Source organism: Chlorocebus sabaeus, chromosome 9, assembly GCF_047675955.1.
Source record: "Chlorocebus sabaeus isolate Y175 chromosome 9, mChlSab1.0.hap1, whole genome shotgun sequence".
Lineage (NCBI taxonomy): Eukaryota > Metazoa > Chordata > Mammalia > Primates > Cercopithecidae > Chlorocebus > Chlorocebus sabaeus.
The window spans coordinates 46,159,819-46,231,502 of NC_132912.1; the positions used below are offsets into that span (position 1 = coordinate 46,159,819).

General features: G+C 42.1%; 1 protein-coding gene across 2 annotated transcripts; it reads left to right on the forward strand.

Moving 5' to 3' along the window:
• The first annotated feature begins 6,474 nt into the window (after positions 1-6,474).
• On the forward strand, positions 6,475-52,182 carry BMS1 (BMS1 ribosome biogenesis factor). Of its 2 annotated transcripts, none has more exons than XM_073018910.1 (23): positions 6,475-7,038; positions 8,622-8,830; positions 9,729-9,919; positions 11,059-11,138; positions 14,192-14,380; positions 15,739-15,881; positions 16,610-16,731; positions 17,074-17,261; positions 17,968-18,107; positions 20,077-20,837; positions 21,028-21,129; positions 22,078-22,235; positions 25,673-25,754; positions 37,314-37,387; positions 38,027-38,203; positions 40,911-41,099; positions 41,183-41,363; positions 41,610-41,668; positions 42,778-42,900; positions 43,815-43,962; positions 44,328-44,503; positions 51,042-51,203; positions 51,647-52,182. In XM_073018910.1, the coding sequence occupies exons 2-23, from the start codon at positions 8,655-8,657 to the stop codon at positions 51,875-51,877; spliced, it is 3,852 nt and encodes a 1,283-aa protein (XP_072875011.1). In that variant the 5' UTR covers positions 6,475-7,038; positions 8,622-8,654; the 3' UTR covers positions 51,878-52,182. The 2 variants fall into 2 exon arrangements, with proteins under 2 accessions (XP_072875011.1, XP_072875012.1); XM_073018911.1 differs by having other exon boundaries at positions 6,981-7,058.
• Positions 52,183-71,684: the final 19,502 nt, after the last annotated feature.

The window sequence follows — 71,684 nt, forward strand, 5'->3', positions numbered from 1 at the left end:
TTAGGTCATAAGGGTAGAGCCTTCATGAATGGGATTGGTACTCTCATAATGGGCTGAAGAGAAAAGGGCTTCCCTATCTACCACGAGAAGAAAAAGCTAGAAGCTGCCATCTATAAGGAAGGAGGCCTTAGGAGATGTGGAATCTGCCAGTGCCTTGATCTTGGACTTCCAGCCTCCAGAAATGTGAAAAATAAATTTCTGTTGTTTATAAGCCATAGAAATTTATGGTATTTTGTTAAAGCAGCCCCAGTGGAATAAGAGAAAAGGTGGGTGGAGTTTGGGTTCACCTACCTCCAGACACTGCCTTTGGATGAGGGCTCCTGCCCCTCCCACTTGAATCAATCCCTCCTTAAGGAGGACATTTTACCTGACACCTCCAATCAGCCCCCAAGTGAGGCTCCCATCCTGCAGAAATCCCTGACCTGGCTCTGATGAACCCTTTCCTTTCAAAACCAAACCGCAGGAGAGCAGGGCTTTTGACGGGTCTTGACAGAGCCCACTGAGCAGTCTGCCAGTGTCACCCGTGCTAAGCAGAGCTCCCACCTATTGTCAAAGGGCCCCACATTCACTCACTAATCAAAGTTCCCTTTTGTAAGATCCCTTGGTCCTTTCTAACTCCCAGAGACTATGGGAACCCCTACACTTTGCCCAGCAGTCTCCTCTATTGATCTCTCACAAACCCCACCTGCTACCAAACTCCCCTTCTGGGACCGTTGTTCAGCCCTGGTTTCCATGGGCTACTTCTCCCTGATGCTCTGCCCCCTGCAACTTGCTGTCAGAAAAACCTCCCATCCTCTGCCTCCATTTCTGCCACCTCTGATTAATATCCTTGCCCCGTCATTCTTTTTCTCAACACGAATGTCCACCCAATGCATGCTTCTCCTAAACATTCTGCCAATTTCTTGTTTCTGCCAGGCTGATTCCCATTCCAAGGATTTCCCTGGTTAGTTACATGATGCCCTAAGCTCCCACCAGCCCTCTCACCCAGACCCTGCCTCCCACCAGCTCACCCTGCTCCAGTTCAGCCACTGGGAGCTCAAGTTGGCTTCTGACCTTTTTGACATACCAACATCCTTCAGTTTGTAGCAATTTCCTTACTTTCTGGTGCTACAAGATGCTTCAGGCTCCTCTTATGTATTTGCTACCCTAGCCCTAGACTCAGCCATTTCTCCAAGGAGCTCTGGTTCCTTTTATTGGAGAATGGTTTTAGAAACCAAGTCTGGGAGCTCAGTGTGCACACTAATGCTGGGATGTCATTGCTTTGGGGCATACTAGGCAGAGCTAAGACACACACATGCACACACACACACACACACACACACATTTTGACTCTAATCCAGCACCACAGTGTTCATTCTAGCTTCCCCACCTTGCTCACTGTGACTTCTCTCTCCAACAGTGAGAAATCTGACTCTCACTCTCCATGACTCATTTATTCAATCTTAATATGCAAGTAAAGCCATCTCTGACTTGTTAGTGCATACCCCTTGGAAAAACAAATTCACCAACTAGAGTACAATGTTTGTGGACAATTCCTTTCATCCTTAGTCTTTCCGTTTCTAGTCATAATATTACTTTCCAAAGTTACTTAGGCCAGTTTCTTTTTTCTTCACCTGCTCCAGTGACGTTATATCATACATTTTATAGTTAAGTTAGGTCATTTGTTACAAGCTGCATTCCATCCTGGGATTCTCCAGACATCTTGGCTAATTTTTAAATTTTGCATACATTAAAGTTCCCCCTTCATCATGTATGGTTCCATGGGTTTGATCAGGATACAGTCATGTAAGCACCTCCTCAGTATGATACAGAACAGTTCCATCCCCTTAAAATTCTCCTGTGCATCCTCTATGTAGTTAATCTTTCCTCTTCCTCCGCCCCTGGCAACTGCCAATCTGTTTTCCATCCCTACAGTTTTTCATTTTCTGGAATATAATATAAACAGAATCTTTTGGGGATGACTTTTTCCTTAGCAAAATGCATTTAAAATCCATCCATGTTATAGTGTGAATCAATAGCTCACTTCTTTTTATTGTCAAATGATTTTCATTGTATGGATACCACAGTGTGTTCATCCATTCATCTGTTGAAAGACATCTTGGTGACTTCACTTTGGGGTAGTTATGCATAAAGCTGCTATACATATTTTTGTGTGAACGTAAGTTTCAAATCAGTTGGCTAAATAGCTAGGAGCACAGTTTGCCATATTAAAGCTCAGTAAATAGTTACAAAGTAAACACACTCATCAGCTAGCACCAGCAACAGAACAGCCTTCACCCAGTTATACATTCCCTCCTCCACAAAAGTCACAATTATCTTCACTTCTGTTGCCACACGTTAATTTTGCCTAGGTTCAAGCTTTGAATGGATCAACTGATATGTTCTTCTTTGTGTCTGGCTTCTTTCGCTAAGTATCCTCTATGTTGGTGCATGTGGTGGTTATTTTCATTGTTCTATATAGTTCCATTGCAAATATATATTACAGTTTTGTCTTTAGGTTTTTGCTAGCGGATGTCTGGGATTTTCCCAGTTTGGATAATGCTATGAACATTTCTTTCTTTCTTTCTTTCTTTTTTTTTTTTTAGAAGGAGTCTCATTCTGTTGCCAGGCTGGAGTGCAGTGGCGCAATCTTGGCTCACTGCAACCTCTACCTCCCAGGTTCAAGTGATCCTCCTGCCTTGGCCTCCCAAGTAGCTGGGACTACAGGTGCGTGCCACCAAGCCCAGCTAATTTTTTGTATGTTTAGTAGAGATGGGGTTTCATCATGTTGGCCAGGATGATCTCCATCTCTTGACCTCGTGATCCACCCTCCTTGATCACCCAAAGTGCTATGATTACAGGCATGAGTCACCACACCCGGCCAAACATTCTTATGTGCCTTTCTGTATCTACTTCTGTTGCTGGCTCACTGGGTAAGTGCATGCTCAGTAATAATAGACATGCTGAATCATTTCCAAAGCATTTATACCAATTTAAATTACCAATAGTGCCTTATGTTTTAACAGGAGCCCTCTGGCTGCTTCATTGAGAACTGACTGTTCAAGGGCAAAGGTGGGAGCAGGGAGGCCAAGAGAAAGGTTTCACAGTCATCCATGTGTGATTGCATGGGGCACAGCCCAAAGGGGTAGCAGTGGAAGTAGTGACAAGTGGTTGGATTCTGGTTGTACTTCAAAGGTAGAGTCAACAGGAATTTTCTGATGGATTGGAAATGGAGGATAGAAAAAGTGAACAGACAAAGGTGTGTGGGAGGCATTTTGACTAATCATCTTTATGGATGGAATTGCCATCAACTGAGATCATAAGACTGCTGAGCAGTTGATTTGAGAGGGAAGATCCTGAGTTCTGTTTGGCATATCACTTTGGAAATGTCTATTAAATATCCAAATGGATATGTCATGGAGGCAGCTGGAGTTCAGGTTAGAGGTCTGAGTCATTGATAAAACTTTGGGAGTTGTTGGCAAATGATAGTGTATTGGTCAGAGTCTAATTAGGAAAGAGAAGCCCCACAGTCATTTGAACAGGAAACGTGTATATAAAGAAGTGTTCACTGCAACAGGGAAGTGGAGTAACCAGGTACAGACTAGTAGGAAGTATAGAAGGAGCAACCACTAGTCTAGGGCTGAGGTAGAGAGCCCAGGAGAGTCCTCTCCTCTTAGTGCACCTCCCCTGCACCTCATCAGAGGAACCCAGTCATGGCCCTCTGCATGTCAGGAGAGTCACTGGTGCTATGTCACTGGAACTTACTAGAAATACTTCTTTAGGTGCTGGGGAAAGGAGCGGTGTCTCAGAAGAGTTACTCTATAACAAAACTGCCTGGAGCTGGTGGGAGGAGCGGGACCTGCTGGGCACTGGCCACTGGGTTTCTGGAGAAGACCCCCACCTGCAGGAGCCAGGCCAGGCAGCACAGGAGAACCAGGAACAAAGACTGCTTTCGCCTGCAAGGTCTCTCCATTGCTCTCTACTGATAAAACCTAACATCATGTCTAAGGGAAATATTTAAACGGCCCAGTTCAGTTTTTGCGGAGCAGGCAACGAAGAATGAGTTTATAGCAGAGATGTAATAAATTGATAACTGTATTAGTCCATTCTCTCACTGCTATGAAGAAGTACCTGAGACTAGGCAATTTATAAGAAAAGAGGTTTAATTGGCTCACTATTCTGCAGGCTGCACAGGAAGCATGACAGCTTCTGCGGAGGCCTCAGGAAACTTTCAATCGTGGTGGAAGCTGAAGGAGAAGCAGGCATATCTCACGTGGCTGGAGCAGAAGGAAGTGGGGGGCAGGGAGGTGCTACACACTTTTGAACAACCAGATCTTGTGCGAACTCTATCATGAGAACAGCACTAGAGGAATGGTGCTAAACCATTCATGAAGACTCTGCTCCCATGATCCAATCGCCTCCCACCAGGCCCCACCTCTAACATTGGGGATTACAATTCCACATGAAATTTGGGCAGGGACAGACCCAATACATAACAATTACTGACACAGATGAAATATAAAACTGAGACAGAATGAGATCATCCAGGGAATAAGTATAGACATAGAAGAAAAGAAAACTGAAGCCCGAAACCTATGGCCTTGCTCTAATTTAAACAGGTGAGAGCAGGGGAACCAGCAAAGGCAGCTGAGAAAGAGCATCCAGGGCTGCAGGTGGAGTCCTGTGAGACAAGTGAATCAAAGAGAATAGGAGAGGGGTCAGAGTATGTATTGACCATTCTTTTATGAAGTTTTGCTGCAAAAGGGAACGTAGAAAAGGTGCAGGTCCTGGTATAGGAAATAGGGTCAAGTAATTTCTGTGTTTTGAAGATGACAGAAATAGCTGCATGTTGTGTGATGATGAGAAGAGTCCAGTAGAAAGGAAAATACTGCTGATGTTAGAGAAAGGATAGGCTGGCTGGAGTGACACCCTGGAGCAGTAAGAGATGATGGGATTCAGCAGTCCAGTGCAGGATTCTTTGGCTGGACATAGCAGTTGTTCATCCACAGTCACAGGCAGGCAATAGGAGGCAGATGGGTGGAGGTAGAGGTGGGAGTCTGTGGAAGACTTTGACCACTTCTATTCTCTTAGTAAAGCAGGAGGCAAGGAAGGGAGAAGCAGTGGGAAGGATTGAACAGAGAGAAGGAAGTGTGAAATACTCACTTGGAACAATGGGAGATTGAATAGACCAGGCAAAGAATGATTAAAGTGAGGACTGCTGGCATGGTCCTGTTTTCCTCCAGCCATATTTAGTTGCATTGTTGTGGCATGGAATAGACGGAGAGCTGGGTTTATCCAGTGCTCCCATCTTACCAAGCAGATAGAAGGTGATAGGGAGGTGCATGAGTTAAGGAGGTGTGCAAGGGATTAATGAGAATGGTTGGCCATAGGGTTTAAGCTGGCTCACTAGAGAGCACCATAAAGGAAGGAAGAAACAGTGAACAGGTGTAAGATCTGGATTGGAGGTGCTGGTAAGGTTGCAGGAGTTTTGTTTCAGGGCGGTATAGGGAGTGACCTGGATAGACAGGAGGTGGTGGTCAGAGTGGGATACTGTGGGGGTTGCAGTCCTTGGACCTGACAAGGTCTAAGGTCTGATCATGGAGGGAGGGGGAAGCTAAGGTAGGGCAGAGGACTGGAGTGGGCTTCATGAGACCAAAATGACGTTGGAAGGATTATCTACCTGGATACTGAAATCTTCAAGAAGTAAGCGGTGTAGTGTGAAGAAGTTACAATATTCTAAGCTCTTCACGGATAAGGGAAGCATGTGCCACGTAGGTAGCCTCTCTAGTCCAGCACCCAGTATATAGCATATGCGGAGTGAATACCTGGGGGCTGCTGAAGGCCAGAACAAGGTGCCTGTGAGAGGACCTGATGCCTGGGGTTCTCGTGACAGGAGTGGGCCTAGTTTTTGGTGTAGAATTGAGCCTTGAATGCACCAGCGGGATCATATTGAAAAGAAACCTTCTAAGACTACAGGAAGATGCATCCTCTGACAATGTACGCTCTGTAGGCATCCCAAGTAGCTGGGCTGGGGATTAGATGGACTCCAAGGCATTTCCTCAGGTGGCAGTGGGCGGATCCCTGGGAAGGCAAAGCTGTGCAGGAAAAAAATGGCAAGATGCTCTATTCCCTCAGGGAAAGCCCTTTCCTGGGAGCAGGGAAGGCGAGGCAGTTTGGGCTTGGTCAGTTTGTCCCTGCCCTCAGGGTTTGTTGGTCCTGGCAAAAGAGGGCCTTATTTTATTTATTTTTTCTTAGAGACAGTGTCTTGCTCTGTCGCCCAGGCTGGAGTGCAGTGGCTCATCTCAGCTCACTGTAAACTCCACCTCCTGGGATCAAACGATCCTCCCACCTCAGCCTCCAGAGTAACTGGGACCACAAGCACCACAGGCGCCCGGCACAACGCGGCTAATTTTTTTTTTCTTTTTTTAGAGAGAGAGAGGTAGTCTCCCTATGTTGCCCAGGCTTGTCTTGAACTCCTGGGCTCAAGCGATCCTCCCGCCTCAGCCTCCCAAAGTGTAGGGATTACAGGCGTGAGACCCCGCGCCCTGCCAAAAGAGGGCTTTAGGGCACCCCAGAACGCGAGATCCCCCTCATCTATCATCTTTAAAGACGAGGAAGTGGACTCCAAATCGAGCGATAGCACATTCGTCCCTGGCACGGTGACTGCCGGGAGGCCAAGACCAAATGTGTCTCCTTCCGGCTTTTGCACCACACTAACTAACCGGCGCCAGGCCGCAGAGCCGCCCTGGCCTTGGGCGAGGACTTGGGCGAGTGCGGTGCACGCTGCTCCAGAGTCCCACCGCGGAAGTTGAGGCCGCGGATTCCGAGGGCGGGGTGGAGCGGTTTCGGTAGGTACCCGGACCCGGTGAAACGCACTGCGTGGACTGCGCCTGCGTCCGCACTCAGCTTTTCAGCAGTCTTTCTTCAGGCCCTGAAAGCCGTCCCCACGCCGGTCTCTTTTTTTCTGCCTTCTTGTTTCCCTCCGGCGAGTCGGCGCGACGGTGAATTTCCGTTTCCGGCGGTGTCCATGCTGAACTGAGGAGTCGCAGTTGCCAGCAGGTTCAGTACAGTGGGCTGGGGTAGGCGGCGGTGGGGTCCCTGATTCTGGGGCACTGGGAAGATCGCGAGTCGTGCGCGTGGGAAGGTCCTTCCCCGGTCCTCCGGGTCATCTTTGCTCCCGAGGAGCCGCATATTTCTCATCTGCCGGAGGTGTCCTGTGGTAGTTGGGAGAGTGACCGGATGAATCCCTGCAGAGAGCCCGGACAGGGAGGGAAAGTGGCTGGGAGACGTAGTTTCCTGGCGACGTGGTCTCGGCAGGCGACTTAGACCTGAGCCGGATCTGTTGACCCGAAATTGTGCTTTTCCCACCAAAGAAGGACAGGGAGAGAAACATTAGTACAAGTTCCGAACTAAAATATAGCAGAGAAGAAACATAATCACTGAAATCACACAGCTCTTCAGTTTCAAAGCTTTCCTAGCGCCTAGCTCTTCTAACTCCCGGCCAGTGTTCTTGACATTATGGTGATATATAAAGACTTTCTGTTTCCGCTGGTGTGTGGGTCTGTGGCAAGCCTCTGACTCACCTCCGTGCTCCAGTAGCACCCTGTGCAGCCTTCCAATGTCGTCCTTATTGCATGGCGCAGAAGATACTAGTTTGGATTTCCTCTGCAAGTCAGACCATAGCTGTATCCATTTACTGGCACAGTGCCTAGCACATCATAGACAGACAAAATATTTATTAAACTGAATGAATACAGTACCTTAATTGAATGAAATACTATCCTGCTCCCCCCGCTTTTTTTTAAATCAAGCTGTCATATTTTATGAAGCCCCATTTCCTAAAAAAAACTCACTAATTCAGTGATTACCAATTTATTAGCCACAGATTCCCAGGTAACTCAGAAATCACTGGAAGGGTCTCTGTAAGTTCATGGGGTCTCCAGGTATCATCTAGAACCAGTCCTATCTCACAAGTTAATACTTGACAAGTTAATTATATATTGTCTGTTGTACTCTTTATAAAATGTGCTTAGATATTGCTATTTCTCAAATGTATATAAGTAAGTTGTAATTTAGGAGTTTTACAGTCAACAGGTACTAAAAGTAATACTGCGATCATATTGGAAGTTCATAAAAACGTTTTACATTTTTTATTAAAATGTAAGTTTTAGTTTAAGTTGGGAAACCACTTCTTTACTCCAGTTGATACTTAGGTCTGAGCTGTCCGGTGTGGTAGCCACATGTGACTTTAGAGTTAGAATGAAATTAATTAAAAATTCATTTTTTCAGTTTCCCTAAGTATATTGTTAAGTAACCACATGTGGCTGATGGCTAAATGGCTGAAAAGTACAGATATAGAATATTTCTGTCCTTGCAGAAATAGATATTGCTGATGTTGACACTTAAGATGAATAAAAAGTAACAGCAATAAAATGTAACTTTAGGAGAGGTAACTCATCTAATTTATAGCATAACAGAGAGAAATGAAATTGGCAATGGTTGAGCAATTTCTACCCTTGTTCAGTAAATAAATACATCATCTCTTCATAAAGAAATAAATGAAATTTACTGTTTTTTCCTGGGTATTGCCTGGATTGTAAAATGCTTCTCCCACCTCCTTACCCCAACCTTCTTCCTTGTAGGTTAGAGTTACTTGTTATTGGTAAATAGCTACAATGGAGACTAAAGACCAGAAGAAACACAGAAAGAAAAACAGTGGGCCCAAAGCTGAAAAGAAAAAGAAGCGGCATCTGCAGGATCTCCAGCTAGGAGATGAAGAAGATGCCCGGAAGAGAAATCCCAAAGCTTTTGCAGTTCAGTCTGCTGTGCGGATGGCTCGATCCTTTCACAGGTATGTTAGGGTACAGTCTGGTCATTCTTCCATTGATTCTTTTTAAATAGTAGGAGCCTCTCACAGGTGACATTTGGATTCATGAGTCTAGTCCAGCTCCAAAGGACATGGAGTTGCGTGGTGTGTGGCTTTCACTAAAACGTGAGAAGCTTTCCCATAGAAGCTGCCTTGCCTCCAGCATCTGCACACTGGTTGGTGTTTATTGCCCAAGATGCAAGAATTTATAGAATTTGTTTGTTCCTAAATTTTAAACTGTTTCTATGGTGATAAGTGTGCTTTTTCCCCCCTAGGTATGTTTTACATAGTTGTAATATAAAATACAAAAATTACAATATTTAATACTAACATAGCTTTATTTAGTGTGTCCTTGTGATATGCCTAGCGGTATACTTTAAACATTATTCAACTAAATGCTTCCAGCAGCCTTACCAGAGTAGGAATCATTCTTGCCCTCATTTTATGGGTAAGAAAACTGAGGTCAAGAGAACAAGTTACCTCCAATCATGTAACCAGTAAGTAGGAGAGCCAAATTTAACTCCAGAGCCTCTGCTCTGTCATGATGCACTGCCTCGGTATTTACCTTTTGGTTTTTTAAAAAACTATTAAAATCACTCTTAAAACAGTCAGATTTAAGGAGTGTTTAATTTTCAGCTCTCTATGCTATTGAAGTCGTCTTGTTACATCTTTATTGAACAGCAGTTATTTGGATGGGGCCAGAAGTTAACAAGTTAATAACTGACAAGTTAATTATATATTGTCTGTTGTCCTCTCAATAAAATGTGCTAAAGTACTCATATATATAAATGTACTAAAAAAGTTTACTTATAAAGTTGATACCTTTTACTCTATTTTGAAAGTGAGTTTACTATTTATTTATTTATTTATTTTTAATGAATAGGACTCAGGATTTGAAGACAAAAAAGCATCATATTCCAGTGGTTGATCGAACTCCACTGGAGCCCCCACCAATAGTGGTAGTGGTGATGGGGCCTCCAAAAGTTGGAAAGAGCACTTTGATACAATGCCTCATTCGGAACTTCACCCGGCAGAAGCTGACCGAGATCAGAGGCCCTGTGACGATTGTGTCAGGTAGGAGATGCCGCAACAGACACAGAGTTGACGTGGCTGTTGTCATCTGAGGGACATGCATGCATTTGTTGTTCTCTTGAGCGGAACATGTTAAATATTGTCATATCATGTTACCTGTCTTATACTTTTACTAAGTTGGCTATAGCTTCAGAAAAGGGTAAGTTCCCGGAGATAAGTATGTGATAATGTTCACATTGAAAATGTGCACATGTTTGCCTTATGAAGCCACATTCTGGTAGAAGTACAGTTTTCTCTTTTTGCTATGAGAATTGTCTGCTTTGGGAGATGGTGACCTTTCCAAGTTTGAGGGAAAATGAAACAAACTTCCAGTGGTAGAATGGGAATGTGCAGTCTGAAATCTCTTGTTATTGCAATAGTATAGTTGGATTGAGGCTTTTCTTTATCTTTGGAGCATCCATATTTTCTTTTCCCTTTTTTGAGACAGAGTCTTACTCTGTGGCACAAGCTGGAGTGCAGTGGTATGATTACAGCTCACTGCAGCCTCAACCTCCCAAGTTTAAGCAATCCTCCTACCTTAGCCTCCTGAGTAGTGTATGCCACCACACCTGGCTAAGTTTTCCTTTTTTTTTTTTTTTTTTTTTTTTTGTAGAGATGGGGTTTCCCCATGTGGCTCAGGCTGATCTCAAAACTCCTGGGCTCAAGGGATCTGCCTGCCTTGGCCTCCCACTGCACCCAGCCCATATTTTCTTGACCATTTTCTTTTTACCTTAATTTAGAAATAATTATTGTTATGAATATTCTGTTGCATTATGTTTGAGGATGTTTGTAGCTATAGTGGGAATACGGGAAGTTTTGATAGAGGTAAAGACATTGGCCCGCAGCTGAACAGCAGGATCATGGTTATCATGGAGCCTGTGCAGTCCGAATTTTCCCTGTTTGAGCACTTTTATTCATCTGGGTAGACTTTTGATATTATTTAAATTTAGAACACAGCAAGAAAAACAGAATGGAATTTATTTTATTTTACCAGTTTTTGCCTATAAAAACGAACTTCTGGTACACTCCTGTAAACTTACATGATGTTTTACTGGATGCAGTTAAAAAATGAAAATTAGAGTTGATGGTTAGAGTTTTTTCAGGATCTTTTTAAAGTAAAATTTTCATCTTTTCACTTATAGGTAAAAAGCGCAGACTCACCATTATTGAATGCGGGTGTGATATTAACATGATGATTGATCTGGCTAAAGTAGCAGATCTGGTAAGTCAGCAGGGGCAGCCTGGGGTGCTGATGGAGACTTAGAGCATCGTGATAGGTTATTTATCCCGTGATGAAAGGAAGAGAGTCCTATGATTATTAAAGGAATCATAGTCATCATCAGTGATACAGTAGATATGATTGAATTGATGATAATAATTATGGTAATAAATGTTGTTATATTAATAATACAGATGGAATGTGCACAATGAAATGTATTCCAAAATCTAAAAGCAAATCACGGGATGGAGAAAACCTTTAATGAACACAACTAATAAGAGCTCATTAATATGTATACATATATACGTACAAATATATCATAGTAAATACCATTTTTTCTTGGACTCTTCCTGGCACTGTGCTAACTGCTTTCTACAAATTTAGCTTACATAAATCCTTGATGCACCCTTGAGGTGAGTAGTTATTATCTGTAGTTTACATAAGATGAAATAGAGCCTCCCAGCAGTTAAATAACTTGTGTGAAGATGGGACCCTTGTTCCTGATGGTTCCAGAACCTTCATCCTTAATGATAATGCTAAAGTAAGTACATGAATTGCCCTGAAGAAGTGGTCAGAGTTTAGCAATAAAAAATCTAGACAGTACTCAGTATATGGAAAATGTACATACGCTTGCATTTATGGAAATGATAATGTTCACTATTCTGGTATTCTATTAACTTACGTTTTAAATTAGAAAAAATAAAAACAAATTAGCAAAAAAGTAAGCCATATTGATTAGGAAGTGTGGGGTGAGAGATACCTTGGTTTTTTTTAGACAGCTGTTTGGTAACAAAGAGCTACAGATTTTATACTTTGGCCCAGGAATACTCCTAAAATATAAAGTAAAAAGTAACACAGATTTTAAAGTTGTGCCATTGTAATGTCAGAAAACTAAATAACATTCAAATTTTGAACATGTAATGCTACTATTAGTAAAAATAAGTGTTATTAATGTAGTGTAAGCTTACTAAATCTTGTGTACTTGAAATGATCAAAATAGTTCATAGAAGTCATTTGTTTCTCTTTTATGTAAAATGTAGCAAGTTTCTAATATTAAAGACATAATATTAAGAGATGCCTTTAATTTTATTTTTAATTATTATGGATACATAATAGTTATACATATTTATGGGGTACATGTGGTATTTGATAGAAGCATACAATGTGTGATGATCAAATCAGGGTAATTAGGATATCCATCACCTCAAACATTTATCATTTATTTGTGTTAGGAACATTTCAATTTCATTCTTGTAGTTATTCTGAATTATATAATAAATTATAGTCCACCCTATTGTGCTGTTGGACACCAGAATTTATTCTGTCTAACTGTATTTTTGTACCTGTTAACCTTTCCCTCTTTGTCCCTCCCTCCCTGCTCCCCTTCCCAGCCTCTTAACCATCATTGAGAGAGATGCCTATTATGTAAATCTTTTAAAGATTTTTCAAAAGGAACACACACATTTGGTAAAGTACTCTAACTGTAATGCAGGATACGCACAATGTGCATTTTTCTTTTTCCTTGGTATAACCGCTGGTCATTCAGATCCCTGCAGAGCAGTATCCTTCTAGATGCATATAAACACACATACCACCCTTTAAAAACACAAATGGTAGCTTATTTTACACACCGTTCTATGCTTTGCTTTTTTCATATAATGTATCTTGGAGGTATATAATAAGTAAGTACTGTAACTCTGCCTCCTTTTTAATATAATATTCCATTTTATGGAGGCACCATAATTTATTTAGCCTATCTTATGTTGATTGCTCTGCTGTGGGTTGTCAAAGCCTCCTGTGTACAGCAAAGGCACACACAATACATGAATTTGGGTGTGTTCGTGCGTGTGTGGATTAGGGGAGTAACACTGGCTTAGATGACAAAGACTGGCAGCTGAGGGACTGTTTGTTCCCCGTTCTTCCTGACCCTACAACCAGCTGCTTGCCCCCTGGCACTCTGTGACATTAAATGTAGTGTGAGGATATTCTGCCTGTCCTTTGAGCTGGTCCAGTGTTGCTGGAACGCTGTGCTTGCTGCCTCAGTCTGCAGTGGCAGCTGTGCTTTCTCACAAGCCCACCTTCATATATTCTGTGGTTTCGGATTTTGAGTGTTTCCTAGTTTAATCAAAGATGGGCATTTCTGTTTCCATTTTTCTTTGTTGTTAATTTTAGTTATCTATGCAAAGATAAGAACAGAAATGTTTTTAATACTTAAACTAGAAGTTTCTAGGAATCAATTCTGAAATTATTTTGCATCTTTGAAGCATCTTAAAAGTTAAAAATTGGTCTCATCTGCTTATATTTTCTTATAGACTACCATTCATCATAATCTTACTGTTTTTTTTGACCTAATTCTAAAATGGCAGCTATTTAAAAAAAATTTCTTAACAATTGAGTTATCCAAATTAATATATAAGATAGAGGTTTCCACTGCATACTTCTCAGCAAAAAACAGATTTTTTTTTCTATAAGGAGATTGAAAGAAGAGATTGGTTTTCTGTACATATTTAATATATTTCTTTGATTATCACTTTCTTCCCATTCTTTGGATGTCAGAGACCTGTTATTTGGCTTAAAAATACCTTACAGAAAACTTGATTTCTTTAAATTAGAATTTCTTAGGTAAGGGCCAGGTGAGACCCAGCCTTTTCTGAGTTACTTCTCATACATTAAAATTCTTATAATGGAAGTTTGCATCCTAGTGGACATCGTTATGGTTGGCATTTAGAGCAAGTCAGAGGGTGGTGGTTTCTCTGTCTGGGTGATGCCTATGTAGTTATTTGATTTAGTCTGGAGTGTGACTTTTCTGTTGAGGGCCAGATAGTAAATATTTTCGGCTTTGTGGATCATATCTTTTACAGCTACTTAGCTCTGCAGTTGTAGTGCACAGGCAGCCATAGACAAAATGTAAATGAATTAATGTGGCTATGTTCCAATAAAACTTTAGTTACAAACACAGGTGATGGGCGGGATTTTGCCCGTGGCCAGTTGCCAACCCCTAGTGTAGGTGGTCTGTTTTGGTAGTTTCTTTGAAAAATGATATGTTCTATTTGTAGGTACTGATGCTTATAGATGCCAGCTTTGGGTTTGAAATGGAAACATTTGAGTTTCTAAACATCTGTCAAGTACATGGCTTTCCTAAAATTATGGGAGTTCTCACCCACCTCGACTCCTTCAAGCATAATAAGCAACTGAAGAAGACAAAGAAGCGATTAAAACACAGGTTCTGGACAGAAGTTTACCCGGTAAGAGGAGAAATGATTGTTGGATACTAGCAGTATAATCCTTTTAAAATAGACTGAAGAGGCCGGACGCAGTGGCTAACACTTGTAATCCCAGCATTTTGCAAGGCAGAGGCGGTCGGATCACTTGAGCCTAGAGTTTTGAGCTCAGGGCAACATGACCAAGCCCCATCTGTACTAAAAATGCAAAAATTAGCCAGTTGTGGTAGTGCGTGCCTGTAATCCCGGCTACTCGGGAGGCTGAGAAGTGAGAATTGCTTGAACCTAGGAGGCAGAGGGTGCAGTGAGCTGAGATCACGCCACTGCACTTCAGCCTGGGTGACAGAGTGAGACTCTTGTCTCAAAAAAATAAGTAAGTAAAAATACTGAAGAGACATTACTAAACGTCTCTCTAGGATTCGCCTCCTAAATTCCGTTTGTGTATGTTCACAGTCCCTGGCCTCCTGAATTCCTTTGTGTGTGTGTGTTCACACTCTATGGCCTGCTGAATTCCTTTGTGTGTGTGTTCAGCCTCTGGCCTGCTGAATTCTTTTGTGTGTGTGTGTTCACAGTCTCTGGCCTGCTGAATTCCTTTGTGTGTGTGTTCACTATCTCTGGCCTGCTGAATTCCCTTTGTGTATGTGTTCAGTCTCTGGCCTGCTGAATTCCTTTGTGTGTGTGTTCACTATCTCTGGCCTGCTGAATTCCCTTTGTGTATGTGTTCAGTCTCTGGCCTGCTGAATTCCTTTGTGTGTGTGTTCACTATCTCTGGCCTGCTGAATTCCCTTTGTGTATGTGTTCAGTCTCTGGCCTGCTGAATTCCTTTGTGTGTGTGTTCACTATCTCTGGCCTGCTGAATTCCCTTTGTGTATGTGTTCAGTCTCTGGCCTGCTGAATTCCTTTGTGTGTGTGTTCAGTCTTCTGGAAGGTTTCCCTCAAGAGAGTGCTTGTTCTGGGCTTCTTGGTGTATCTCATTTGTCTCTGTACCTGCTGCGCCAGGCAGTGTCTGGCTGTTTTGGGGTCGGGACTTTATATAATAGAGTACATCAGAAATTTCTCCTAGTTACAGGACCAGGCACTGCCCCTTCCTTTCTATACTGTCCTGGTCCATTGGCCACAGAACCGTTTCTGTGCTCAGACGCCTCACCTCCCTCTCCTCACCATACTTAAATGGATGCCCCGGCTCAACTGCAGAGCAGTCTGCCTCTGTGGGGTTCTAATAAGTCCTGAAAGAAGCCAGCAAGGCCCTGGAAGCCTCAGGACAGTGGCTTTGCTGGAAGTCTCCTTTCTTAGGATTGCTTCTTGTTTAGAACTTTTATTTTGTTGCAGTATTGATGAGAATTTAATTGAAATTTAATTTTTAATTTTGCTCTAATGTTTAGGGTGCCAAGCTATTCTACCTTTCTGGAATGGTGCATGGTGAATATCAAAACCAAGAAATCCACAATCTGGGCCGTTTTATTACAGTTATGAAGTTTAGGCCTCTCACATGGCAAACTTCTCACCCTTATATCCTGGCAGACAGGTAAAAAGTGATTGTAAATTTTTTCTTCTTGGGCCATATATATTTCAAAGCTAAAAAGGCTAGAAAAAGAACAGTGATAGGATTTATTTTGTGCCTGTTTGAATAGTGGGAATAGAAGTGTAGTTGATGGAAAATGTCTACTTATATCATTGCTCAAAGATGCTGTGCCTTTGGGAGTAAATTAATTATGAGATGTTTAGGAAAATGGGAGGACTTACAAGCATTTAAGGCTACAGAATGTGGCCCCATCCTACGTTCAGCCTCAGTTTTGAGTGATGCTGCCTTCGTGCCTGGATGCTTGAGTCCTTCGTGTGTGCCTTCAGTTTCCTTCCTTTGTGCTCTTCCTCGTGCGGTTTTCTCAGCCTGGAATACCCTTTTTCCACCTGCCAGAATCCAAGCCACAGTAAAAATCCCAAAGCACAGGCTCACCCTCTTCCAGCAAGGGATTTTCTGAATATGTTCTTCACTCTTCCCTGACCCCAGGTGGACATCATCTCCCTGTCTGGTGTCTTCTGGAATGAAAATGTCACTTTCAGCCTAGAGACACAGTTGTGTGCCTGCCCCTTTTCCTCTGGTGGATGGGGAATGGTGCTTCTTTATTTCTGCATTTTCTAGTTTTCTAAATGATGTGCTTAGTGGACAATAGTGTGATGAGTCATTGACACCTGAAAGGAGGTATAGGAACTTTGGCATTCATTTCTGCTGCATGATTGAGTTTATTTTTCTAGGATGGAAGATTTGACAAACCCAGAGGATATCCGAAGAAACATCAAATGTGACCGGAAGGTGTCACTTTATGGTTATTTAAGAGGAGCACACTTGAAAAATAAAAGCCAAATTCACATGCCAGGTATTCTTTTGTTGTAGAACATACTAGAATTACACATAGGATTCTTGGGATGACTTCATTTCTCAGGAAAACTGAAAAATGACCAAACAAGGGAAGATGGCCTCGCTGGAGGTTTTTAAAGTAACCCAGATGTGTGTAGGCCTGCAAAGGTGTTATCAAATCCCCTCTTCTCTGACCTCTTGTCTTGTAGCTAGAGGGCCACTGTTCCAGTGTGGCACAATGCCCTTCTTTAGTGTCATGGGTTAAGCCCTTGGACTATGGCTCGTTTTTAACCCCCCAGTCAACAGTAGATACTTCTGACTTCTTGTCAGCTGAAGCTTGCTTTTGGATCCTGTCTTCCAGGGGTAGGAGATTTTGCTGTGAGTGACATCAGTTTCCTCCCAGACCCTTGTGCTCTTCCTGAACAACAAAAGAAGCGCTGTTTAAATGAGAAGGAGAAGCTGGTTTATGCGCCTCTTTCTGGAGTTGGGGGTGTGCTGTATGACAAAGACGCTGTCTATGTTGACCTTGGTGGCAGCCACGGTTTTCAGGTATCGGTGAGATGGGCGTCATTTCTCTGAACTCTCATTATTCTTTCCGAGTCTATTTTTTAATCACAAAAAATAATGTAGTCAGCTTTTATTTATTGAAGATTTTTCTCTTGTACTTATAATAAAGGCCCAAATGCATATTGTAAATATATAGGATTAAAAAAATACTTTTTTTTCATTGTACCAAGCAGAAGAGTCCTGTCCTCCATGCCTCCTTGATCCATGGCCCCAGCGCAGGCATTGCTGCCATGTGGTGCCTGCATGGCCCATCCCCGTTTCTACAAAATCAGTGTGCTTGCCAGCTCTCATTGGTCTTTTTCTCATTCACAATGGTCTCCTCATTCTGTATTTTAAAGTGGGTTTCAAATATTTATTTCTTAGTTCTGAAGTGGAATTTTATTGGGTTAAAATTAGGGTTATTTTAAAATGTTAGAAGAGCTAGCATTGTTGTAGCATTGGAGCTGAGGTTTTTCTAGCTAGGTGTTTAGGTTATCAGGTTACATACTCCCTGAACTTTGGAAAAGTTTAATGGAGATGGGGATCCATTTCAAGCTTTGTTGTAAGGATTTTCTTCTCTGCTTTTTGAGGCATTAAGAAAGGTTCTTAGGAAATGTGTCTAAGATAATTTTGAGAAACTGAATGAAACCAGTGTCTCTCCAGGATCTTTGTGCTTTTCTCACATGCTCTTTCTTGGTGGTCTTGACAGGATGAGGTGGGGCCCACCCATGAGCTGGTCCAGAGTCTCATCTCTACCCACTCCACCATTGATGCCAAGATGGCTTCAAGTCGAGTGACACTGTTTTCTGATTCCAAGCCACTTGGGTCAGAGGATATAGATAATCAAGGGTAAGTCTGCTTTTTTTCTATTTTTAATAAAAAGATGTATTACAGAAGATCATATCACCCATAATTCAGCCATCATAACACATTTTGGTGGGATTCATTCTATGTTGTTTTGTTTTTCTTTGTGTGTGCATGTCTCTGAGGGCTCTTCACTTACCTGACATTATGAGGGAGTCTTTTCTTGAAATAAAATACAGGATACATTTTTCAACAGACCCCAAATATTCCTCAAATACCACTCCATCTTCCATAGGTTGCCTTTTGTTTTTTAAGAGACGTGAGGCCACTTGGCTTTCTTTTGGAGGCCAAAACACTAGAGCAGAGTCAAGGAGTTTGTGGCTGTCCAGAAGCCACATGCCTTGTCTCTGAAAGTTTTATTTAGATTATGCTATATTATCTCCCGTGGGTAGGTTTCCATGGACGTATGGCTTATGTGAATTATTTTTCAGTCTGGGTTGGGAATTTGCATACCTTTATACATAGTCAATGTTTGCAAAACATTGGTTTTGTTGTATTGATTTATGACTCCCAGTAAAATTTATCTGAAAATTTTGAGATTATCTAGTTTGTAATTTGTTACAATGTGCATAAACTACCTAGCAGAATGCCTGACAGATGCAAAGTGTTCACCGAAAGATCACTCCTTTATAATGAAGTTACTAGCGATTTTCATTTTTGTATATCCTTCTAGTCATCTTTATCTACAAGAATACTCTATTCTACTATAGTTACAGTTAAAATACATAATTTTATTTCTATATTCTGAGCATTTCCTTTTTCTATACAGTCTTTATGTAGTCACCATTTTGTTATTATTGGTGTATTCTTTTTTGTGTGTGTGACAAGATCTTGCTTTGCCTCCCAGGCTAGAGTGCAGTGGTATGATCTGGGCTCACTTCAGCCTTGAACTCCCAGGCTCAAGTGGTCCTCCCGCTTCAGCCCCCCAAGTAGCTGGGACTACAGGAGTGCGCCACCACTCCCAGCTAATTTTTTTTTTTCTAGAGATTAGGTCTCACTGTGTTTCCCAGGCTGGTCTTGAACTCCTGGGCTCAAGCAATCCTCCTGCCTTAGCCTCCCAAAGTCCTGGGATTACAGATGTGAGGCACTATGCCTGGCCTATTATTGCTATATTCTAACTTATCCATCTCTTTTGGTGTGATTTTCAGTTTTTTCAAATTTATGTTTTCATAATTTTATATATCTTGCTACATTAAATAGCTTCATACAGTTTTCTTTTATACTGTGATTTTAGCCTCCTGATGATTCTTCTCTATCAGATATGACACTGGCAACTTAAAATGGATGTTCTTCCTCTGTCATTCCTCCTACATTTGTTAGCTGGCATTTTTAACAAAGAGCTTTCACTTCTCCCCTTTATTTCCGTATCACTGCTGACTAATGCACTTGCGTTTTGTTCCATGGGTTATTTTCCATCACTATCATTATTCTTCCTGATGCCTATGCTGTCCCAGATTTGGCCGCAGGAGCCTTCAGCCTGTCTCCTGTGTCCTTTCAACTGTCTCTGTCAGTCTTTGAGCATTTCTTACTTTCTGACGGAACAAGAGGATCCAGGCTCATTTTGCCCTCTTTCTGCCTTGGGCCTGGACTCAGCCATTTCTCTTAAGGATCATGTATTTTTAGCTTAGAAATTAATCAGCTTTCAAAAAAAATCTACAAAACACTAACTTCCCTTTTGAGCAATTTTTTTCTAAAATTAGATTTTTGTTTTTTAAGGGTTATTCCTTTATTCTCTCTCTAAGTTTTTTTGAAGTGTGGTGTTAGGGAATCATGTCTGAGTTTGCTTATTAATTCTTCCAATGTTTATCAGATCATTTTTTCCCTATGCTATGTCATCTTAAACAATTCCTTGACATTTTCTGTTTCTTTGTATTTTTCATTGACTGTATTGCCATTTCTAGATTAGCTGATTAATGTACAAATTGAATTATTTTGTATTTCCTTGGTAATACAGGCTATTGATGCCAAAGGAGGAAAAACAAATGGACTTAAAAACTGGGCGAATGCGTCGGAAAGCCATTTTTGGAGATGAAGATGAATCTGGAGATAGTGATGATGAAGAAAATGATGAAATATCCGAAGATGATGAGTTGGAAAACGGCTCTAGTGATGAGGAAGCAGAAGAGGAGGAAAATGCTGAGATGACTGATCAGTATATGGCTGGTAAGGGCGTCAAACGACGGAAACTTGAAGAGTTGGAAGAAGACAGTGAAATGGATTTGCCAGCTTTTGCTGACAGTGACGATGACCTTGAGAGGAGCTCAGTGGAAGAAGGGGAAGCAGAGGAAGCTGATGAAAGCAGTGAAGAAGAGGACTGCACTGCAGGAGAGGGGGGCATTTCAGGATCAAAGGCTGTTGGAGAAGGTAGTGAAGCAGGGCTATCACCAGCGAATTGCCGGAGTGACCGTGTGGATCTGGAGAAGTCTTTGCTGATGAAGAAAGCAGCTCTCCCCACTTCCGATTCTGGGCATTGCACAGCTGAAGAGGCGTTTGCATCTGAAGATGAATCTGAAGAAAGCTCCTCACTCGGTGCAGAGGAAGAGGACTCAGAAAATGAAGAGGCTATTAGAAAAAAGCTTTCAAAGCCTTCTCAAGTGAGCAGTGGTCAGAAACTGGGGCCAAGGAACTTAATTGATGAGACCAGTGATATAGAAGATTTACTCAAAGAGGAAGAAGATTACAAGGAAGAAAATAATGATTCCAAAGAAACCTCAGGTAAGCTTAAATTTAGTTGGTTGCTGCTATCAACTTGGCTCTCGAAATGGTACCCAATGGAATGTCTCCATTTGGGGGTCTGTTGATTCTGTGATTTTGTTAACTGTTGAAATGCTGCATTGTGGATGGATCTTCAGGGAGGGGAGGCATGTAAACAAGCCTAACTGGAGGTTGGCTTTGGTCGTTTCAGGTGCCCTCAAGTGGAAGGAAGACCTTTCCAGAAAGGCAGCTGAGGCCTTTCTGAGGCAGCAGCAAGCAGCTCCAAACCTCCGAAAGCTTATTTATGGGACAGGTAAAGAATTCTGGCTCAGAGCTGGAAATGTTTTCGTTTCTCTGATTATTTAGATGAGGGAATTGGTTGGAGGATTGGGCTGGTATTGTTGACATCCATAATTGCTGTCCATCACATTTCATGTTTGACAGATGTCTCTAATCATCAGCTTATGAGGACTACACATTGGTCTTACAAAGTAGACTTAATGGGTTTGCTGTAAAACTTGATGCAAATGCTGTCCATTGCATTATGTTGTGTTCCCTATTTAAAAGTCCTTCATGAGAATTTTTTTGTAGATTAGTGCCAAAAAATATTTCTGCCCATAAAAATATTTACTTTTTTCCTTTCTGAGAATTAGAACACTGTATAACACATTTTGTTCTCCCTTTTGCCCTTGTCCTCTGATTTTATGCTTTGCTAAACTTACCTATATATTCTTTCTGGTAGAATTAATGCAAAAATAAATATATAGTGATGAACTTTACATTGTACTCCCTGGTTACTGCATGGGGAGATCAAGGCCACATGCTGAGACTTTTGGGCTCAGCCCAGTGAATTGGGAAGGTTGTTGTATACTGTTTTTCATTCAGGTTTTGTCTAGGTACTCTTAGTGATGAGAGGCTCAACATTCTTTAGCGCTCTTCTTTAGTAATCTAAAGCTCAGCCTTTAAATGTCCCTTCCCTCCCTCTACCGCCAATATTCTCACTCCTTCTCGGCCTCTTAGCTGCTACCGTGCAGGAGCGCAGGAGCCTCACACATGTACAGCAATGGCTTCCTGGCTCTCTTAACCTGTGACTGCCCTGCCCTCTCAATGCCTAACTCATATGTGGCTATTGCCATACCCATCACAGACAGAGGCCCTCGGTTCCTGAGTTCGAAGACTCATGGCCTAACTGCTTAAAAACGATGGGTCTTCTAAGGCTGTAGTTTTTGTTCTCACTTTTCTACCATGGTGACCTCTTTAGTGGCAGAAGATAATGAAGAAGAAGATGGTGATACCCGAGAAGAGCTTGGAGGGTTGTTTCGTGTCAACCAGCCTGACAGAGAGTGTAAGCATAAGGCTGACTCTTTGGACTGTTCTAGATTTCTTGTGGAGGCCCCCCATGACTGGGATTTAGAGGAGGTAAGGCTGGGTAGTACATTTGATTTATTAGAGAATTAGAGAATTGTTCTAGAATAAGATTATCTGATGTCAATATTGCTTACCTGTTGTTGGCTTCTCATTTTTACAGGATTACAGGTCATTCTTCCAGATACTGCAGTGGGCACTTCAGGCATCCTAAACAGTAACATGTTCTGAGTTTAGTTAGACCATGTGCGTGGCCCACGGAGGACAGGTTCAGCTTCCAGTGTGGACAGTAGTGTGCATCTTTATTTTGAAGCATCACCCATAAGTTTTTATACATCTGATGTATTTTGTGTCTTATCACTAGGATATACGTAGCACCCTTGAGTTAACATTTATAGTTCCTGCTGTTTGTAAGCATAGAGAAATCTGTGATACCTGTAAATGTTCTTCCTGCAGCTCACCACTTGGTAATCACACTGGAATTCATTCAGTACTCAAACTCACCACAGCTCAACCTCCTCTGAGACTTCTTCTCTTTCTCTCTCTCTCTTTTTGAGATAATGGTCTTGTTCGGCAGCCCAGGCTGGAGTGTAGTGGCACAAGTGTATGACTGCAGCCGCAGCCTCCTGGGCTCAAGAGATCTTCCCATCTCAGCCTCCAGAGTAGCTGGGACTATAGGCATGAGCCACCAGGCCTGAATAATGTTTGCATTTTTTGTAGAGATAATGTTTCACCATGTTGAGCTACTTTCGAACTCTGGGTTCGCGTGATCTTCCTGCCTTGGAACCTCCCAGAGTGCTGGGATTACAGGAGTGAACCATCGCGCCAGCCCCTTTCTCTGTATTCCCTTCTGGAATATTCTGATCTTCCAAAGGCTGCCTTGTTTTTTGTCAGTTCAGTTTGGCTTAGATGTCACTTCTCACAGAGGCCCAATTGCTATCATACTGCCTATTGTAATTGATAACACTTAGTGCACTTTATGAGATTTTATTTAACCATTTTTTATGGTGAAATTTAATACAGATATAGAAAACCATGTAAAAACAATTGTTTAGCTTAATGGGTTGCCAGAAGGTGAATACCCCTGTACTCAACACTCAGGCTGAGAAATCAAGCTTTGCTGCTCAATTGTGACACCAGCCATAGTCCCCTTCCTCCCTGTAGAAGGAGGTGTGGTCCAGCCTCTTAAGGTGATGCTTTCCTTTTCTTCCTGGTTTCTTCCTCCATGCTTCTATAAGCATCACAGTTTACTTTTACCTGATTTTCCTTACTGTTTTTCAGTCTTATCTTTTAACATTTTTAGTGAACAGTCTTTCCTTCCCATTTCTTTTTTTGGTTACATTTTATTTAATAAACCAAGTCTTTGGTCTGTAGAGTTTCTTGTATTCTGGACTTTGTGGATTGCTTTGCATCCCTCTGCAGTTTCACAGGCCCTCCTGTATTTCCTGTGAGTGGGTACTGAGCAATACTAATAGAACTTCTGTGATGAGCGGAATGTATATCTGAGCTGTGGGTTGTGGCTACTTGTGGCTACTAAGCTCTTTAAATGTGGCTAATGAGACTGGAGAACTAAATTTTAAATTTTATTTAATCTTTGTTAAGATTAATTTAAATAGCCACGTATTTGTAGTTACCCTGTAGACAAAACATCTAGCGGTTGGACAGGATTTAAATTTGATTTTTATTTTTCAGCAAAACTGCTTCCTAAGTGGTGGTGTTTTCGCATTACGAGGCGCATAAAGACTGGTTGTGTCCTTTTAATGATGTTAGATGTTATCAGTTGTTGGTGCTCAATGCCTAGAACCATCAATTTCTTAAGAACGTAGAGTGGTGATGTTCTATTCAATCATTTCTCTTTATGTATTAGCTGTAATACTTTAAAGAGAAACTTTTCCTCTTCTACTATTTGGTTATTCACTTCCATGTATGTAGGGTAAATGCTTGATTTTTTTTTTTTTGAGACGGAGTTTCGCTCTGTCACCCAGGCTGGAGTGCAGTGGCACGATCTTGGCTCACTGCAAGCTCTGCCTCCCAGGTTCATGCCATTCTTCTGCCTCAGCCTCCCAAGTAGCTGGCACTACAGGCTCCCGCCACCATGCCTGGCTAATTTTTTTTTTTGTATATTTAGTAGAGATGGCGTTTCACCATGTTGGTCAGGCTGGTCTCAAACTCTTGACTTTGTGATCCACCTGCCTTGGTCTCCCAAAGTGCTGGGATTGCAGGAGTGAGCCACTGCGCCCGGCCCATGCTTGATTTTTTAATCAGTTTTTGGAGTGATTCTCCAAAGGATACTTGTTTGTGAGTATCACTGTGATGTCATGGATATAAATGTAGTTGATGTGCCTTGTGCTCCTGTACCTGTTATCCGTTATTGAAGCTCCTCTTTATCCCACCTGTGGCCTTTGAGCGTCTGTGCACACCAGCTCCTGAGTCCTTGTGTTATAATCGTAGTCATTCTGGATCAATTCTTGCTCTGTGATATGAGAGAACACTTGGAATCACCCATAAGAAGTCCTGCTTTCTTTTAGTACGAAATGGTATTTCAACATGACAGCCTAGGCATAGGAATGCTTACTGCCATGAGTTGGTCATTACTTCTAGGCCTTCTCAGTGACCCGAACCAGGAGAGTCCATACAGATATTTCCAGTTCACATTCAGGACTACATCTTATTCATTCTTCCACTGGAGAATTATTCCTTGGTTGAATCAGAAGATGATGAAATTAGAGAATCGCATAATTATTCATTTGCTTTATACTCTCTCATTTCTCTTTTCAAAAGTGACTGTGCCATTTTACTTACTCACTGGCACTGTATGTGGGTTCCAGTTTCACCACTTCTTCACCAGCACTTGTTATTATCTGTCTTTTTGATTATAGCCATCCTGGAGGGGGTGAAATTGTGTCTCATTATAGTATTGACTTGCATTTCCCTGATAATGATGTTGAACATCTTTCATGTGCTTATTGGCTATTTGTATATATTCTTCATATTGTTTGCCCATTTCAAAAATTGAATTACTTAGTTGTATGCGTTGTTTATATATTCTGGATATAAGTCCCTTATCAGATACATAATTTACAAATATCTTCTCCCATATTATAGGAATTAAGTTTTCAAACAGACAGGTTTAGATTAACAAATAGCAAGACCAACTTTATAAACTACTGTCTCATTAGTTTCTAAGGCGATGCCTTAGATTTTTAATACAATTGAAAATTAGTTGAATTAGTAATTATCTGTTTGTTTACTTACGAGGTTAGTAGACTAGTAGTATTTAATACTTTCCCTATCTGCTGCTTAATGTGTTTTATCTCTGTGGTTATACGGTCTCCATCAAAGGTAAAGTTATTTCCTGGGCTCATTTGGAATGAGAATATGCATGAAAGTGGGAAATATTTAAAGGCAAGTTGTTGCCTACTGCCATTTCTTAGAGTTGTTTTGCTGAGTGATTGGAACATCTCACCTAAGTGCTGACTTTTCTGCGTAAGGTTATGAACAGTATCAGAGATTGCTTCGTGACTGGAAAGTGGGAAGATGATAAAGATGCAGCCAAGGTCTTAGTAGAAGATGGTAAGTGAAGAGCTGGGTTCTTCAGGAAGACTGGCTTCTCTAAACTTTATTTTCTTCTGTATCTTAGACAATAGTCAAATTGAAAATCATAGTCACTTGTGAAATGCTTTGGGGAATTCAGACAGGAGTAATGAGCCAGGTAATATTCCAGATTTTCCTTTTATGATGATCTTATTTTCTCAGTTGGCTAACTGATTTACTACATATGCACCTTAAAAGTGAGAAACTTTCCATAAATTTTAATCATGTGTTTGTTAAAAATAGATTTTGTGTGATGTGAAAAATACATACAAATGGCATTTATGTTTTTCTTTTCATAATAAAGGTAGTATGCATTGTAGAAAATTTAGAATGAAAAGTACATAACATACCAGAATTCTACTAACCCGTAAAAAACCTTTGTTAACCTCTTCAATAGTTTCCTTCTAGTCATTTAAAAATCATGTGTATAAACCTTTTTAGTTGTACTTTATATAATTTTTGGCAGGAGGATTGCTTAAGTGATGTACTTTATATAAATTTTGTCATTAAATTTTTTCAAAGATTTCATATTTATTATTTAAATATCATACCATTATTGAAGTCGTAATTTTTTCAATATCTAAGTAGTTTTGTACTTTGCTCATTTTATAAAGAACTCCACACTGAACAACTTTGAAATAATTCTTGGCTCACGCTTTTTATTTTCATAAGATAGATTCGTAAGTGTTAGAATTGAGTCATTTTTATGGATTACAACTGCCACATGGTTTCTTGGAAGGTCATTCTTTTTGTTTTGTCTTGAGACAGGATCTCGCTCTGTTACCCAGGCTGGAGTGCTTTGGTGTGGTCACGGCCCACTGCAGCCTCAGTGTCGCAGACCCAAGCCTCCTGAGTAGCTAGGACCACAGGCTTGCATCACTACACCCAGCTAATTTTAAATTTTTTTGTATAGACCGTCTTTTTATGTTGCCCCAGGCTGGTCTCAAACTCCTAGGCTTAAGAGATCCTCCTGCCTCAGCCTCCTAAGTAGCTTGAACCACAAATGTATACCACCATGCCTGGCTAATTTTTAAATAGTTCGTACAGATGGGAGTCTTGCCATGTTGCCTAGGCTGGCCTTGAATTCCTGGGCTTAAGCAGTCCTCGCACCTTACCTCGCACCTTAGCCTTCCAAAGTGCTGGGATTATAGGCATGAGCCACTGTGACTAGTCTGTAGTATGTGAATGTATTCTTCATATATATATATTTTGTCTGGGCTTTCAGGTTAATATCATTGATCTCTGTTGGTTCATTTATTATTAACTATAATTTAGTACTCTATGTAGCTTTATCATGTTATTAAGACCCCAGTTATTAAAACTGTGTCTCAACAGTTTCTTTCTCTTTTTATTCTGCTGGGGGCTTTTTTAAGCATTCTCCTGACTATTCTCACTTGCTTATTGTTTTTTCCACAGGAACTTAAGAATCGTCTTTTGTTTTCAAAAGAAAGTGTGGTGGGTTTCTTTTTTAATCACTTTAGTGAGGTATAATTGATGGTAAACTGCAGTGTTTAAAGTGTACAATTTGATAAACTTTAATATGTGAGTATACCGTTGCCACAATCAAAATAATGAACACATTTATCACCCTCACAGTTTACGCCACTGTGTAACCCTCCATCCTGTCCTCTTCCATCGCCAGGTACATTCAGCTGCCTTGTGTCACTATTCAGTAGGTTGTGCCCTTTAGAATTTAATCGAAACAGGATCCTACAATATGTGCTCTTTTCTGTCTGACTTCTTTTACTCAGCATGATTATTTCAAGATTCATCCATGCTGTTGCATCTTTATTTCTTTTTGTTGGCTAATGGGTAGTCCATTGTATGATGTATAGCAATTTATTTATCTGTTAACCTGTTAATAAACAATTATTTCCAGGTTTTGGCTATTATGAGTAAGGCTGCTGTGAACATTTTTGTAGAAGTCTGTATATGAACCACTTTTATTTCTTTTGGGTAAATAAGTAGTTCAGAATGGACTAAATGAGTCATATGATAGGTACACATTTAATTTTTTAAGGAATTACCCAACTGTTTTCTAAAGTGTTTACACCATTTTCCATTGCCACCATAACTTTATGTGACTTCTGGTTGCTTCACTCTACATCTTTGCCAGTACCTGGTAGTATCAGTCTTTTTAAATTGTAGGCTTTCTTTTAGGCATAGAGTGGTATCTTGAAGTTTTAGTGACTAATGGTTTCGGGCATTTTTTCATGTGCTTATTTGCCATCTGTGTCTTCTTTGATGAAATATCTGTCCAAATCTTTTGCACATTATTTTAATTTGGTTGAATTCTAAGAAATTTTTTGTATTTTTGATACAAATTCTGTATGACATGTGATATGCAATTATTTTTGCCTAGTGTGTGCCTTGTCTTTTCTATTTTTAATAGTGTTTTTCACAGAGCAAAGTATTTAATTTTGGTGTAGGTCAATTTATCAAAACAATTTTTTTTCGGGGGGAATGGAGTCTTGCTCTGTCTCCCAGAGTGCAATGCGATCTCGGCTAACTGCAACCTCTGCCCGCTGGGTTCAAGCCGTCCTCCTGCCTCAGCCTCCCAAGTAGCTGGGATTACAGGCGCCCGCCACCATGCCTGCCTAATTTTTGTATTTTTAGTAGAGATGGGGTTTCGCCATGTTGGTCAGGTTGGTCTTGAACTCCTGACCTCAGGTGATCCACCCGCCTCAGCCTCCCAAAGTGCTGGGATTACAGGCATGAGCCACTATGCCCTGCCCAAAATGTTCTCTTATGGACTGTGCTTTTGATAGTGTATGTAAGAAATCGTTGTCTCACCCAATGTCACAAATTGTCTCATATATTCTATAAGTCTTACAGTTTCAGGTTTTACATTTAGGCCTATAATTCTTTTTGAGTTAATTTTTTATAGGGTGTTAGGTATGGATTTAGGTTCCTTTTGACATATTGATATCCACTTTTCCCAGCACGTTCTGCTGATAAACTATTTTTTTCCCTATTGAATTGCCCTGTATTGGTTGGCCATATTATGGGTGCATATTTCTGGGCTCTCTGTTCTGTTCCATTGATATATTTATTTTTATACCAATACCAACACTGTCTCTGTTACTTACAACTTTATAATTAGTCTTGGAATTGGGTAGTTTTTAACTTTAGGTAGTTTTGCAAACTTTAGTCTCCTTTTCAAAATTGTTTTGGTTAATCTAGGTTCTTTGCATTTTCATATAAATTTTAAGATGAACATGTCAATTGCTATAAAAAAGCCCACTGCAATTTTGATTGGGATTTCATGGAACTTGTAAACAATTTGGGAAAATTGACATCTTAACCACATTGAGTTTTCTGATCTATGAACATAGTAACTCTCCATTTATCTTGTTCTTTACTTTCTCTCAGCAAGGTTTTCAGGATTCAGGTCTTATATCACTCTCAGCAATTTATTTTCATATCTACTTGTATTTATGTATGGCTAATATATAAGAAATGCAGTTGATTTTTTTATATTGGTCTTGTATCCTGCAATCTTGCTAAATTACTTGTTCTTTTTTTTTTTTTTTTTTTTTTGAGACAGAGTCTCATTCTGTCACCCAGGCTGGAGTGCAGTGGCATGATCTCAGCTCACCGCAGCCTCTGCCTTCCAAGTTCAAGCAATTCTCGTGCCCCAGCCTCGCGAGTAGCTGAGATTACAGGCAGCCACTACCACGCCCGGCTAGTTTTTTTATTTTTAGTAGAGACAGGGTTTTACCACGTTGGCCAGGCTAGTCCCAAACTCCTGACCTCAAGTGTGTGTTTGGAGGGGAGGGGTAAACTTTGACTAAACAGTATTCATGGTTTTCTAAGTAAATACTTCTTACTACCCCAAGGATTCTTTTCTTTTATGCTGCTTTTTCTCCTGTTCTGCCTGGGCTTCCAAGTTCTGCTTTGACCTTTCACCCTGGTCCAATCTCATATGGTTCTCCCAGTTTCTGTGCGGGATGGTTCTGGGAGCCAAGCAGGATTCTCTTTATCTACAGAAAGACTGAGATAGATCCCAGTGGTTTTTCTTTCTTTCTTTCCTATCTGGATGACTTAATTTTTCTTGCCTTACTGCCCTGGCCTAAACTTCCAGGACAGTGTGGGTTAGAAGTCAAAGTAAGCATCCTTGCTTTGTCCTGATTTTGCTTATTTTCCACGTGAACTTAAGAATCACCTTTTCTGGCTGGGCGCAGTGGCTCACACCTATAATCCTAGTACTTTGGGAGGCCGAGGCGGGCAGATCACGAGGTCAGGAGTTTGAGATCAGCCTGGCCTGGTGAAACCCCGTCTCTACTAAAAATACAAAAATTAGCTGAGCATGGTGGCACATGCCTGTAATCCTAGCTACTCAGGAGGCTGAGGCAGGAGAATTGCTTGAACCCAGGAGGCGGAGGTTGTAGTGAGCTGAGATCGCGCCACTGCACTCCAGCCTGGGCAACAGTGCGAGACTCCATCTCAGAAAAAAAAAAAAAAGAATCACCTTTTCTATTTCCAAAAGAAAAGTTTGTGGTATGTTTTTTCCTAATTAAACTTTTAAGTTTGAGGTAATTGTAGATTGACATGCACTTGTAAGAACGAATACAGAGAGATCTCCTGTATCTTATACTATAGCACTATCTATATATATGTACTGTGTATACTATGTGTTCTGTAATACAAGGTCACAGCCTGGATGCCAACATTGATACAATCTGCTGATCCTATGTAGATTTTTCCAGTTTTACCTGTGTGTGTGTGTTTTACGTTTGTGCATATATACTTCTGTGCTCTTTTATCACATGTGTAGGTTTGTGTGTCTACCAACAGTTAAGATACAGAGCAGTTCCATCACAAGGATCGCTTGTATTGCTGTTTTATAAACATACCCACACCTCTGCTGTTCCCCAGCCCCCAGTTCCTTCCCTTGTGTTTTCTGTTTCTACAATTTTGTCATCCTCAAGAATGTTAAATAAACAGAATAATACAGTCTATAACCTTTTGTGAGGGGCTTTTTTTCACTCAGCATAATTTCCTGGAGATCCATTCAAGTTGGTACATATACCATAGTTCATTCCTTTTTATTGCTGAGTAGTGCTCCATTGTATGGATGTACCGGTTTGTTTAACCATTCATCTAAGATCAAGCTGGATTGTTTTCAGTTTGGTTTGTTTTGTTTTCAGACAGGGTCTTGCTCTGATGCCCAGTCTGGGTGCAATGGTGTGATATTGGCTTACTGTAGCCTCGACCTCCTAGGCTCAAGTAATCTACCCACATCAGCACCCCCAAGGAGCTGGGACTACAGGCATGCACCACCGTGCCTGGCTAATATTTTTTTATTTGTTTGTTTGTTTTATAGAGACAGGATCTTGCTGTGTTGCTCAGGCCAGTCTTGAACTCCTGGCCTATTTTCAATTTTTGCCTATTAGAATTGAACTACTATGGACATTTGTATACAGGTTTTTGTGTAAATATGCACTTCCCATTTTTCTGGGAAATAAATGCCCAATAATGCAATTGCTGGGTCATATGGTAATTGCACAGTTTCATAGGAGACTGCCAGAGTAGTTGGGCCATTTGATGTTTCTACCAGCAATTATGTGAGTGATCCAGTTTCTTTACATCCTTGCCAATGTGTGGTGTTCTCATTGTTGTTTATTCTAGCTATTCTAATAGGTATGTGATATTTCATTGTGGTTTTAGGTTACACTTCCCCAGTGGCTAATACTGTGAGCATTTTTTCATGTGTTTATTTGCATTTTTATATCTTCTATGCAGATTAAAAATGTCTGGGGATGTCTTTTTTTTTTGCACTTTTAAAAATTGGGTTGCATTGGGTACTGTGAGTTCATTATATATTTAACTCCATTGTCAGATGTGTGATTTGCAGATACTTTCTCCTAGTCTGTAGTTTTCATTTTCTTAACAGGGCCTTTCACAGAGCAAAAGTTTTTATTTTTGATGAAATCCAATTTGCCAGTTTTTTTGTTTTTTGTTTTGGGGAATATGAAACTTGTATCAAGTCTAGGAATTATTTCCTATTCTTTCATCCTGAAGTTTTTCTCCTATGTTGTTTTCTAAAAGTTGTACAGTATTTTTTGTTTTCTCTTTATACCCATGATCTATTTTGATTTTTTCATTTTATGAGATATGAGGCTTAGGTCAAGGTTTGTATTTTCGCCTGCAGTTGAATAATTTTTCTAGCACCATTTATTTTACTGAATTGCTTTTGACTTTTGTAAAAAGTTAGTTGAGCATCTTTGTGTGAATCTGTTTATGGGTTCTCTTTGTTCTTTTGACTTAGGATTGTCTTGGCAATGCGGGGTCTTTTTTGGTTCCATATGAACTTTAAAGCAGTTTTTTCCAATTCTGTGAAGAAACTCTTTGGTAGCTTGATGGGGATGGCATTGAATCTATAAATTACCTTGGGCAGTATGGCCATTTTCACGATATTGATTCTTCCTATCCATGAGCATGGTGTGTTCTTCCATTTGTTTGTGTCCTCTTTTATTTCACTGAGCAGTGGCTTGTAGTTCTCCTTGAAGAGGTCTTTTACATCCCTAGTAAGTTGGATTCCTAGGTATTTTATTCTCTTTGAAGCAATTGTGAATGGAAGTTCATTCCTGATTTGGCTCTCTGTTTGTCTGTTACTGGTGTATAAGAATGCTTGTGATTTTTGCACATTCATTTTGTACCCTGAGACTTTGCTGAAGTTGCTTATCAGCTTAAGGAGATTTTGGGCTGAGACAATGGGGTTTTCTAAATATACAATCATGTCATCTGCAAACAGGGACAATTTGACTTCTTCTTTTCCTAACTGAATCCCCTTGATTTCTTTCTCTTGCCTGATTGCCCTAGCCAGAACTTCCAACACTATGTTGAATAGGAGTGGTGAGAGAGGGCATCCCTGTCTTGTGCCAGTTTTCAAAGGGAATTTTTCCAGTTTTTGCCCATTCAGTATGATATTGGCTGTGGGTTTGTCATAAATAGCTCTTATTATTTTGAGGTACGTTCCATCAATACCGAATTTATTGAGCGTTTTTAGCATGAAGGGCTGTTGAATTTTGTCAAAGGCCTTTTCTGCATCTATTGAGATAATCATGTGGCTTTTGTCTTTGGTTCTGTTTATATGCTGGATTACGTTTATTGACTTGTATGTTGAACCAGCCTTGCATCCCAGGGATGAAGCCCACTTGATCATGGTGGATAAGCTTTTTGATGTGCTGCTGGATCTGGTTTGCCAGTATTTTATTGAGGATTTTTGCATCGATGTTCATCAGGGATATTGGTCTAAAATTCTCTTTTTTTGTTGTGTCTCTGCCAGGCTTTGGTATCAGGATGATGTTGGCCTCATAAAATGAATTAGGGAGGATTCCCTCTTTTTCCATTGATTGGAATAGTTTCAGAAGGAATGGTACCAACTCCTCCTTGTACCTCTGGTAGAATTCAGCTGTGAATCCATCTGGTCCTGGACTTTTTTTGGTTGCTAGGCTATTAATTATTGCCTCAATTTCAGAGCCTGCTATTGGTCTATTCAGGAATTCAGCTTCTTCCTGGTTTAGTCTTGGGAGAGTGTAAGTGTCCAGGAAATTATCCGTTTCTTCTAGATTTTCTAGTTTATTTGCGTAGAGGTGTTTATAGTATTCTCTGATGGTAGTTTGTATTTCTGTGGGGTCGGTGGTGATAACCCCTTTATCATTTTTTATTGTGTCTATTTGATTCTTCTCTCTTTTCTTCTTTATTAGTCTTGCTAGTGGTCTATCAATTTTGTTGATCTTTTCCAAAAACCAACTCCTGGATTCATTGATTTTTTGGAGGGTTTTTTGTGTCTCTATCTCCTTCAGTTCTGCTCTGATCTTAGTTATTTCTTGCCTTCTGCTAGCTTTTGAATGTGTTTGCTCTTGCTTCTCTAGTTCTTTTAATTGTAATGTTAGAGTGTCAATTTTAGATCTTTCCAGCTTTCTCTTGTGTGCATTTAGTGCTATAAATTTCCCTCTACACACTGCTTTAAATCTGTCCCAGAGATTCTGGTATGTTGTATCTTTGTTCTCATTGGTTTCAAAGAACATCTTTATTTCTGCCTTCATTTCGTTATGTACCCAGTAGTCATTCAGGAGCAGGTTATTCAGTTTCCATGTAGTTGAGCGGTTTTGATTGAGTTTCTTAGTCCTGAGTTCTAGTTTGATTGCACTGTGGTCTGAGAGACAGTTTGTTATAATTTCTGTTCTTGTACATTTGCTGAGGAGTGCTTTACTTCCAATTATGTGGTCAATTTTGGAGTAAGTGTGATGTGGTGCTGAGTAGAATGTATATTCTGTTGATTTGGGGTGGAGAGTTCTGTAGATGTCTGTTAGGTCTGCTTGCTGCAGAGATGAGTTCAATTCCTGGATATCCTTGTTAACTTTCTGTCTCGTTGATCTGTCTAATGTTGACAGTGGGGTGTTGAAGTCTCCCATTATTATTGTATGGGAGTCTAAGTCTCTTTGTAAGTCTTTAAGGACTTGCTTTATGAATCTGGGTGCTCCTGTATTGGGTGCAAATATATTTAGGATAGTTAGCTCTTCCTGTTGAATTGATCCCTTTACCATTATGTAATGGCCTTCTTTGTCTCTTTTGATCTTTGATGGTTTAAAGTCTGTTTTATCAGAGACTAGTATTGCAACCCCTGCCTTTTTTTATTCTCCATTTGCTTGGTAGACCTTCCTCCATCCCTTTATTTTGAGTCTATGTATGTCTCTGCATGTGAGATGGGTCTCCTGAATACAGCAAACTGATGGGTCTTGACTCTTTATCCAGTTTGCCAGTCTGTGTCTTTTAATTGGAGCATTTAGTCCATTTACATTTAAGGTTAATATTGTTATGTGTGAACTTGATCCTGCCATTATGATATTAACTGGTTATTTTGCTCGTTAGTTGATGCAGTTTCTTCCTAGCCTCGATGGTCTTTACATTTTGGCATGTTTTTGCAATGGCTGGTACCGGTTGTTCCTTTCCATGTTTAGTGCTTCCTTCAGGGTCTCTTGTAAGGCAGGCCTAGTGGTGACAAAATCTCTAAGCATTTGGTTATCTGTAAAGGATTTTATTTCTCCTTCACTTATGAAACTTAGTTTGGCTGGATATGGAATTCTGTGTTTAAAATTCTTTTCTTTAAGAATGTTGACTATTGGCCCCCACTCTCTTCTGGCTTGTAGAGTTTCTGCTGAGAGATCTGCTGTTAGTCTGATGGGCTTCCCTTTGTGGGTAACCCGACCTTTCTCTCTGGCTGCCCTTAACATTTTTTCCTTCATTTCAACTTTGGTGAATCTGGCAATTATGTGTCTTGGAGTTGTGTCTCTTCTCGAGGAGTATCTTTGTGGCGTTCTCTGTATTTCCTGAATTTGAATGTTGCCCTGCCCTACTAGGTTGGGGAAGTTCTCCTGGATGATATCCTGAAGAGTGTTTTCCAACTTGGTTCCATTTTCCCCCTCACTTTCAGGCACCCCAATCAGACGTAGATTTGGTCTTTTTACATAATTCCATACTTCTTGGAGGCTTTGTTCATTTCTCTTTCTTCTTTTTTCTTTAGGTTTCTCTTCTCGCTTCATTTCATTCATTTGATCCTCAATCGCTCATACTCTTTCTTCCAGTTGATCGAGTCGGTTACTAAAGCTTGTGCATTTGTCACGTATTTCTCGTGTCATGATTTTCATCTCTGTCCATTTGTTTATGGCCTTCTCTGCATTAATTATTCTAGTTATTAATTCTTCCACTTTTTTTTCAAGATTTTTAGTTTCTCTGCGCTGGGTACGTAATTCCTCCTTTAGCTCTGAGAAGTTTGATGGACTGCAGCCGCCTTCTCTCATCTCGTCAAAGTCATTCTCCGTCCAGCTTTGATCGGTTGCTGGCGATGAGCTGCGTTCCTTTGCAGGGGGCGATGTGCTCTTATTTTTTGGATTTCCAGCTTTTCTGCCCTGCTTTTTCCCCATCTTTGTGGTTTTACCTGCCTCTGGTCTTTGATGATGGTGACGTACTGATGGGGTTTTGGTGTGGGTGTCCTTCCTGTTTGTTAGTTTTCCTTCTAACAGTCAGGACCCTCAGCTGTAGGTCTGTTGGAGATTGCTTGAGGTCCACTCCAGACCCTGTTTGCCTGGTTGTCAGCAGCAGAGGCTGCAGAAGATAGAATATTGCTGAACAGCGAGTGTACCTGTCTAATTCTTGCTTTGGAAGCTTCCTCTCAGGGGTGTACGCCACCGTGTGAGGTGTGGGGTGTCGGTCTGCCCCTAGTGGGGGATGTCTCCCAGTTAGGCTACTCAGGGGTCAGGGACCCACTTGAGCAGGTAGTCTGTCCGTTCTCAGATCTCAGCCTCCGTGTTGGGAGATCCACTGCTCACTTCAAAGCTGTCAGACAGAGTCGTTTGTGTCTGCAGAGATTTCAGCTGCTTTTTGTTGTTGTTGTTGTTGTTGTTGTTGAGCTGTGCCCTGTCCCCAGAGGTGGAGTCTACAGAGACAGGCAGGACTCCTTGAGCTGCTGTGAGCTCCACCCAGTTGGAGCTTCCCAGCCGCTTTGTTTATCTACTTAAGCCTCAGCAATGGCAGGCGCCCCTCCCCCAGCCTTGCTGCTGCCTTGCTGGGAGATCCTAGACTGCTGTGCTAGCAATGAGGGAGGCTCCGTGGGCGTGGGACCCTCCCAGCCAGGTGTGGGATATAGTCTCCTGGTGTGCCCGTTTGCTAAGATCCTTGGTAGAGCGCAGTATTGGGGTGGGAGTTACCCGATATTCCAGGTGTTGTGTATCTCAGTTCCCCTGGCTAGGAAAAGAGATCTGGGGCTCTACTCTTAATCTAAATGCTATGTTTTATATAATCTAAGATTTCCTCTAGGTGTGTTACACGATTGTGTTGTGTTGAACTTACATTGAGACTCCTTTTCACATGTGCTGGTATCAGCGTGGGTCTTTTCTATTCACTCTTTGAACTATTCGTTTGGGGGACACAGACCTCTGTGTCTTTTGAGTGTCCATTGGTTGGGTGCAGTGGCTCACGTCTGTAATCCCAGCACTTTGGAAGGCTGAGGAGGGCAGATCATGAGGTCAGGAGTTTGAGACCAGCCTGGCCAATATGGTGAAATCCTATCTCTACTAAAAATACAAAAATTAGCCAGGCCTGGTGGCGGGTGCCTATAATCCCAGCTACTCGGGAGACTGAGGCAGTAGAATTGCTTGAACCCGGGAGGCGGAGGTTAAAGTGAGCCAAGATCATGCCACTGCACTCCAGCTTGGGTGACAGAGCGAGACTCCATCTCCAGGAAAAAAAAAAAAAAAAATAGTATCCATTATCTATACTGGAAAAATTGAAATTGGGATTTTGACATAAGTGTGGAAATGTGGATTGGGTCCATTTAGTTTACCTAAACAGATGATGAAATACTAATTGTTTTATGAAACATTCCCTAGTGCAGTTTTGTCTGTGTGTGTAGTGACGGGAACAGTGAGAATGAGGGTGGAGCGTGGAGTGCGCTGTGGGCCTGTGGTGGGTGGGGCCAGCAGCACCTGCATGCCTGGCTCACGGAGTAGCCTTTGGGTGTTCTTTTCCCAGAGGAGCTCTACGGTGACTTTGAAGACTTGGAAACAGGGGATGTGCACAAGGGAAAATCAGGTCCCGATACTCAGGTATGACTTTGCTGTGGCTGGCTTTTCTTGGTCATTGTGTTCTGAGAGAGGCCCACATTGAGAAATGCAAATCTTACTTGTGATGTGTGAAGATTGCAGACTGGATGGATAGATTCCTTCCTAAAGGGTGGGGATATGGGGACCAAAGAGAAGCTTTCTTGTTTACTTGTTAAGTTTTGGATAACAATTACTACTGCTTCTTGCCATAGTCATTTGCCAAGTCCACTGTGATTTTTCACTCACAGAAGTCTTAGTTTCTTGGACTTACATTCGACCATTGCCATCATTCTCCTCTTCTTAAATTTAAGTGTCATTTAAAAGAACGAAGTCCCTGTTCTCCCTAATATTTCTTTGGAACAGGGTCTAGGAGCATCTCCATGAGGGACACATCTGTTGTTTTTATTCTAGTTTGTGTTCCCAGCCAGCTTAAGGAATGGCAGCTAATTGTAATGCAGATGTAACCATTTCCTGTAGCAGCACCATGTTATTCAGAGACAAAGGTCGTGTTATGTTTTGTTTTATTGATAGTGATAAGAGATTTTGCTAAGATTTTTGTTTAAATCGAACTTTAAAAAATCTAATGTTTAAAGAAAAGACCTTCATAAACATACACAAAATTTTTTCTTCTGGAAATTTAAGAATGAAGATGTAGAGAAAGAAGTTAAGGAAGAAATTGACCCCAACGAAGAAGAAAGTGCCAAGAAAAAGCATTTGGATAAGAAGAGAAAATTGAAGGAGATGTTTGATGCAGAATATGATGAAGGAGAAAGCACATATTTTGATGATCTTAAAGGAGAAATGCAGAAACAAGCACAGGTGAGAAGCCTCAGTTCCTCTCAGCCCTTTGTCAAGACTATCATAGCCCAGGAATCCCTGATTTTGTTTGGGTCCCTGCTTCCTATCCTGCTTCTGTGCCTTTCATTTGGACTCCTGGGTAGAGATGCTTATGAGTGTGTTTATTCATGCAGTGAGCTCATTGTTTCTGCAGTCAGAAGGTCACCAGAAAAAGATCCATACCTATTTTGTAACAAGAATTAGGAAACAGAAATGACTGAGGCATGGTCTCTACTTTTGAGACTTTTACAATGTAGTGATCTGAAACAGTGTATTCATTTCAGTGCAAGGATTGGCTGCCTATTCTGATTGCTGCTTCGTGATTTGAATGGCAGGTGATCAGTGGCCCATGTGGCTTATGGACACACCAGAGCTCATAGGAGGAGTGCTCTGAAAACTCATCCTGGTCAGAGTTCAGAAGGACATGTGGAATGTAAGGTCTGATGCAGAGATAAAGGGAGATGGTGTAGCCCTCCTGCCTGGGGTGCTGAGCAGGTTGCTGGAGGCGGTGATCTCACTCTGAAGGAGACAGACACAGAAACGTGTACAGTTGATGGTGAGCATCTGAGTTGCGCCTTGTTAGTGAGGCCAGGAGTGCCTGTGTAAGCTGGAACAGATCTAGGTCTTCATTTAGTCAAAGAACTATCTCCTGATTAGGCATTAGCTTCGTGGTTGCAAGTCTGTGTTGACCTTTGATTGGCATGACTAGGCTAACTCTGAAGTTTTTGCTTCACACCATTTACAATTTAAAATTACCTAGAGCCTTGTGGGCCATTGGAAAAGACTGAATGTTTCACTCTGAAATGGGAGTCCTTGGAGGGTTTTGAGCAGAGGAGAGACATTAAGGTAATCGGATCACTCTGCCAAAAGATCAGGCAGGTGGCACAAACCAGAGAGCTGGCAGTGGAAATGAGACAAAGAGTCAAACCCGGATAGACTTTATTTAGAAGCTGGGTCAGTAGGATTTCCTGGTGGACTGAATGTGGGGGTGTGTAAGAGGAAATGAGGATGGTGACTAGAAGTTCCTGGAAGGATGGGTTGTTGTAAGTTAGACAGGAAACCCTCTGCAGATGCAGCTTTGGGAAGATGATGTTTGTTTCAGTTGGGTGTCATGCAGACAAGTGGAGTGTCAGGTCTGGAGAGTGGTCTGGCCAGGGACTTAGATGTACAGCCCTCAGCATGTAGATGCCACTTAACATTATCAGGTGGGCAGGGAGTGAGTGCAGAGTGAGTGGGAGGAGCAAGACTGGCATGGGCGAGATGGGGCGACTGTGGCCGTGAGGCCTGAGCAGTGCCCAGGCAGGAGAAGCAATGTGAGCATGCAGGCACACGAGAAGCGAGTTGTACACGGAGGCGAAGCGTTGTTCAGACCCTGCTGCCATGTTAACTATGGTGAAGGCAGAGTTGACCACTGGAAGAGTCCTTCAGTGTGGGGGCCTTCATCAGTCTTGGCAAGCACCAATTTTCATGGATGTAGGAGAATGGGAGCAGAGGAACTGGAAGCTGTGACTGCAGAAAACTTTTGTGGGGTTTTGCTGCAGAGAGAAACAGAGAAATGGAGCAGTTGTTGGTGGAAAAAGTGGAATCAAAAGGTTTTGAGATAAGAGAGGGAACAGAGGGAACAGCTGTTGGAATAAAGTCCAGGAAAAGTGGATGATGTCTAGTGAGCAAGTGATGTGTGGCCCTGAGTAGAAGCATGGACAAATCATCTGTTCCTGAGCTGCCTGTAGAACTTTCTGTGATCATGGAGATGCACGTCTTTGCTTCCCAGTATTGTAACCCTGGCCACAGGTTGATATGGACCACTTCCAGTGTGACTAGTATGATTGAGGAACTGCATTTTAAATATTACCTAATTGTAATTAATTTTAATTGAAATAGCCACACATAGCTCCCCTATGGGCCAGGTCAGAACTCTGATAAGGCTGGATATGGGAGGAAACCCTGGTAGAGGGTTGACCATGGAGGTTCTTTTGGTTTTGGAGTGAATCAGGAAACAGCCATCAGCTGAGTGGAGGTGAGGGTGGTGTTGGGTGTTTGAAGACGGGAAAAGTGTGAAAGAATTGTTTGGAGAGGAAGGAAAGAAGGTGTGGACTGGAGACATTTCCAGTGTTCAGGCACGCAGGGCTCCACAGAGTTATCTACATTTGCTGTCCCTTGGAGCAGCAGAGAAGAAAACGGTTGGGACATATTCTGAGCAGACTGTAGAGGTAAAATGTGTAGGTTTTTTTTGTTTGTTTGTTTCTTGCTTTTTGTTTTTTGAGACGGAATCTCGCTCTATTACCCAGGCTGGAGTGCAGTGGCACGATCGCAACTCACTGCAACCTCCGTCTCCCGGGTTCAAGCAGTTCTCTCACCTCTGCCTCCTGAGTAGCTGGGACTACAGGCACATACCACCACACCCAGCTAATTTTGGTATTTTTAGTAGAGACGGGGTTTCACCATGTTGAAGACTGGTTTCAAACTCCTGATCTCATGTGATCCACCTGCCTCGGCCGCCCAAGGTGCTGGGACTACAGGCATGAGCCTCTGTGCCTGGCCAAATGTATAGTATTTTTAATAGGATAAAGCCTACATAATTCTGTCCATAGTTCCTTTATTTAGAAATTGCGCCTTTGTTCATGTTAATCTTATGTTTATTACAGATAACGGCATATGGGTTTGTTTTTTTTTTTCCTGTCATGTGTAGCTGAATCGCGCAGAATTTGAAGATCAAGATGATGAAGCCAGAGTTCAGTATGAGGGTTTTCGACCTGGGATGTACGTCCGCGTTGAGATTGAAAATGTTCCCTGTGAATTTGTGCAGAACTTTGACCCCCATTACCCCATTATCCTGGGTGGCTTGGGCAACAGTGAGGGAAATGTTGGATACGTGCAGGTGGGTCCCTTTGCTGCATATTTGGTGCCTGAGGCTCTGTGGATTTCCCCTCCATCAATCATCTTACCCTCTCGTCCCCTCAGATGCGTCTGAAGAAACATCGCTGGTATAAGAAAATCCTCAAGTCCCGAGATCCAATCATATTTTCTGTAGGGTGGAGGAGGTTTCAGACCATCCCACTCTATTATATCGAAGACCACAATGGAAGACAAAGGCTTCTAAAGTATACCCCACAGCACATGCATTGCGGAGCAGCCTTTTGGGGTAAAATATGATTACAATAACTTGCCTATTGCCGAGATTAAACCTTACAGGCTGCATTATTATAGCTTTTTGCTTTTCCTTTCATAAAATTTCACTCTTAAGATTTTTCTCTTTTCTGGGAGCGGGGAGGTGGTTTGGAGTATATATGTAAATCTATATCCAAATCCAAATGTCCATATCCAGTATGTTAAACTAGAATCTAAAATTTGTGGTTTGCTATATTTCTTTTTTTGCTTTTCCTTTAAGGCCCTATCACTCCACAGGGAACTGGTTTCTTGGCAATACAGTCTGTCAGTGGCATAATGGTAACTATCTTGGATGATTTCTTTTACAGATTGGTTTGAGAAATATATCCTGAATGTGGGTTATATACATGAGACTTTTAAGTTGAAAATTACTCATTTTTGTTAATATAAAGTAAATTTCCCTTTGCTTTTACTCTTCCTACATCCTTTTCAGTAGGGTGTGGGATTAAAGGAGGGGAGGTGGAAGAATTATAATGGTACATTTCCTATTTTTGTGCATCTTTTGGATTTATTTATCTAAGCAAGTACTTAAGAAGTGCTCACCATGTACCAAGCACTATATGAGGTTGTGAGGAGCCATCAGAGACCAGCCAGACACGAGACTCCCTGCAGCCATGCTGGGGTAGCAGTCTGTTCACACCATTTTCATTTGACCAGTCAGGCAGGGCAGGGTTTATCGGTCCCATTTAACAGAGAAGAAAGCAGAATAATGAGCAGATGGAATCTGCCCTGGAGGTCCAAATTTTAATTTCCTAAACATTGCAACTGTATTTTCTTTTCCATTTCATTCCAAATAAATCATTATAGTGAAATAACATTCCTCTGAAATCACTCTCAGGAAAGTATTCAAGTAGCCCTTGTTTTTTGTTTGTTTTGTTTTGTTTTGTTTTGTTTTTTGAGACAGAGTCTCAGTCTGTCATCCAGACTGGAGTGCAGTGGCACGATCTTTGCTCACTGCAACCTCTGCCTCCTGGGTTTAAGCGGTTCTCCTGCCTCTGCCTCCCAAGTAGTTGGGATTACAGGTGTGCATGGTGGCATGCCGAGCTAATTTTTGTGTTTTTAGTAGAGACAGGATTTTGCCATGTTGGCCAAACTGGTCTTGAACTTCTGACCTCAGGTGATCCGCCCACCTCAGCATCCCAAAGTGCTGGGATTACAGGTATGAGCCATGGTGCCCGGCCTCATGTCACCCTTGTTATTTTGGCTTACCAACTTTAGTTTTGGATTGCTTTTGTCAGACCACTGGGTTGCAAGTTCAAATGGTCTCTCTTGTTTTTCTTAGCTAATTGTAAGTAAAATTCACTTTGGTAATGTATTGTGTCACATAGAATTGAAGTTTTTCTCTTGCTGATATTATTCCTATTTTCAAATTTTGGGGTTCCTGTTAGCCTGATTTTCGGATAGCTGCCACAGGAGTTGTCCTTGATCTGGATAAATCCATAAAAATTGTGAAGAAATTAAAGCTAACTGGGTTTCCATATAAAATTTTCAAGAATACTTCATTTATTAAGGTCTGTATATCTATATATTCTCATATTTATAAATGTCCATATTGTTTGAGAAAAGGAATGAAATACCTCTAAAATATGGGCCTCATGTTTTTAGAAAAGTATTTGAAATCTTTTATAAACTTCATATTTTGTTTGCTCCTTTATATTCTGTTACTTAACTATGCCAAAGAAAGCAGTAGTAAAACAGCTATTTAGGAATTGAGGCTGTTACTCATGACTTCCATGTGAGACTGCCACAGAAGTCATATTGAAAATATGTCATTTTATCCACTGGGTTTTGTTTCCTACTTTTTAAATTTGTGTTAACAAAGGAAAAAAAAAATCACAAGTTTGTCTAACCATTCAGCAGAAAAATCGACAAAGCATTTGCAGACAACTTGGCAAGGGTACAGAGAAACAGATGTACTGTTTTTCAGTATTTGGGGAGGGTGGTTTGAGCAGCATTTATTGACAGTTTCATTAGTGTGGATGTTTCTATTGAAAACACAGTTAGGAAGATCATAAAATGTTCGTGCAATATAAGGTAATAATACCACCGGCGTTTATCTTACTGTTTTCATGTTCTAAGTGTATGCACCTGAGTAAAAGGTTCTGAGCTGTAGTCTAGTCTGAGAGACGCCAGCAAAGGCTGCCTAGGCCAATTCAGTCCTGTAAATCCCTCTTGGATCTTCTCTTCCACACAGACAGCGGTGATGAGCATGCCCATGAACCCACATGATTATTTTGGGGGAAATGAAAGGGTTGTATTTTTGAGGTAGTAATTCCACTTTCAGGGACAAATACATTTTGATTATTGTATCACCCTTCAGTGAGTTGTTTTTGTCCTTTAACCAAGTATGTATCTTTGAAGTAAGAAGTAAAGCATAAAGTATACGATTTTGTGTGTTTGTGTTTTTATCTTACTATACCTATAGGGAATGTTTAATTCTGCCTTGGAAGTGGCCAAATTTGAAGGTGCTGTGATTCGAACTGTCAGTGGGATAAGGGGGCAGATCAAGAAAGCACTCCGAGCTCCAGAAGGCGCTTTCCGGGCCAGCTTTGAGGATAAACTGCTGATGAGTGGTGAGTGTCTTGAGTAGTGTTCAGGGCAGGGTGTTACCATTCATGCTTGACCTCTAGCTAGTGTGATGAGAGGCTGGAGTCAGGTCTGTAGAGGCTGGAGTCAGGTCTCTAGAGAGTTGAGCGGCTCCAGCCTTAGATCTTCTAGTGTTACGTGATGTGCCCATTCACCTTGTGTCTGCTGTCTCCTGGCCACACCCAGTAACAGTTCTGTGATCTATGAGAATAGTTTCCTTAGCGAGCTTTCCCTTCAAATACTTTGCAGCCAGGCAGAGAAGTTTGGAGTGAAGGTTTTTTTCTTTGTTTCTTCGCAATATGGATATGAATCTTCTTTTGAAAATGTTAAAATAAATTACCTCTCTTTTCAGATATTGTCTTCATGCGAACTTGGTATCCTGTTTCCATCCCAGCCTTCTATAACCCAGTAACATCTTTGTTGAAACCAGTGGGTGAGAAAGACACCTGGTCAGGAATGCGGACCACAGGCCAACTCAGGCTCGCCCATGGCGTCAGACTAAAGGCAAACAAGGACTCTCTGTATAAGGTACTGGTTGCGTGTGTGTTAGTGGAGATGAAGCCTATGCTGTCCAGACAGGGAGTAACACAGATACTTTTCTATAATTTCTTACATGCTTTGAATGTTCAAGTGTAAAGTCTAATGTTAAATTTGATTGAACAACTGTATATTCATGGAATATTTTGGAATGGAACACCAAAAAATGGTAATAGTAGTTCTTTCTGGATTGAAGACAAACTTATCTTTTTTAAAATAAATTTTATTTTATTTTATATATTTGAGGTTGAACACATGATTTTAAAGGACACATATAGATATTAAACTGGTTACTGTAGTGAAGCAAATTAATGTATCTACCATCTCACATAGTTTTTTTGTGTGTGACAAGAACAGCTAAAATCTACTGATTTAACAAAAATCCCAAAGACAATACATTTTTATTAACTATAGCCTTCATGATGTATACTAGATCTCTAACTTGTTCATCCTACATGTGTGCTACTTTGTATTATTTTAATGTACGTCTCCCCATTTCCTATTGGTCATTTCCTATTTGGCCCATTCTTCAACTGGGTTGTTTTTCTGCTATTATAAGAGTTCTTTACTGATTTTTGGATATTAACACTTTATCAGATATGCGGTTTGCAAATATTTCTTCCAGTCTGTAGGTTCCCTTTTCATTTCGTTGGTTGTTTCCTTTGCTGTGCAGAAGCTTTTTAGTTTCATGCAGTCCTCCTTGTTTATGTTTACATTTGTAGCCTGGCTTGTGGTGCGATATGCAAAAATTATTGCTAAAGCCAATGTCAAGAGGCTTTTCCCCTGTGTTTTCTTCTAGGAGTTTTATGGTTTCAGGTCTTATTTGGGTCTTAGGTCTCATATCTGTTTTGAGTTGATTTTTGTGTATAGTGTATGATCAGGGTCCAATTTTATTCTTTTGCAAGTGGAAATCCAGTTTTCTCAGCACTATTATTGAAGAGACTATCTTTTTTTCCATCGTGTTGTCTTGTTTCCCCTTGTCAAAAATTAGTTGACAGTATATGTTTGGATTTATTTCAAAGGTCTCTGTTCTGTTCCATTGGTCTAATTCTTTTGTTTTTATGCCAGCACCATACTGTTTTGATTACTATAGCTTTGTAATACAATTTTAAATCAAGAGGTGTGATGCCTCCAACTTCTTCTTTCACAGTAATCTGTTGGCCATTTGGGGTTTTTTTTGGCTCCATATGAGTTTCAGGATTGTTTTTTCTTTTCTTTCTTTTTTTTTTTGAGACAGAGTTTCACTCTGTCACCCAAGCTGGAGTGCAGTGGCATAATCTTGGCTCACTGCAACCTCTGCCTCCTGGATTCAAGCAATTCTCCTGCCTCAGTCTCCCACGTAGCTGGGACTACAGGCACATGCCACTATGCCTGACCAGTTTTTGTAGGTTTAGTAGAGATAGAGTTTCACTGTGTTGGCCAGACTGGTCTCCAACTCCTGACCTTGTGATCAGCCCACTGCGGTCTCCCAAAGTGCTAGGATTATAGGCGTGGGTCACTGCACCTGGATTGTTTTTTTCTGTTCTGTAAAGAATGCCATCAGAACTTTGATGAGGAGTGTGTTAAATCTGTATATTTGCTTTGGGTAGTGTGAACATTTTAACAATATTAATTCTTCTGATCCATAAACATCAGAACTTTGATGAGGATTGTGTTAAATCTGTATATTTGCTTTAGGTAGTGTGAATATTTTAACAATATTAATTCTGATCCATAAACACAATATTAATTCTTCCATTTGTTCATGTCTAAATTTCTCTCATCAGTGTTTTATGGTTTTCAAGTGTACACATCTCTCACCTTCTTGGTTAAATTTATTCCTAAGTTTTCATTTTTCTTTGATGCTATTGTAAATGAGATTATTTTCTTGATTTCTTTGTCAGCTAGGTTATTTGTATATAGAAATGTGACTGATTTTTATATGTTGAGTTTATACCTTGCAGCTTAACTGAATTGATTTAGTAGTTCTCACAGTTTTTTGTGGAATCTTTGGAGTTTTTTACATATAGGATCTTGTCATCTGCAAATAGAGATAGTTTTACTTCTTTAATTTAGTTGCCTTTTTTTCTCATCTAATTGCTCTTGCAAGTACTCTGTTGAATAAAAGTGATGAGGCTGGGCATCCCTATCTTGTACTCAATCTTAGTGGAAAAGCTTTTAGTTGTTGCCCACTAACTATGATGTAGACTGGGTTTTTCATAAATGGTCTTTATTACATTGAGGAACTTTCCTTCTACACATAAACTATTAAGAGGTTTTATCAAGAAAGGTTGCTAAACTTTGTTAAATGCTTTTTCTGCATCAATCGAGGTGACCATGTGGTTTTTTCATTTTGTTAATGTGATATATCACATAGATTGATTTACGTATGTTAAACCAGCCTTGCATGCCAGGGATAAATCCCACTTAAATATGATATATAATGTTTTTGATGTGTTGTTGAATTCTATTTGCTAAAATTTTTTTAGGATGTTTGCATCAGTGTTTAATTTTTTGGAGAGCTTGACCTGTAGTTTTTGTTTGTTTGTTTTGTATGTGTGTTTGTATGTGTGTGTGTGTGTGTGTTTTGGTTTGGCTCAGGTATTAAGGTAATACTGGCCTGGTAAAATGTGTTTGGAATTATTTTCTCTTGCTCTATTTTTGCCAAGAGTTTAAGAAGTAAAATTCCATGGGATAGGAGTGGCTCTGGACATGGGAGTGACATGATAGTGACTCTGAACCCTGTAGTGGTGGGACACAGCAGCATCCCAGTCTCTGTGAGGCCAGGCGCAGCATCAGCAAGGACCCCAGAATGGTGGAGCACTACCGTGGCTTGGGCCGTCGGGGGCAGGGACCAGTGCAGCAACTACTTCTCTCCCTGGGGAGGCAGGTGCCTGGGCAACTCAGATTTTCCAAGGCTAGTCCAGTTCCAAGGAAGCAGAGTTCTACAGTTGTTTGTCCTGAAGGGCAAGGTACCCCAGTTCAGCCAATGCCATTTTCCTGGGATGTGGGGGTGGGCGCCGTGTTGGCTCATCCGTGGCAGGTGTGGCTGCTCAGGTCAGCTAAGACACTGATTCCCTGTGAAGCAGGGCAGTGCTTCAGCTCTTGTGCAGTGAGGGGTGTGACTGCTCAGAGTGGCCAAGGCACTGATTCCCTGGAAAGCAGGGCACTAAGTCAGCTCAGGCCCCAAGGGGCAGGGCGCAATGACAGCTGGGAGGGGAGGGGCACAGCAGCGTGGCCCCACAGGGTAGGGTGTATGCTGTGATGTGGACGTGTTTGTTCCCACCAGCACTCATGTTGAAATTTGATTCCAAATGTGGTGGTGTGGGAGGTGGGGCCTAGTGGGAGGTATTTGGGTCACTGGGGCAGATCCTTAATGAATAGATTAATGCCTTTTCATGGGACTGGATTAGTTACCAGGAGTGGATTATCAGAGTGAGTTCAACTTCCTAGACTCTCGTGTTTCCTCTCTTGCCATGTGAGCCCTTTGCATACACCTGTTTCCCCTTCCACTTTCCCCATGAGATGAAGCAGCACAAGACCCTCACCAGATGTGCTGCCTGCCCTATCTCAGACTTTTCAGACACAAGCAGGGTGAGCCAAATAAACCTTTTTTATAAAATAAGTTACCGAGTCTCAGGTATTCTGTTACAGCCATACTAAATGGCCTAAGACAGTGTAACAGCAGCTCAGAGGTGGTGGGCCACTAGGTGGGGGTGATACAGAGCAACAAACCCTGAGGATGGTAGAAGGGTGCGGTGACTGCTCACCCTGGGCGGGACATGCTCCCGAAGTGGTTCTGGGTCCAGGAGGTCACATTGCAGCAGCAGCTGGTCCATGGGGGTGGGGCGCAACATCAGTTCCTTCTCTGAGGGGAGTGCTGGGGCTGCTGGGCCCCTCTTGCTTCATTACCCCTGCAGGGAGACATCCCCTCTGCTTCAGGCTGATCCCTCTGGGGATGGGTGGTGGGGGACAGATGTTTCCTTCTCTCCTTTATGTGACCGTCCTGGTTTTCTGTGCTCTACCGGATTTCTGCTACTCCTTGATGCACTCTGGGCTCTCCTTTAGTGACTTTCATCAAAATATAGTTGTTTGCTGCTTTGGCTGTCTTTGTCAGAGGACAGACGCAAGGGGCTATTGATTGGCCCCTTGCTAGTGTCCCTCCCTCTTAAACTTTTCACTGGGTACTCTTTTGAACTATTTTTTCCCCACCATATACATGTATTTTTAAAACATTAATGTGCTAATTTCTATTGAAGCAATGTGGATTTTTCTGAAAGTTTTAATGTTTTAATAAGCTTTTTATTGAAATGTTAATGTACATACAGAAGAATGCCCAAATCGCAGGTGTGCAGCTAGATGAACTGTAGCACACCAGGCTGCCACACCCTGGACCAAGCAGTAGCCTCGCCCTGTGGCCTCTCCCAGGCACTGCCACCCCAACCCACAAAATAGCTACTTTCCCAGTTCCTGACGTAGATTTGTTCTGCCTGGTTTTGACTTTTATAAAATACAACACATTCTATTTAGCCTGACTTCTTTGGTTCAGTATTACAGGACACATCCATGTTCTTGTCTATGGCAGACATTGATTTATTGTCATTGCTGAGTTCCATTATATGACTGTATCACCATTTATCCATTGATGGGTAAAATGATTTCCTGTTTTTGGCCATTATCCCACAGCCCTTAACACTAACGTCTGGATATGGGACTTGCGGGTATGCAGGGGCACACACACTTCTGCTGGAGGATCCCTGGGTGGGGTGGAGACTCCAGGGCACCTGTGCTCTGCTTCAGTGTGGAGGCTTCTGTGTCATGTTCTGGGAGCACAGTGGCTTGGCCTCCACCAACAGCACAGCTTAAAGAGTTCCTTCTATTCCATATGCTTGCCGACAATTGGCCTCTTCAGGTTTTTGTTTGTTTGTTTTTTTAAGGTTTTCAGTGCCTGCCTGGACTTGTGTTTTCATTTAGATTTTGGTTTCTTAGAACTTTTGTTATTCTCTTCACAGCTTAACAATGCATTTGAAAAGATTTGTTTTCATGTGGAGTATTCAGTTTTGTAATAAGAGGGTTGTTCAAGGCATCAGTCTGCCACTCTGCTAGAAACAGAAGTCTCCCAGGCATTTCTTTTTATATAAAGTAGTTAATGAAATTTTGAACCGTCTTACATGAATTTTTATTAAAATACACTTCAGGATGTGGTGCCCATTATCCATTCTACTCTTTTGTAAGAAGCAGATTTCTCTGAATTCTTGAATTTGAAAACAGTTGGGGTTCCTAAACAGAGAATATGGAATATTATTGGGGATGATGTCTTTAATAATACATTTCAAGATAGCAGAAACTTGTTCCATATAGATGACTTTAATAAAAGCCTAGGGCAAAACTTTCAATTTATTAACAGTATTTATGAGGCAGTTAAGAATCTGGGTCATCTCCATCTCCACTAAAAATACAAAAAGTTAGCCAGGCGTGGTGGTGGGCACCTGTAGTCCCAGCTTCTTGGGAGGCTGAGGCAGGAGAATGGTGTGAACCCAGGAGGTGGAGGTTGCAGTAAGCCGCGATCGTGCTCTTGCACTCTATCCTGGGCAACAGAGCGAGACTCTGTCTCAAAAAAAAAAAAGAAAGAAAAAGAATTTGGGTCATCTCAATTAAACATAGAATTTAAGATTACCTTGAAAATTCAGTACAGAGTATTTTGCCTTCAAAATTGTTTTTTTGAGTCTCCCTTCTTTCAGCCAGCCTTCCATCAGAAATAGAATAAAGTTAAACTTCTTAATAGGAATCAGGAATCAGGACTCTTTGGCTGCTGATTGAAGGAAGAACTATCCTTAAATCCACAGTGGGCCGGGCATGGTGGCTCATGCCTATAATCCTAGCACTTTGGGAGGCCAAGGCAGGTGGATCACCTGAGGTCAGGAGTTCAAGACCAGCATGACCAACATGGTGAAACCCCATCTCTACTGAAAATACAAAAATTAGCTGGGTGTGGTGGTGTGCGCCTGTAGTCCCAGATACTTGGGAGGCTGAGACAGGAGAATTGCTTGAACCCAGGAGGTGGAGGTTGCGTGAGCCGGCATCTTGCCACTGCACTCTAGCCTGGGCAACAGGGCGAGACTCCATCTCAAAAAAAAAAAAGGTAAATCCAGAGTGGTTGATAGTCAAGATGAAAAGCTAGATTATTTTTGTTAGGCTGGGAAATAAGCACCTCAGTGGCCCAAAAATAAGGCCTGAAATTTCCATTAAAAGAAACTGGGATCTATTCATCTGTTCTGTTGAGATCCCATAGTTCCATACCATAGAAATGGGCACAGAGGGTTTTGGGGGGGAGAGTTGTAAGTGTAAGCTCTCTGTTCCTCTGTATACTGAGAATTGTGGGTGTCCACTGACGCAGTTCATATTTGGCGGATGATTAAGCCCTGATTTCTCAGGGCCAGTGGACTCTGGTGTTACTGATCTTTAACCCAATGAGAAGATTGTATGCAGAAGTTTTAAATGCACATTGATTATAATTTGAATATGTCACAGTCTTTATTTTTCTTTTCAGCCAATCCTGAGGCAAAAGAAACATTTTAATTCACTGCACATTCCAAAAGCCTTGCAGAAGGCCCTGCCATTTAAGAACAAGCCCAAGACCCAAGCAAAGGCAGGCAAGGTGCCAAAGGACAGGCGGAGACCGGCCGTCATACGGGAGCCTCATGAAAGAAAGGTACTGTCGCCCATGCCGTACTGCATGCTGCATTTAGATAGGAAAGAATGCTCTCCGCAGCATACTTCCTGTTTCTACTGCAGTCTCAGTTATTCAGGGCACTGGAACTAAAGTCAGAGGAAGAGCCAGAGTTCGTTTCCCTTCCTTTGCCTGGTCCTACTCTGCCCTGTGCTTTTGATGGGGATAACAGGCACATGGCTGGGGAACTCCTCTGTCTTGGTTAGCTGCACACAGTGTCCACAGAATGATGAACACAGGTGGTAAAGGTAAAATGCGATCACACCTGTGTCTCCATGCCAACAATGACTTCCCAGCGCAGGATGCATTTTCATGCAGTTAGTATTCATTTGGATTGTGGGTTGCCTCTAGTCTTAGTGTTTAGGATGCGAGTGTGTCAGGTGGCTGAGAGCATTCTGATACTCACTGGCTTTTGTCGTTTTCAGATCCTCGCGCTGCTGGATGCTCTGAGTACGGTGCACAGTCAGAAGATGAAGAAGGCCAAGGAGCAGCGGCACCTGCACAATAAGGAGCACTTCAGAGCCAAGCAGAAGGAGGAGGAGGAGAAGCTGAAGCGGCAGAAGGACCTCAGGAAGAAGCTCTTCCGAATTCAGGGGCAGAAGGAAAGAAGAAACCAGAAGTCCAGTTTGAAGGGGGCTGAGGGCCAGTTGCAGTAAGCCTTTGGACTGGAGGGACTGTCCCTGGATCTGCGGAGGTGGACAGTTGCAAACATCACAGTTTGAATGCCTGTGAATGACAAGTCAGTGGGCAAGAGCCCAAGAGATGTCTCTACCCAAACTGTGCCTGCAAGAGGAGGAATGGAGAAGCCTGGACTGCTGGGACTGGGTTCGTTCTCACCACCTGGGGCTGTCGAGATTTAAAGTGATGTAAGCTGTGGTTATGTGGATTCTCTTACTTTCCTCTGCCTGCCTCAGTTTAATTATTTTGTCCTACAAAAATATCATTAAAATATTTTTTGTTAGTTTTGGCTTAGTAGTTTTCATTAGGGATGAATGCCTGACAATCCTTTGTGGATAATTATTTATGCTACCACCTTCGTGAGGAGTCTTCCAAAATAGAAATATTCACTTGAATCCTCAGCTCCCATGGAAAATTTTAGAGAAGGGTGTGTAGTGTTTTTGTTGTGTTTTTAGTTTGAGTGACACGCAAACCTAGATGGTACAACCTACTGTGCACCTGGGCTCTATGGGCTCCTTTGATCACTGGCCCTTGTGGACATTTTCTATCTTATTTCATATGTTCTGCACATTAGTATAGTGACAAGGTAACAGTAAGTACCTTTTTAAAGCTTTAGACTTAGGAGATTGTTGTCTCAGGTGCAGAGACCAAGGAAATCGTATGTATCAGTGAGATAGGCTTCCCGTATTATGCTCATGCGTTATACCTGCCTAGCTACATTGCCTTTTTTAAAATTAAACATTATATTGATATAATCATACTATTACTTAGGCGATGTATGTATTTTATGATTGTATGTTGATATAGTTATGGGGAATCTAATCTTATATGATGTAATCATAGATTCACATATAGTTGTATATTTTGCTCAATTTCTCTCAGTGATAACGTTTCACACATATCACAATCAGGATGTTGACATCAAAACAGCCCACTGATTTTATTCACATTTCCCCAGCTTTACTTTCCCCAATGTATACTCCTCCATATGTGCATGTGTGTGTAGAAATATGGAACGCAGCTGGGCACAGTGACTCACGCCAGTAATCTCAGCACTTTGGGATGCTAAGGCAGGAGGATCACTTGAGCCCAGGAATTTGAGACCAGCTTGGGCAACATGGCAAAAACCTCATCTCTACAAAAAATACAAAAATTCGCCAGGTGTGGTGGTGCACACCTGTGGTTCCAGGAGCTTGGGAGGCTTAGGTAGGAGGATCACTTGAGCTCGGGAGGTCAAGGCTGCAGTGAGCCATGATAGCACCACTGCACTCCAGCCTGAGTGACAGAGCAAGACCCTGTTTCAAAAAAAAAAAAAAAAAAGAAAAAAAAATTTATATATATGTAGAACACTTCATGAATTTGTGTGTCATCTGTGCATGCTGACCTCTGTGTTGTGCCAGTTGTAGTATGTGTGCTGCTGACATGAGTACCGCATTGCCTTTACAACATCACAGGGGCCAAAGAGGGTCAGCAGGATTGTGAGCAGTTGGCCTAGTCTGAGAGGCTGTCTAAAAGCCAAAAGCTGTCAATAGACAGGTGCTCAGCTTTGTGTCTCCATAAGAAGGGAAGGGGATGTGAGGATCCCATCAGGACTGGGTCTATCTGGGAAGTGACTGTTGGAACACACCCAGACCAGACCTTTCTGAGCAACTCCGGGTGTAAATTTTCCTGTATTCCTCAAGAGCTATTAGGAATTTCATTATTCAGTATGCTGATAGGCCTGGGGACTGACACATAGTAAGCCCATAACAATTATAATTTAAAACCAATTTGTTATATAGCATAATTGATACATTTTAAAATGCAAAACTGTAATTCAACTAAAATATACAAGGCACTCTAAGTCATACCATGTTTTACATTTAAGTAGCTTACAAGGTGATCAGCAAGTGTCTCATACAACAAGCAAATTTGTTCAAAGAGAAGCCTTGCAAATAAGTATTTATAATTGTATAGTTTTATATTTCAGCCAAAAGAGTGAAATCCTTTAGCAATGGGGGAAATAAAAGAATGTTTAATTACAGTTGCAGATAATTGCCTTTTCCAAAGACAATGTATGTAGGCAGAAGTCATACCTATTAATATTAAAAATCTTGGTTTATCATATTTGGAGAACAAGGGAAATGAAAAGTTTGTATATCAAGATTATTTAAAACTAAAGTTAAGGAATCTCTAATGTCTGAAAGAAACAATAAATAGCATTTTCCATGTAGAGTTTTTATTGGTGAAGGTGTCACCTGGCCGGGTTAGTAAACACATCAGTTTGCCAGTCATGCATCAGTTAAGGATGGGGATATATTCTGAGAAATGTATCATCAGGCAATTCTGTTATTGTGTAAACATCATAGAGCAAACCTAGATGGTACAGCCTACTGTGCACCTGGGCTCTATGTTATGGTCTGTTGCTCCTAGCCTACAAACCTGGACAGCATGTGACTGTACTGACTACTGTGGGCAGTTGTAACACAGTGGTAAACATTTATGTATCGAAACATAGCAAAGGCGTAGCAAAAATACAGTCTTGTGGAACCACCACCATATATGTGGTCCGTCCTTGACTGAACATCATGCAGCATGTGGCTGTATGTATACACATAGTTTTTGCTGTGAGTTTGCATCCATCTCATAGGAAGACATATATCAAAATAAGGACCAGACTGGAGAGTGTGTAAATTATTTTTCAATACTAATGGCTTATTCATTTGATATTGTCAACAAGTATGTTGCAAAAATAAATTCCACCAGAATGTGAGTCCCATGAGAACAGGAACTGGGTTGTTCACCTTGCTGGCACTTGGAGTAGAGCCACTGAGCTTAACACTGCATAAAATTGCTTGGAAGAAAGAAGGGAGGGCATTCCAGGTAACTGAAGCATTGCTATGCAAAGTAAGCATTTGCCCTCTAAAATATTTTAACAATTTTTATAGAAACCTTTCTCAATTGCATTAAACTTTGTAAATTGTAAAAATTATGCTTTGTTATATCTTTCTATCTTTTTACTGTGCACAAGCAGCCATAGGTGCTGGGTATGTTTTGAAAACGTTGAATCTATAGTGTGCATATCATTCCATGCCATTAAATATTCTTATTTAATCATAGATGTGTTCAGGTGTGTTTGGTTTCCTATTCATGGATGTACTAGATTGTTTCTTTTTTTTTTTAACAAAACCTGTGAACTTGCTTTAAGTATTATCATTTGGTGACATGCTCACCATTTCAGAAATAAATGAGCAAAGAGGAAAGCCACCAGGTCTGATTCAGCTCTCTGGAGGCTTCAGAGCTTACCCCGCTGACGGGAAAAGAGCATCGGTTTAATTGCCCTTGGTAGTGACTTCTATTATCTAATATTTTGCCAGACTCAATATATTTCTTAAAGTCATTATTCAGAATCTTCAGCAAGGAGATTGTATTTTATTTGTTTCTCCTTTGTTTTACCTAGTTTATTTCATGGTTTCAAAGTATTGTATATTTTTGTAATCTTTTAACAAGACAAAAGGTTGAGATGTTGGACATTTAAATGCCAAAGGTGTTTTATTATGAGACTTAGCATTTCATATTTGGGGATGGTACCTTATTATTGAAAATCAGATAAACTTTAGTTGAGTGGGTATTTGGAGGAATCTTTTAAATCTTTTCTTAAGCAAAGTTTGGACATTCTAAAATAAAGTTGCCAACTGGCATGTAGAGAGGGAAGGATGTGTCATACATTTAGACCAGGTGGCCTGTCCTGTAACTTTTTTGGGGGGAGGGGTGGGCTTGATTTTTGTGTGTTTTGTTTTTTTCCAATTTTTGTTTTGTGATAAAGTATGCATAATAAAACTTATAATTTTAACAGTTTTTAGTTGTATGAGTCAGTGGCATTAATTACCTTCACAGTGCTGTTGCAGCCATCTTCACAGCCTTTCCATCATCCCAAACTGAAACTTTGTACCCATTAAACAATATCTCCTCCTTCCCTTCTTCCCCCAGCCCCTGCAACCACCATTCTGTCTCTGAGTGACTACTCTAGATACTTTTGCAAATAGAATCATACAATATTTGTCTTTTTGTGCCTTGTTTATTTCATTTAGCATACTGTCTTCAAGGTGTGTCCAGTTACAGCATGTGTCAGAATTTCCTTCCTTTTTAAGGCTGAATAATATTCCCAGTGAATGTCTTTACTAGATGTTGCTTATCCATTCATCTGCTGATGGACGTTTGGGCTGTTGGGAATAATGTTGCTGTGAACATTGGTGTGTAAATATCTGTGAATCTCTGCTTTCAGTGCTGTGTGTAAAAGTGGAATTGTTAGGTCAAATGTCATTCTGTGTTTAATTGTGTGAGGAACTGCCACACTGTACCCACAGCTGCTGCACATCTTACATTCCTTCTAGCAGTATGTACAAGGGTTTCAATTTCTCCACAGCCTGAACCACCCTCATTATTCTGTTTTTTTCTTGGTTGCTTGGTTGATTGGTTTCTTAAAAAACTGGTGAAGTTCACATCCTAGTGTGAAGTTACATCTCGTTGTGATCTGCATGTTGGTAATGACTAGTGACGCTGAGCATCTTTCTGTGTGCTTATTGGCTATCTATAGACCTTCTTTGGAGAAATGCCTATTCAAGTCCTTTGAACCAGGTTTTTTGTTGTTGTTGAATTGTAGAAGTTATTTTTATATTCTGGATATTAAACCCTTATCAGATAAACCACAAACATTTTCTCATTCTTTGGGGTGTCTTTTCACTCTGATAGTGTCCTTTGATATGCAAAGGTTTTTTAATTTTGATGAAGTCCAATTTATTTTTTCTTTTGTTGCCTGTGCTTTTAGTGTCATAGCCAAGAAATTACTACCTTATTGTTTAGTTTTTTAAAAGCATTTATGCGATTATTTGGCTGATACCTGTCTCTAATGATTGACGGCACTTCTTGAGGGTGACTTTTAAACATGCAAATTTGATGTCACTTTCAGAGGCTCCTTCCATGGCTTCCCTTTACTTCTAGGCCGCAGCCCTTGTCTGGCCTCGCTGCTGCTCTGGCCCCTGCCCTCCTCTAGGGCCTCTCTTCTGTTGCCTCCAGCTCTGGCCACAGTGGCCTTTCATCCCTCGGTGCACTTGCCTGGGGGCCTCAGCACATGCAGTTCCCTCTGCCTGGAATGCGGCAGCTCCTAAGACCCCCTCCCGGCCTCCACCTCCTCGCTGCTCCTTCTGACGCTGGCCCTGAGACCACTGGTCGGTGCGGCCTTCCCTGGACCCTCTCCGAACTCCCCACTACTCCTCCACACGTTTCTTCAATAAACCAGTGGCACTCAATTGTGCAGTCCAGGGACCCCTGGGATTTTCACGACCCTGTCAGCGGCTGGGTGAGGTCGAGTCAAGAATGTTTCATGACAATAAGGAGACATTATTGACCTCTTTTTACTGAAGTGGGAGCGTCTTGTGCGGGGCAGCGGGCTGAGGATGCGGCTGTGTTAGGACTTGACGGCTCGCACAACTGAAACACCGCCACTTTCCCACAATTTTTTTTTTTTTTTTTTTTTTTTTTTTGCTTTGGAAAACATTTCTCACAAAAATATGCGACTTATGTTACCATATAATGGGCTTGCTTCTGTTATTTTAAAACAAACTAATAAATACCTTAAATGTTTCTCGGCTTTATTTTTTGTTGTTATGGTTCCTTTTCTTCTCTTTCCCCCAGCTTTATGAAGGTATAATTGACAAACTTGCGTATCTTTACTGCTCACAGCGTGCTGTTTTGTTGTATGTGTGCCCCGTGGAACGCTCCGTGGCGCTACTGCACACTTCCATCACCTAGTGCGTTGAGGGTCCCTGGGATCCGCACTCCCGGCGCTGCGCCCTCGACCCCACGCTGTGCCTGCGCCCTGGGACCCGCGCCCGCCGCTGGAACCGCACCTACCGCCGGCGCCCCGTCCCCCACCCGGTTTTAGTTTCCACCCACGCGAAGAAACTCAGCCTCGGTCCTGTTTAAGCACGGAAAGGGCTGGAGAAACGCATCCTTCCGAGGTGCCCCCGGCGCGGCTCCCCACGGCGCGCAGGACCCGGGACTGTCGCGCCGCGCCTGGGGACGCACAGGAGGCAGGACCCAGGAGCGAAGGCCCTGCTGCGTCCCAGGCTGGACATGGCCCTGCACCCCCGGCTGCGGGGCGGGTCGGGCCGTGCACGAGATTGCGCCAAACCGTCGGTAGTTCTGGGAAAGTTGAACGCGCTGCAGCTACTTCACCTGCTGCTGAAAGGAGCCCGGGCAGGGCTGTTCACTCCGCGCCGCGCCCCGCGCGCCAACGCCAGAAAGTGAATGTTCAGAACATTTTTATCATTTAAAGCCAGTATACCGGCCGGGCGCGGTAGCTCACGCCTGTAATCCCAGTTACTTGGGAGGCCGAGACAGGAAGATCCGATCGAGCCCAGAGGTTCCAGAGCACCCTGGGCAACATGGCAAGACCCCATCTCTACAAAACAAAAACAAAAACAAAAAACAAAAATCCTGGAGTGGTGGCGCGCGCCTGTGGTCCCAGCAACTCAGGAGGCTGAGGCGGGAGGATGACCTGAGTTCAGTAGGTCTCCAGCCTGGGTGACAGAGCGAGACCCTGTCTATCAATAAATAAAGCCAGTGTGCCTAAAATACCGTCACAACATGGACTCAGTATAAAAATGATTATTGAACTGGTTGACATTCCTGTTTTGTGCTAAGTCTTTGAAATTTGGTGCTTTTTTGTTTGTTTGTTTTTGTTTTTGTTTTGAGACAGAGTTTCGCTCTTATTGCCGGGGCTGGAGTGCAATGGCACGATCTCAGCTTGCTGAAACTCTCTGCCTCCCAGGTTCGAGAGATTCTCCTGCCTCAGCCTCCAAAGTAGCTGGGATTACAGGCGTCCACCACCATGCCCTGCTAATTTTTTGTATTTTTAGTTGAGATAGGGTTTCGTCGTGTTGGCCAGGCTGGTCTCGAACCCCTGACCTCAGGTGATCTGCCCACCTCGGCCTCCCAAAGTGCTGGGACCACAGGTGTGAGCCACCGTGCCCGGCCCAGTGTGTTGTACTCTTATAGCACCTCTCAATTCAGATCTAAATGTTGTGGGAAATAATCTATATTTATATTTCACAGTATTCACAATTGGAAAAAAATAGATGTATATCCCCTTGTTTCAATTGTAATTGAACCTAGTCACTCGTTTGAAATTCAAAGTAATTAAAATTAAAATTTTCCAGTTCTCGGAAGCAGTTGCACATTTCAAGGGCTCAATGGCCCCATGTGGCAGTGGTCCCGTAGAGGACGGCACAGCTCTAAACATGGCTTAGGAAGTTGGGGAAGACTTCCTTAGGGAAGCAAGTGATAGTTGAGCCATGACCAGAAGTTGGTTAATTTGGCAAAGTCTGGGAGTTGGGGAAGCAGAAGAATGTGTCAAGCACAGGAATGTTATGTGGAAAGGCCTGTGACACAGGGCAGCATGACACCTGCATACCAGCCAGGACAGCGGCAGAGAGTCCTAGGAGCTGGGGAGGAAAATAGAGAAGCAGGGGATGAGGCCACTTTAAGATGCTATCTTCATCCCGAGACACCAGGAAGCCCTGGGAGAACATTTAGCTGAGACAGCATGGTCAGATTTCCATTTTTTAAAAGCCGTTTTGCTACTGGGTGGACATAGTTTGCAGGGAGTTCAGGGGAAGAAGGCACAGAGAGGGAGAAGTGATGGGTGCTAGAGCTCTGAGAGGTAACATTGGAGGGGTAGTGAGTCTGGGGGTTGTGAGGAACAAGGGGTTTTCGGGGAGTACCCCAGGGCCCCCAGGTGTCTGGCTGGGATGCCAGGTGGAGTGATGGGCACCTGTGGGACTGCCAGGTAGAAACATCTGAGGCAGTAGCTGGAGAACTGTCTGGAACTCCGGTTGATATGCTACCTGGGCTTAAGATGTACTCCCAAGAATTACCAACACCTACACTTGGGAGTGGGTGCATTATCCAGGAAGGAGCCAAGATTGAACACAGGTGGGTTTTTGTTCAGCATTTTAAAATTTTTTAATTATTTTTGTAGAGACAAGGTCTCACTATGTTGCCCAGGCTGGCCTCAAGAGATCCTCCTGCTTTGGCCTCCCAAAGGGCTGGGATTAGAGGCGTGAGCCACTGGTCCCAGCCTGTTCAGCACTTTTTCCACTAGCTTAGTATCTCCACACACCTCAAAGAGATCACCAAGTCCAACCCATATATGCAAACCAGTGCTCAAGAAGTCCACATGATCCTGCTGTGGTTCATTTGACCAAAACTGAGTGGTGGAGCTAAGCAAGGCTGTTGCAAAGAAGCCAGATATGTAAGTGGCCTCAATACAGAGGGTAGTTGCCATCTCCCAGTGTCTGACTACTGCATGCACACTTGGCAACCTGTGCTCAGGTCAGGGATGGTCTGGATGGGGGCTCCAGTTTCTGCTACTGACCAGTGATGTGACTCTGGGCAACATATAAAATCTCTTGGGTTTTAAGTTGCATATCTGTAAGATGGGAATAATAAACCAATCTTGCAGCACGTGAGGATTTAATGAGACTACTGTTCCCATGAAGGGGAGGGGGTGCCGACCTTCCCACACAGTCAAAAATCCACATATAGGCCTGGTGTGGTGGCTCACGCCTGTAATCCCAGCATTTTGGGAGGCCCAGGCGGGCAGATCATGAGGTCAGGAGTTTGAGACCAGCCTGATCCACATGGTGAATCCCCATCTCTACTAAAAATACAAAAATTAGTCAGGCGTGGTGGTGCACAGCTGTAATCCCAGCTACTCAGGAGGCTGAGGAAGGAGAATTGCTTGGACCCAGGAGGTGGAGATTGCACTGAGCCGAGATCTCGCCACTGCACTCCAGCCTAGGGGACAGAGCGAGACTCCGTCTCAAAAAAAAAAAAAAAATCCACATATAACTTTCAACTCACCACAAATTTTGTTAATAGCCTACTATTGGCCAGAAGCCTTACCAATAACATAAACACTCAACACATATATTATTTGTATTGTATACTGTATTCTTACAATGAAGTAAGCTACAGAAAAGAAAAATTACTAATAAAATCATAAGGAAGATAATGTATTCACTATCACTAAATGGAAGTGGATCATCATAAAGGTTTTCATCCATATCGTCTTCACATTGAGTAGGCTGAAGAAGAGAAGAGGTTGGTCCTGCCATCTCAGGGATGGCAGAGGCAGAAAAGATGGGGGAGATGGGAGTGAAGGCAGGAGATGCATGCATGCTAAGAAATTCATCATTATTTCTGTCTGACATTTTTGCTTTTTCATTTCTCTAAATATGTTTCTTTATGATACCAATCCTTCTTCCACCATTTGTTTTAGTTTCGGTGCCTGTACCGTAGAAAGGTCCATGTGGTAAAAGAAGTCACAAGCAGTCTTGAATAATCGGAGCCCCTCTGCCAGATTGTCGAATGTCAACTTGTTTTCTGGCACTGCGTCTACATCCTCTTCCCCATGATCTGGTGCTGATTTGAAAGCACTCATCTCCATCAAGTGGTCTTCTGTTAATTCCTCTGGTGTGATGTCTATTCACTCTTGAATTTCTCCAAGATCCCTATCCCGAAAGCCTCTATTCCCCATCTGTTTTGCCATAGGCACACTCTCTTTCATGATTTCCTTGATTGGCTCTGTTGTAAATCTGGACACAGTTTTTTCCAGTAGGAAGCCTAGGCACTGAGAGCCTTTGAACCTTCTGCTTCACCTTTTGACATATAGGGCCCAATTTGAATGCATTTAAATGTTGCCTCCACCCCAAAATGAACATGGGACGTATGTAATGTGTGAAATAGGTGTGTCTCACCCCCTTCATGAATACTCATAGAGTCTTCTATAACCTGTTGAATATGTACATTTAGCCAACCCTTTCAGTATAACTTCCTGTCTCACCTTTCTGTCCCTGGAATTGCCTGCTTTTGGTCTTTGCTGGAGGCTACACTTCCCAGCCTGTCAAGACAGCCAGCCTGCAGGCTGCAACCTTTCTAAGAAATAAGGCTCTTGGGCTTGCCCAGTGGCTCACGCCTGTAATCCCAGCACTTTGGGAGGCTGAGGTGGGTGGATCACTTGAGACCAGGAGTTTGAGCCCAGCCTGGCCAACATGGCGAAACCCTGTCTCTACCTAGAAGAAAATACAAATACTAGCCAAGTGCAGTGGCATGTGCCTGACTTCCCAGCTGATCAGGTGGCTGAGGCAGGAGAATTGGTTGAACCTGAGAGGTGGAGGTTGCAGTGAACTGAGATCACACCACTGCACTCCAGTCTGGATGACAGAGCTAGACTCTGTCAGACAAAAAAAAGAAAAAGAAATAAAATAAGGCTCTTGACCTGGCACAGTGGCTCATGCCTGTAATCTCAGCACTTTAGAAGTTCGAGGTGGGAGGATTGCTTGAGCTCAAGAGTTTGAGACTGGCTGGGCAAGATAGTGGGACCCCTATCTCTACAAAAACAAGTTTGAAAATTAGCCAGGCATGGTGGCACACACCTGTAGTTCCAGCTACTTGGGAGGCTGAGGTGGGGGAACGCGTGAGCCCGGGAGAGATTGCAGTGAGTCATGATTGTGCCACTGTACTTTAGCCTCTCCAGATTTGTAGATCTCATAATTTTAAGTCACCATCCTCCACCAGTCTTTTGTTTTAAGTTGTCATATAATGACATCAGTTTTTCTTGAATCATATTAGAGTCTATAGATATGCTTTACTTATAGATATTCTGCACCCACATAAAAGTTGCATTTTCTCTCTTTCTCTGTCCTTCCTTCCTTCTTTCTTCTTTTCTTTTCTTTTATTTTTTTTTTCCGACAGAGCCTCGCTTCTAGGCTGGAGTGCAGTGGTGTGATCTTGGCTTACTGCAGCCTCCACCTCCTGGGCTCAAGTGATCCTCCTGCCTCGGTCTCCCAAAGTGCTGGGATTACAGGCATGAGCTACTACATCCAGCCAAAAGCTACATTTTCAAGACTAGATAAAAAGATTTTATTTGTCAAAGAGAGCAAAGTTTCATGTCTGCCAGCGTGGTTGCAGTGATGACATTGCAAATTTCCTTTTCTTTTTTTACAATGGTTGTTAGGCTGGATTAATTTATCTTGAAATGGTGGCAGCTGCAGCTGCAGACCTCAGTCTATAGTACATATCAATCAATCCACCTTTTTCTTATACTGACTAGACTTTTCTCTGCTTCTTGGCAGCACTTCCAGCATCACTAGTGGCACTTCGTACACGTCCCATTGTCTTCTTCGGGTTTATAGTATTGTACTAAACATGAAAAATACATGAGAACCATGAGAGATTACTTTTCACCGTGATACACAATCTACAGGAGAGACAAGTGCTCACGCAGAGATGGCTAGCGTCACATGGCATTTTAAGTGGACACTCGATACCTGAGCTCACTGCAATAGTAGCAGTAGGGGCGACAGAATTACTACAGCAGTACAGTGGGATCCCATTAATTTATGCAGTTATGACTTAATACTGCATCTTTACATTTGTTTACATTTCTCTTGACTGAATGGTACCATGTACTGTGTTTGTGTGCATAGGTTTTGATAAATTTTAACTGTTTATAATAGATTTATGTACGTCTTATGGTGGTAAATGATAAAATTATGCTAGTATTTTATGCATTCATGACATACCTTTTTCTTAACTTTTTCAATATTTTAGGCTACAAGGTTCATCTGCAAGTTTCTTCAAATGGTTGCAATGCTTACTGCAACCTCCACCTCCTGGGCTCAACTGATCCTCCTGCCTCAGCCTCCCAAAGTGCTGGGATTACAAGCATGAGCTACTACATCTGTCCAAAAGCTGCATTTCCAAGACCAGGTAAAAAGGTATTTGGCCAAAAGAGCAAGGTTTCACATCTGCTGGCATGGCTGATGTGAAATTTTCCAATACATTTTTCTAATATATTTATTGAAAAGAAACTGGGCCTGGTGTGGTGGTTCATGCCTGTGATCCCAGCAATTTGGGAGGCCAAGGTTGGGAAGGTTACTTGAGTCCCGGAGTTCGAAAACAGCCTAAGCAACATAGCGAGACCCCGTGTCCTTTTTTTTTTTTTTTTGAGACGGAGTTTCGCTCTTGTTGCCCAGACTGGAGTGCAGTGGCGTGATCTTGGCTCACTGCAACCTCCACCTCCCGGGTTGAAGCGATTCTCCTGCCTCAGCCTCCTGAGTAGCTAGGACCACAGGCACGTGCCACCATGCCCAGCTGTTTTTTTTTTTTTTTTTTTTTTTTTTTTTGTATTTTTAGTAAAGATGAAGTTTCACCACGTTGGCCAAGGTGTTCTCAATCTCCTGACCTTGTGATCCGCCCACCTCAGCCTCCCAAAATGCTGGGATTACAGGTGTGAGCCACCACACCTGGCCAACTCCGTGTCTATTTAAGAAGATTTAATTTTAAAAAAATTTTTTTAAAGAAAAAATCTGTATGTAGGTGGACCCATGTGGTTCAGACTTGTGTTGTTCAAGGGTCACAACTGTACCTGTGGTGACTGATATGAAACAGAGGACCAAAAAATGTTAGTTTTATTTCCCCATCTGGTGCCATTTAAAAGAGGTGTTTAGGTCTGAGAATTTTCACATGTACGAGGTTCCACAGTCAGGATACCGAGGATCTGCACCCCTCTTACTGGAGTCCAGCCCTCCCCACCCAACCCTGCTGACTGCTGATGCGCCTTCCATCCCTGTCACACTGTTGTCTCGGGAAGGTCACGTGAGTGGAGACACGCAGCATGGGATCTCTGTAACTAGCTGCTTTCGCCAAGCATCATGTTTTTGATCCACCCCAATGCTCTGTGTGTCAGTGGCGTGTTCCTTTCTATTGTGGAATGGTGTTTGCCTGCGCAGGGAGACACGGGTGGTTACCCCTTCATCCATGGGAGGACATGTGGTTGTGTCCAGATTTGGGCGATTATGGAGAGTTGCTATAAACATTTGTGCAGACATTTTCATGTGAACACAATTTTTCCTTATTGCAGGGAAAATCGTAGTGGGACTGCTGGGCCATGTGGTTTAACAGAACTGTCAAACTGCTTTCCAGTGGCACCTCACTGTGGTTTTGATTTGCATTTCCCTAATGGCTAGTGTTGATGGTCTCTCATAGGCTTGTTGTCTTCCACATAGAGCGTCCTCTTCAGTGAGGGTCCAAGTCTTTTACCCACTTTTGTATGGATGGTTTTCTAACTGTTGATTTTGAGAGTTCTTTATATACATCGGACTACTTTCTTTGTTCTATATATGGTTTGCAGATATTCTCTCCCAGCCTATAGCTGTCTTTTCCGTGTCTTTTAATAGTGTCTTTTGCCAACTTATATTTATTATTTTGATGAAGTTTAATTGATGGATTTTTGCTTTTACATGCATTTGGTGTCATGTCTAAGAACAATTTCCCTAACCTCAAGTAATGAAGATTTCTTCATTACTATGTTTTCTTCCAAAACTTTAAACACATACTCTCTCTCTCTCTCTCTCTCTCACACACACACACACACACACACACACACACACACACCAAATAAGGAGGAAACATTCATGACAATTGCAGTCCTGGTTTCTGTAGCTGGTCACATGGTCCTATAACTACCTTCTTCCACTCCACAGTCTGTATTCCCTTTGCCTTCAGGAAGCCTCCACTGGTTGTGGTTTTTAACCTGGTGGGGAACCTTCTTTCCTGAAGGTTCTAGACCGTTATTAATCCTGCCTAGATTGGGTTGTTGTGCTTTTCCATTGATCTTAATCACAGCGCATGCCACAAGGGCCCTCCTATACCCCAGACATTCTCTTTCCTAGTCCATTGTGAAGCAGCAGGGCAATTTCTCCTTGGTGGTCTGGACCAGCCACCCCCACCAGCGTAGTAACTCTTTACCTGTTGATCCAGAGGCATGAGGAGCTTGGCACCGCCAGGTGACAGCCTAAACTTCCAGTGCAACGGATCATCGCTGTGTCTCCTGGCAGCAGCATTCCTCTCTTTGGAACTAAGACCTCTAGGCCAGCAGAGCATAAGGTGGTGGGGACGAGGGGCAAAACTATTGCTAGTGGGTCACTAAGGGTGATGGTGAGTAGTGCTATGCTCGGAGTCCTGGCTAGGGGAGGAATAGCACCATGTATTGGACACTGATTCCGAGCATATCCAGCCTTCTGACAGCCTTGCCCCAGCCTTGAAAGGCACTGCCACCGAGCTGCACTGTCACTGAGTCCTCCAAAGGCCATTATTCCACCATCTGCCAAGCCAGCTGCCTCAGGACAGCGGGAGCCTGGAAGGCCAGTGAATTCCATAACATTGGGCCATCGCGGCATTTCTTTTGCTGTGATGTGAGTTCCTAACCAGAAGAAATGCTGCACTGATACCATGACAGTGGAGAAGGCATTCTATAAACCCACAAGTGGTAGTTTCAGCAGAGGCACTGTACTCAGGGAGGGCAAATCCATATGCAAAGCGTCTATTCCACTTAGAACAAATACTGCCCCTTCCATGATGGAAAACGTCGTAGGTAATCAACCTGTCACTGAGTGACTCACTGATCACTCCAGGGGATGGTGTCATACCGGGGACTCAGTGTTGGTCTCTGCTGCTGCTAGACTGGATGCAGTGGTGGCTGTAGAAAGGTTGGCCTTGGTGAGTGTGAGTGCATGATCCTGAGTCCATGCATAACCTCATCCCTGCCACCATGGCCACTTTGTTTCTGGGACCCTGGGGTGATGACAGGGGTGGCTGGGGAAAGAGACTGACATCTACAGAATGGGTCATCTTATTTACCTGTTGTTAATGTCCTGCTCTGCTGAGGTCACCCTTCAGTGAGCATTCACATAGGACACACATATCATCACAGTTTCTGCCCCTTCAGTGAGGTATGTCCACATCCCTCTTCCCCAAGCTTCTCTGTCATCCATCTACCTATCATGTTCCCTGCAAGTCCCTAACTAGCCAGCCAAATTATTGGCCACAGCCCATGAATTGGTATATAATCTCATGCCTGGCCATGTCTTCTTCCAAGCAAACTGAACAATCAGGTGCACTGCCCCAGGCTCTGCCCACGGGGAGGGTTACCCCTCACCTTTGTTCTTTAGGGATGTCCTAGAAGGGGGCTGTCATGCTGCAGCTGTCTGCTTTCAGGTGGTACCTGGGTATCACACAGAACCATCTGTAAGGGCCAAGAGAAGGCCTGAGCCTTCTCTTCCTCTGTCATCTGATCCTAGGGAACTCCCCATGAGGCCATCGGTGCAGGCCGGGAGAGAGAAGGCAGTGTACCAGGGATGGGGACCATGGGCATTTGGGCCACTTATGTAGCTAACTTGTGCCTTCAGGGCCTGCTGGAGCCTGCTAACACACAAACCCCTTTCCTCTGATGATGGAGCGCTGCCATGCATGCCTACCTCACGCTTGGTGGGTCAGATAAAACTCAGTTCACACTGGGCAGCTCAGGTCACATGGGAACTTAGTGATCCCCAGTTAAGCATTCAGCCCAGTGGCAGATGAACAGATGTTTCTCAAAAGGAAAATAGTTATCTGCAGAGGATGGCAGGGCTGTGCACCAAAATCTTAAGGGCATGTGCTGTGACTCACCTATAGGGGCCTGCCAAAGGCTCCAAACTCATCTGCCACTGATGCTTCAAGCACCATTGGATCTTCTGGGTCACATGGTCCCTGTGGCACAGCAGCATGCACGGGCACCTGGACCTGCTGCACGGCCTTCTCTTGTTCTCAAAACCAGCAGTCTTTTAGGTCACTTGTTACATGAGCTGGAGCAACACACCCAAATGAGGAAATATGCTTCATCAAAACTCCAAATAGTTCAACTTGCATTATAATTCAGCTAGCCACAGGATGAGATTCTGAGTTTGATTTTCAGCAATCTCAGCTGAGGGGCTACCTGGGCTAAGGGTCTACTTGAGGGCACACATAGGAGCTTTCAGGTCATTTATGTGATACTTGAGTTGGGAATTGGAATCCCTGAGCTCATTCTTTTATTTCCCCTTTGTCTAGTGACAATAGAAGCAACCATCTAGTATTTATTAGTTTGCTGAAAATGTTTGAAATGTCCTATATACAGTCACCCAGATCCTTGCTTCTTATTAAGCGGTTGATTAGGAGTCTCCAATGGTGATATTTGTGTATCTCTATTGCCAGATTATGCCATGAACTATCAGTGCTCTCTTTATTATTGGAAATAGAGTTATTAACAACTTTAAATGAAATCTGATTAGAGAACCCTTTCCAGAAACCCCAGAACAAACCCAGAAAACTCATTCTCAAAATTCTGTTCCTCTAGAACCATTATCTGTACCAAAATCTGTATTAGTCAGGATTTTTGAGAGAAACAGAACCAATATGATATATAATGGGCTCACACAATTATGGAGGCTGAGAAGTCCACTTGGCAGCCTGGAGACTTGGGAGAACCAATGATGTAGTTCTAGTCTGTGTTGGAAGGCTTGAGAACCAGGAAAACTGATGGTTGAGTTCCAGTCCAAAAGTCAGTAGGCTCAAAATCCAAGAAGAGCCTATGTTTCAGTTCATGTCCAAAGACAGGAAAAGGCCAATGTTCCCTCTCAAGCAGTCAGACAAGAGGAGTCCCCTCTTGCTCAGGCTTTTTATTGTATTCAGGTCTTCAGTTGATTGAATGATCCTGCCCACATTGGGGAGGGCAATCTACTTTACTCAGTTTGCCAATCCAAATACTCATCTTAAGGGGAAACACCCCACAGACAAACCCAGAATAATGTTTGGTCAAATGTCTGGGCACCCTATAGCCCAGTCAAGTTGACACATAAAATTAACAATCACAGCTTTTGTGGAATTAACCTAAATGTCTATAACAAATGAATGAATAAAGAAAGTGTATGTGTGTGTGTGTTTGTATGCACAATGGAATATTATTTAGCCATAAAAATGACATCCTGTCATTCAGGCAACATGGATGAGCCTGGAGGACCTTATGTGAAGCAAAATAAGTCAGACACAGAAAGATGTTCTCATTCATATGTGGGAGCTAGAAAAATTTTGAACTCATGAAAGCAGAGAATAGAACTGTGGGTATTAGAGGCTAGAAAGGGTAGGGAGGAGAGAAGGTTGGGGGAGGCTGGGTGACATACAAAATTACAGCTAGATAGGATGAATGAGTTCTGTTCTGCAACACTGTAGGGTGAATGTGGTTAACAATAATTTATTGCATTTTCCAAAAAGCTAGAAGAGAGGATTTTGAATGTTCACAAAACAAAGAAATGAAAATGTCTGAGGTGATGGATATGTTAATTATCCTGATTTGATCATTTACACATTGTATATACATATGGAAATATCACTCTGTATCCCATAAATATATACAATTATTACATGTCAACTAAAACTAAAAGGAAACAATTAACTATCACAGAGATGAGGCCAGAAGCTCATAAACAACTTTTCGATGTCACCGTCCTGAACTCCTCACATGCCATCATTTCCCTGGTACTTTCCAGCTCCTAGGAGCTCTCCTTTTCAGTGCTCCAGCTGAGCAAGGGGATTATTTACTTCACTCTGCTCCTTGCTTGTCATGACAATGCCCACATCCAGCATCAAGCAAGAAAAGGACAGAAAGAATAAAAAAGCAATGGAGTGTGCCCACCTGCTTAGACAACTGCTCTAGTTATCAGGAAATGAGGTGCCAGTGGGCTGCAGGGAACTGAGGCATAAGAAAATGGAGTAAAGAGAAAAGAGTTTCTTGCACTCTCTCTGCGTGTTAGGAGACTGTTTCCTGCTCCTCAGCCAGATCAGGAAGGCTTCTCCTGGGCGCTCTCTGTTTGCACCAAAGTCCACTTCCAAGTTCAGGCCTCCTTGAAGACAGACTGAGAGACACCAGAGAAGGGAAATGGTAAAACTCAATGCCAGATCAGTGTTACTTTGAATTATGGTGCTTTTTCCCCCAATTCTCCTGGGGTTATTTGATTTTAAAAGTCTTCAAATAGCTTCTTTATGTACTCTCTCTGATTTAGTGGGAGACACACAGTGAAACGTGCTTACTCCATTTTCCCCAAAACTGAAATTCCCTTAATTTTTTATAAACTAGAAATGAATTCCTACAAACATATGAATTTGTTTAAATGCTCATTGTTTTGAAATAATTATAGATTCACACACAGTTGGGCAGGAGTGTAGAGAGAGGCTCCTTGTGCCCTTTACCCAGCTGCCCCAGAGCTAGCATCTGATATAACTACAATATCAAAACAGGAAACTGACATTGGTACAATCCACAGAGCTTACTAATATTCAACGAGGCAGTAACGTGCTTACTTGTGTATGTGTGCATATAGCTGTCTGTAATGTTATCAAGTACGTACTTGTACTTATCATCAAAATCAGGATGCATACCTCTGCACCACAGGCTTCCTTGTGATACCATTTTAGAGGCACACGTCCACATATCCTTCATCCCATCCCTAACCCCTGGAAACTATTAATTTTCTCTTCATCTCAGTAATTATGTTATTTCACAAATGCTATATATGTGGAATCATATATATGTACCTTTTTAAGATTGACTTTTTAAGATTGATAATTTATTTGAGTTTCATTCGAGTTGTTTCATATATCAGTAGTTTGTTCTTAGTAATGCTGGGTAGTATTCCATAATATGGATGTACCACAGTGTATCCAACCATTCACCACTAAAGGACATCTGGGTAGTCTTCAGTCTGGGGTTACTACAAATAAAGCTGCTATGAACATTTGTATATAAAATTCTGTCTAAAAACAAGTTTTTATTTCTGTGCTAGAAATGCCCATGGTTTCATTTTCTTGGTCCTATGATAAGTACATTTTCAGTTTTATAAGGAACTGACAAACTTTTTCCAGAGTGGCTGTACCATTTTACATTTTCACTAGCAAGTGTGGGTGCTCTGGTTTCTCTGCATCCTTGCCAGGATTTACTGTTATTCATTTTTTTTTCATTTTTCTTTTTTTTTTTGTTTTTTTGTTGTTGTTGTTGTTGTTGTTGGCGTCTCCATCGCCCAGGCTGGAGTGCAGTGGTGTGATCTCAGTTCACTGCAACCTCTACCTCCCAGGTTCAAGCAATTCTCCTGCCTCAGTCTCCTGAGTAGTTGGTTACAGGCTCATACCACCACGGCCGGCTAATTTTTGTATTTTTAGTAGAGATGGGGTTTCACCCTGTTGGCCATGCTGGTCTCGAACTCCTGACCTCGGCCTTCCAAAATTCTGGGATTACAAGTGTGAGCTACTGCACCCAGCCTAGTGTTAATCATTTCTTTAAAAACCATTCTAATATGTAGCGATGTCTCTCATTGTGGTTTTAATTTGAACTTTCCTAATGGCTAATGTTGCTGACCATCCTTTCATGTACAAAGAATATTTTCTTTGGTCAAATATCTGTTCATGTCATTTGCACATTTTAATTTGATTAGTTATTTATTTTATGTTGAGTTCTGAGAGTTCTTTATTCTTAACACAAGTTCTTTGTCAGATATGCGATTTGCAAATATTTTCTCTCATTTCGTAACTACTTTCCATCATCCCAACAGGGTCTTTTACAGAGCAAAAAAAAAAAAAAAATTAATTAATTTTGATGAGGTTCAATTTATCAATTTTTTCTTTTATGAATTGTATTTTGAATGCAAGTCTAAGAGCTCTGCCTAGTCCCTGGTCCTGAAGATTTTCTTCTGTTTTTTTTTTCCTGAAAATATTACAGTTTTACATTTAAGCCCATGATCTTTGAGTTATGTTTTGTATAAAATGTGAAGGTCGGGCCAAGGCTCATCTCTTTTACCTATGGATGTCTGATTGCTCCTGCAGCACTTGTTGAAA

What these genes read in the sequence shown, in the direction of transcription:
- BMS1 (XM_073018910.1), top strand. Translation starts at nt 8,655, where the DNA reads ATGGAGACTAAAGACCAGAAGAAACACAGAAAGAAAAACAGTGGGCCC. An exon ending in GAGGATATAGATAATCAAGG is followed by an intron (nt 18,108 to 20,076) that starts GTAAGTCTGCTT and finishes TTGGTAATACAG; the next exon opens with GCTATTGATGCCAAAGGAGG. An exon ending in AAAGCTTATTTATGGGACAG is followed by an intron (nt 21,130 to 22,077) that starts GTAAAGAATTCT and finishes TGACCTCTTTAG; the next exon opens with TGGCAGAAGATAATGAAGAA.